A 72,089-nucleotide genomic window follows, 5' to 3' on the forward strand; every position below is an offset into this window, starting at 1 on the left:
CAGCTCTTTTAAGATCGTTAAGATTTAATAACTCAAAACCTTACATCTTTTATACGTCTAGATAGACTATGACAGCTGTGAAAACATCGAAAAAATTTGAGTTTAGAATTAACCTCTATTTTGAGCAATGCACTCTCACAGAGTGTCATACAAATTGCGAGTGTAATACGTAGTTTTTCATGCACACTAAACTAATATTCATGGCCTGCTTTTATCGGTTGGCTAACAGCAAGAGAATCTCTCTAGACGTATAAATAATCTGAGATAAAAACGAGTAAAATAGGAAACTTCAGAAGTTAAAGGCTTATTTGAGCCATTATATTATGTTATTGTTTATCTAAATGAAATTAAATCAAATCAAAATCACTCTATTCATTTAGAATAAGAAAATGACACTTATGAATGTTAGAAGTTTTCTTTTCTCTTTACATTTACCCCCACTTTGGTAAAGGTTCAGCTTTAAAGGTTAGAAAAGTTTTTAAAGTGATAACCTTCACTTCTGGGATTAATTACAAAGATCAATTTGAAAACAAAATTTTTGAATTCACTAAAGAAATAAACCAGAACTGTTTTCATCGTTTTTCTAGCAGCAAAAGGCTCTCCCTAGACGTATAAATTTTCTAAGGAAAAATTGTTACTAGTGACTGAGATAAATAAAGCCTGTTACAATATTATTAGCAAAAAATCCATAACACACAATAACTAGTAAAAAAGTAATAAGTTGAAAAAACATTTATTGTTCATTAGATAGTAATATAATATATTATAAGTTCTATTATTCTTCGAACAATTATTTATTGTACATCAGCGTTTTCCATTTACCTTTATTATTTACTATTTATAAATATGTTTTATTTTTCCTAACCAGTGTGGGTCACGAAGGGGCAATGTGAAAATTACCGGACCACGGCAGAATACTAATGATAATATTGACACACTTTTACACATATTATCTTGCCCCAAACTAGGCATAGCCTGTACTATGGGTACAAGACAACGATATGTTTAATACAATATACTTACATAAACATACATAAATAATAAATATTATTTAATACTAATGAGAATAAATTAAAACTAAGACATGTTCTTAATTTGTTCAATCAACTTCTGTAACGACCCGAAAAGTAATCAATTGAACAGTATTATTTGTTGTATACTAAACAAGAACGATAAGAAGGCATTTGTGCATAGTTACCCCCTTATTCATAATAGTCTGCCAACTTAAAGCATTGCTAATTCTCACTCTGTCTTCTTCTATTGACCTAAGTCAGAATGAGAAAATACATTCCTTAGCGGCTGTTTAAAATTAGCGGACCATTATGAATAAGGGGGTTAGTGCGTGTAGTATGTAAGTTAAATAAAGATTTAAATCGCGAAGATTGTCTTGGATATCGGAAATTAATTAAGCAATTAAGAAAAAGTGGAGAGTCAATAATACTATGGAGTAATTTTAGCACAAATGTTTGATCCTTTACCTTACGACGTTTTTCCAGAGAGATTAAGTTTTTTTTTGTTTTGTTTAAATTTTCTCTATTTCTTGAATATGGACTTTGTAATGAGGATTCAAAAATAACCGAACCGAATTCAAGTAAAGAACGAACAAATGCATTAAATAGAAGAATCAGTCAGGGTGGTAATATGTTTAAAATCTTTACTGACTCGAAGAACAAAACCAAGCATGCGATAGGCTTTTGCAGTCACACATCTATAGTGATGAATAAAGGATATTGAGGAGTCAAGGTGAACGCTTAAATCTCTTACCCATGAAACCCGTTTAATAAGATTTTCATACATTACGTTATATAAATAATAATAATAATATTGACACACTTTTTACACAAATTATCTTGCCCCAAATTAAGCCATAAAGCCTGTATTATGGGTTGCACGACAATGATATATTTAATACAATATACTTACTTAAACATACATAAATACATATAAACATACATAACTCCATGCCTCGGAAACAAACATCAATATTCATCATATAAATACTTGCACCTACCGGGATTCGAACCCGGGACCTCTAGCTTAGGTAACGTAGGTAGGATCGCTAACCACTCGGCTATACAGGTCATTTTAGAAAATGTCTTAGTTTTAATTTATTCTCATTAGTATTAAATAATTTTGCATCCCTTTATTAACTAACAAATGTATGCTATTATTATTAATATTACTAAAACCATCAATAATTTTCTATAAATATTATATTATTTTCAATTTAATATATTTAATAAATATTTATTATTTTCCATACAAATTTAAATTGTAATTAATTTTCTCTCATTTTTCTATGTACTGTTTAACTGTGGAAACTTTTATTGGTCAGTGATTTATAATTTAAGTTTTATTTTTTTAGTGTATTAAGTTGTACTGTTTGTTTCTCGAATAAAATAAAATATAAAATATTAGGAAATTTACTTGAAATGTCGCTGTTTCAAATCTAAACAATTTAATATTATTTTATGTGATAACCCTCACTTCTGGGAATTGCATTTATTACATAAATTAATTTTATAAACCTTCTTAAGGCGACACTAAATGCCAGCGACCTCGAGCGATATGAGTTCATGGTTGCCGGCCCGCCATCTATGTAACAAAGCCAATATTTTCAAAATTCTTGGGTGGAAAACAGTTTATATGCTTACAATCCTCGTTATTCACTACTAATCTTAATAAATGAACCTACACAAATAAGTACAAGCTATAAGAATAACTTTTCTGAGAGAAGTACCAAAAAAATGCGTCACGCCATGCCAAAAAACTTGTTTAACTTCAAAGAAAAGTGGTAGTTCAAAAAGGCTCGGCAGTGTTAACTATAACCAACAGCAAGTATTAGCAACCTACAAATAAGACTTAAGGATATGTGTAACAGGATTAAGTAGTGTTCATAGCTCGAAATGCTATACTTTCACCACAAAACTTGTCTAAAAACACCATGTTTGCGTGTTTTCTGCTTACTCTTCGCCTTAATCTTAATTATTGTGTTAAGTATCCTCCCAGTAATTATAATGAAATTGTTTCACAGCAGAATTGTCAAACCGTGAGTCAATCATTTCTCTCATAGAAAATATGTCTATACAAAACAAATATTTGAAATAAAAATAATTATGGGTCCCAAATCGAAATAAAAAATCATTTCTCTCGAGTTGGACTAAGCTGCACTTCATGAAGTAATCCCCATTACAGTCCTTTCATTAGTTTAGGAGTTCACTGGAAACAAACATCAGGACACTGTATTTACATAATACTAGCTGACCCAGCAAACGTTGTTTTGCCATATATATGTAAATTATTTTTAGAGTTAGACCGTTTCTTGGACATTGCAACATTACTTTATTGTTCTAAAATATTTTTTTTTTCTAAAATAAACGTAGCCTAAGTTACTCCTTATTACAACAGCTACCTGCCAATTAAAGTCTCGTCAAAATCGGTCCTGCCATTTCAGAGATTAGCCGGAACAAACAGACAGACAGACAAAAATTGTAAAAAATGTTATATTGGTGTATATATTCATAATATACATGTAGTAAAAATCGGTTATTTAAATATTACAAACAGACACTCCAATTTTATTTATATGTAGGTATAGATGTATAGAATATATTAAGAACACTATTGTTTTTTTGTTTTATCTTTGAGTTACACGCGTGAAGACCAAAGAGAACATAGTGGGTAGTATCTTGAATAGTACCTACTTTTAAACATATCTTCAGGAATTTCAAATTCTTACTCAAGAGAGAGATTTATATTCCATTATTCTTAACGATTTATTGTTACGTTTGGCGAACCATCGTCAAACACGAAGCAATTAATTTATGATAATGATCAGAGATGTACAAAATACTGTACAAATAAGTATTTAAATGCAAAATGTTAATACTTTTCTAATTTACTATTCCAAATGCAAAATACAAAATACATTTTGTATTTAAATACTTAATGCAAAATAGGTATTTTCAAAATACTTTATTCAAATAAAATACTTTCAGATAAAAATACTAAAGTTCTTATAGATTTTATCATAACAAGCTCTTCAAAAAGAGCAACAGACATCTTGCGTCTGTGTTGACTAATTATCACATTTATTATTATTTATTTACTAATAAACTGACAAATAACTTTACAAACATACCAACATAAGAAAATAATCATTCCACCTTCTGAACTAGGGAGGCAGGTGCTGGTATTTGAACTGTCTTTTTGCACGCTGACTTTCAAAGTTGAAGCGCCTCTAGTGGCCATTTGCCGAATCGTTGACACATTCACTTGAAAATTTGAGTGGTACAGTCACTGACCTCTACTATTTACCACTGGACTGGCGGCTGTCAAAGTGCTTTTGTGCCTGATTGATATTCGCCATTTTGGCGCTGTTGGCCATAGCGAAAGTCTGCGGTACTAAAACTAGTGATGCCAGCCTCAGCAAACATCGATAGATGGTGGGTGGAGTCATTGTAACTACATACATAGTTATAGGTGAGATGTGCTTGAGTCATGAGAAGGCGAAGGTGAGAGCGGATTGCGGCTGAAGGACACCGTTTCCAAAAATAACAATAATCGTAAGTAGAATTAGATTAATTAATTTGTTTGCATAAATATACGTAATTATTTTTATACTTTTAGTGGATATTATATCTATTGTTTTGGAATAGTGTTTTTGAAGTCGGTTGGTTTTTTATTAAAAAAATTTTTAATGCAAGTATTTCAAATAAGTCACAACTCTAATATTGATGATGATGATACAGGAGCATATTAAAGTAAAACCAGACAACTAAATATATAAAAGTTATTTTATTAAAAATAGTTTTTTTCCGCCATTTACAAAGGTCCTACAAAGACCAGTTGATGTCAAAGATTTTATTAATATTTTTTATCTCGTTCCACACAGCTGAGTATCTTGAAATTCCTACCAAAATTCTCGCCATCACCCAACGTCTGTGGTAGAGGATGGTTCAACGTTTCTGGTAGGAATAATGAAGCAAACCCGGCTGCGACACTTAGTGTTCCAATGATGATGAGTGGTACCCATTTACGGATAACACCCTGTGAAAGAAAATGCTTATTATTAGTATTACTTAATTCACTATTACGAGTGGGAGACTATTCAGCCTAGTATGCACCAATGGTAGAAGTGAAACTTAGATTTATTCAGACTCGAGAGCTTACATATACCATATTTCTGTTCTCGTGTCGATTGCATGACGTCAGAATATATTAAGGTATACTCGCGTCATACATAAGACAATCTCTTCTTCTACTATGATCGCCTGGTACCAAAGCACTGTATAATATACTTCCTATCTCATTATCTTTCCGGCTGAATCCTATAAATTTTTATCTGTTTGTATAACGGAGGCTTCTTTGCACAGGATGCCGGCTAGATTATGGGTATCTATTTCTGCCGTGAAGTAGTAATGTGCAAGTATTATTGTGTTTCGGTCTGAAGGGCGCCGTAGCTAGTGAAATTACTTGGCAAATGAGACTTGACAACTTATCTCACAAGATGACGTGTGCAGTTGTAGTGCCGCTCAGAATTTTTGTGTGTTTTTCAATTATCCTGAGCGACACTGCATTGTAATGGTCAGGGCGTATAAATTACCATCAGCTGAACGGCCTGCTCGTCTCGTCCCTTATTTTTATAAACAAAAGACGAAAACCAGACTTTACACAATTTCTGCGAGGCAATAAAAAATGACTACTAAAGTAAGCATTTGGTTTTTAATTTTTACTTAGATATTAATAATATTAGAGGCCTATTCGAGGCCCTTGATTTTTTTTTTGCTATACCAAATTGATCAAAACTATCTAATAAATGATGAAATGGTATCTATAATAATGATTATCTTTTCATTTTTCAATGTGGCAATTTGATGTTCTTAATCCCCACCTTCGCCCGTCGGGGACGGAATAAGTTTTGAATATAATCCTTGATAGTGTTCTATATGTTCATAAGCACATTAAGGAATTTTCTAGAAACAGTGACAATCAAAATGTTAAAACGAGGAACAAACATAATCTTGTTATGCCTACTAATCGGTTAAGTCGAGTTAGTAAGTCTTTTATTGCGCGATGTATATGCTTTTACAATATAATCGCTGAAAATATACAAAACAAAATACGAAATTTAAAAGAATTGTTAAAATACGTTTGTGTGGGAAAGTTTATTAGAACATAAATGATTTTCTTGATACCACAGACTGGGAATGAAGCGGACAACCTCAGACTCTTTTATTTATATATTTATTTTACGGTATAACATTGTAATCTATGTTTTTTTAAGAAAAATTCCGCTGAGTTTCTTGCGCCCTTTCCTCTCAGGTCTGAGGCAGTCTATTTTGAATGGGTGGTATTTTTTGACGTTCAATAACTGATTTTGAATCTTATTTTGAATAAAAATATTATAATTTTAATTTGAAAAATCACCATGATCAATTGAGTGAGATAGCGTGAAGAATTGCAAAGATCAAGCAACAGTTGGCAGGCATATAGCACGCAGAAAAGGTGATGGATCAATCTTTACCATTTTTGGAGTAGCAACCAAGAAAAAGAATGTGAACAGTTGGCCGGCACCTCATAAGGCGGACTGACTACCAGGTAAAGTTCACAGGAGTCGGCTGAATGCGGAAGGTGCTAATACCAGTGTAAAACTTTTGAAGACTCTATCACTATCGTTGGAAGTCTTTTTTTATGAGACGAGACGAGCAGGACCTTCAGCTGATGGTAATTGGCACGCCTTGCCCACTGCTATGCAGTGCAAAAACACAAAAACTCTGAGAGGTACTACAATTGCGCTCGTCACCTTGAGACATAACATGTTAATGTTTACACATTTTTGCTTCACGGCAGAAATAGGCGCTGTTGTGGTATCCATAATCTAGCCGGCATCCTATGAAGGGGAGCTTCCCACTGGTAAAGTTGACATGATGAAAATGATCTTACTTACCAAAGAAACAATATAGGGACAGGCTAGCAGCCCCACCCCAGATATAAATGAAGCTGCTCCCATTGCCTGTGCCCTGAGGACAGTTGGGAGTAGTTCTCCGACTTGCACATAGAACACAGCAAATGAAGCCGCCGCTGATAATCTTCCCAGCATTGCCAGAGTCAACGTTACCCATGGCAAGTCTACAAATTATCGTGCCTTATTTTATACAATATCCTCCACTTTATCAATTATAGCAGATTTCAATAGTGATTATTATTAGAGGATAATTATACTTAACATGAATATTACTCAATTCTCTATCAATGAAACTCTAAAAGGTCAAGGATTAGGACTATTCTCAATATCACTTAAAATAAAACTAGCTTTTAATTACACTAGATTATAAAAAATGTAAAACGGAGAGAGAGATGTAATTCTAGCTCAGTAAATCGCTAACAAGAAAGAATAAGAAAATATTTACCTTCAGGCACTAGCCCACAGGAGAGGCAAGCAATACCTCCAATTATCATGAAACCAAAAAACACCCACCGTCGGCCATATTTCTCAATGCAATGCCAAGCTATGACGTAAGATGGGAGTTCTACAATACCACCTGAAAAAGAAAGTTAAAATTATGTTACAAAAAATTGCCACTTTAGAAAACTGCTCACACACGTGTACCGTTTTTGTAATAGACAACATTTATTAATAGCCCAATATAATTGTGGCCCGTAGGTCTATTAATCTTCAATCAAGTGAGGTCTACTTTTTCGTGAATGGCTATCATAGAGGAGTATAGTAGAAAAATAACTAACCTATGAAAAAGGCCAAATAGTCATTAACACCTAAATTCGTCGTATTATAACTGAGTCCATTATAAGCTATTCCTACTGAAACCCAATTGAAAGTTAAAATCAAAAACTTCTTTCTTATATTACGGTATCTAAATAAATCTAGTGGAGATGCCTCACAATCATTCTCTGAATGCTGTTCATACATAACTTTATTTTCATCTAAATCATCATCATCATCTTCGTTACAGAAGATCTTATTAACAAACTGTTTCGATTTTCTTCTCAAGGAGTTAATTTGTACTTTAAGAAAAGGATCTGTCTGAACCATATTTGGCGTTTCCATTTCATGAGATTCTAATTCTATACTAGTTCTTTTGACTTCTTTGCATATACTTATATTTTCTGTTTCATCAATTACTACTTCTTTTTCTTCACCGGTTTTATCGTCTTTCAAAATATCATTTTCAAGAAATACATCTTTGTTGAAGTCTTTATTTGCATCAACTTCTAGGTCATAACTTCTCGTAAAACTTTTCAACTGTCCATTTGAAAATATTTCTATTTCTTCTTCTTCTTTGATTCTTTTCTAAAAAATACCAGATGAAAAGTAAACAATTACAATAAATACACATTTTTATATCTACTAAATAATGTAGAGTTTTAAATATCATAGTCAACAACTAATAATTAGTCAAAACGCTAACTGGACCTAACCTATTATTATTTCAGCCAAAAAATTCGTCCAGCTTTTTTTAAATATTAGTTAATTGTTATTGATTCCCCAATTAAAACATTATATGTATAAAATTTAATATGATTGATGAGATACGATTAAAATATACAAACTTACATCTCTTTAAATATAAACGAATAGCACATTAATGATATAATATCTCTTACATGTAAATCTAGTAAAAATCCGCAAGGCAATGTGATGCCATTCCTTCTCGCAATATTTCTGAGGACCTTTTCAGCATCAGCTATACGACCTCGACCAACCAACCATCTGGGAGATTCTGGTATAAGCCAAAAATAGCTAGAAAATAAATATGTTAGTCGAACTTAGTAACTTTTATACTAATTATTTATTTATTTATTTTATTCAGAAACAAACAGTCATTTATAACTATATTAGCTGAGAAACATTTAGTAAAATATAGACCTACAGTTTCCTAGATTTTTAAAAACTACATCATTAATTATTTTATATAATACAAATTCTTAATTATAGACATAAGTTTTGAAGAGTTACATACTATCTATATTATTAACCTACAATTTCTTATTTTTTTTTTTTTTTTTTAATATATTTTATAGTTTTATTTAAAGCAAACAATATTAACCTAAGTATTGAAGAGTTTCCTACATTTTACAAACTACATTATTAATTATTACTTACACAGGAGTTACACACTACTTCAATTTTAATAACTACTTAATTAATTATTTTATTTAAAGCAAACAATATTAACATAACTTTGAAGAGCAACATACCTACATTATAGACCTACCGTTTCTTACATTTGTAATACTACATCATTAATTAATTAATATAAAACAAATACGTACTTAATATAAACATCATTTTGAAAACCATCATATCTATTTAAAATAACTTGATTACTTTTTATCAGAAAGATACTCCAAAGCAGATTCTTTCAAACTGCTTAGGGATTCACTAAATAAATCTATGTGTAATAACTTATCATTGTACAACCTGCAAGCACGTCTTATGAATGCGTTTTCTGCGTAGTTTGTACGACTACGAGGTATTAGAAAAAGAGGCTTGCTCCGGCAAGTTCGTTCGCGACGTTGAGGTACTCTAAATGACAGTGAGTGCAATAATGGTGGGGAATCGATAATATTATTTATAATTTTAAAAATAATTGATATATCAGTACAATTTCGACGGCAACTTAATGAGCATATTTCATGCCTTTTCAGTGATGTGTCATAATCCATATATAAGTGACCTGTACGATAATCGAGAGCTCTTAAAAATTTTTTCTGGACCCTTTCTATTTTATTTGCATAGATATTAAAAAATGGATTCCAAACAGAACTAGCAAACTCGAGATGACTGCGAACATAACTATTAAACAGCACCTTGTACGTTAAAGCTCTCTTAAAGGGCTTTCCTACCCGAAGTATGAAACCTAATTGTTTAAAACCTTTATTTATAATGCTATCTATATGAGGTACAAAAGTGACTTTAGAATCCATAATTACACCTAGATCACGAATTTGATCAACGCGGGCTAGTTCTTTTTGAAAAAGTTTGCATTGAAATTGTATAGGTTCTCTTTTTCTGCTATAACTTATAACAAAACACTTATCGGTATTCAAAAATAGGTTATTTATTATTATATTTTTTATTTGTAATATCCGTCCATCCCACCAGAGCATCATTAACCGACTTCAAAAAAGGAGGAGGTTCTCAATTCGTCGGTATGTTTGTTTTTATTTTTATGTTTGTTACCTCAAAACTTTTTTTGATGATGAACAGATTTTGATGATTCTGTTTTTTTTGAAAGCTGGTGCTTCCCGTGTGGTCTCATTGTAATTTGGTCCAGATCTCACAATGGATTCCATGAGAAAACCATATAAGTCTTAAATTTGCTATACGTATGTGGATGGTAAATTTACGAATAACTCAATATCGTGCCAACCGATTTCGATGATTCTTTTTTTTTTGGAAAAGATATACTTCAAAGGTATAGTATGGTTAAGTTCTAATTACGGAATCCATGACAAAGTAACGGAATTCTGCAATTCTTAGGAGCAAATTAACGATACTTAGCCGAATCTGATATGCTATTAGGATATTTAAGTCATCTACCATAACATAGTTATGGTCAAGTAATTGTCGTAGTCGAATATGATGATCAATGGGACTTCTTAACGACTTACAGTAAACGTGCTGGGATCTGTGGCAGAATTTCCAACTATCTGTAATCAAATTGCAAAGCACTTACGTTCATTTCTGCATTGAATAATTTAGTATATCTAAACTTATTTGTACAAATTGTAAGTTAGTGTACTTCAAATTCACTAAAAATCAAAAAATCAAAAAAAAATTTAGCAAAAATACAACTGACTTCTCAAACACACTATTCCAAAACAATAGACATAATATGCACTAAAAAGTATAAAAATAATTTCGTATTTTTATAAAATCTAATTAATTAATCTAATTCTAGTTACGATCATTGTAATTTTTGGAGTCGGTGTCATACAAGATTAGTAACCACAAAGTTGTACATAGTTATTGGTGAGATGTGCTTGAGTCGTGAGGAGGTGAGAGGCGAGAGCTTGTCGCGGCGTAAGGACACCAATTCCAAAAATAACAATAACCGTTACTAGAATTAGATTGTATAAAAATACGCAAATATTTTTATACTTTTTAGTGCATATATATTATATTATCTATTGTTTTGGAATAGTGTATTTGAAGTCGGTTGTTTTTTTGTTATTTTTTTTTATTAACTAGACGTCGAGATAGCGTTGTTTGTATGTAGCGGTAGGACATAGTAATTACTAAATCAGAAAAAAATATACAAAGGTACTCTATGATTCTGATCGGCAAATGGTGGCGCGCAAAGATTTTAAGATAATTGTGTGAAATAAATGAGTTCATTAAATTGACCGAAAATAAAACTGTACAGTGTATCTATATCAACGAATACCGGTACTCACATAAAATAAATATGTAAGTTATGCTTCTATTCAAATACATTTATATACAAATCGATTTAATATTTTTGAAGTGAAACTTCTTTAGAATCGTGATTTGAAATTCGATGAAACACAAGCAGGTACATGTATAGGATTCAGATGGCGAGAGAATGAGATATGAAGCATTATACAGTGTGTTTGTACCAGGCGATCATAGTTGAAGAAGAGATTGTATTAATTATGACGCGGGTATACCGTACTATATTCTGACTTCACGCGCTTGTCGTATTACTGAATAGCCACGAGAAGAACATAAATATAGTAGCGATGATAGTAATCTCTTTTATAGCGGTTGAAATGATGTCTTTCTAACAACGTGTAAGGACCATTACCAGGACTTCATATATGACGCAGTATCCCAAAGATATTTGCACCATATTAAGACCAAAGTATTTATTACATACTTTAGTGACTATTAGCCTCTTGTTTCATTTAAAGAAAATGTAAGTTCTGAGTCTGAATAAATCTATGTAATATATACGAATAGAATGTAAAATAATTATTAAACCTTATTACTAAAACTTACAATTATCCTCTTCCCGAAATTTTACATTCGTCTCATTTGACGACCTGTATAGCCGAGTGGTTAGCGATCCTACCTACTAAGCCAGAGGTCCCGGGTTTGAATCCCGGTAGGTGCAAGCATTTATATGATGAATATGGATGTTTTCCGAGTCATGGATGTTTAGATGTATTTATGTATGTTTATATGAATTTATGTATGTTTAAGTAAGTATATTGTATTAAATATATCGTTGTCTTGTAACCCATAACACAGGCTATATATGCTTAACTTGGGGCAAGATAATTTGTGTAAAAAGTGTGTCTATATTATTATATTATTATTATTATCTTGTAGCAAACATTTTTGAAGTACGTAAGTAAGTGCTTAGTACAGTTACCATACATATCCTAAATTAAGCGATAAATCGTTTTAAAAACACGTTTGAAACGTAAATAATAACCATCATTAATTATGAACAAACATAGTAATTATATATTTATTTACCTGTATGTTAGAATGAATGGTAGGGTCGTTGCCAAGGACAGGTAGAACCATTCTCTCAACAAGTATGCTATCAGTGACAAAATACACATTCCGGATCCAAATAACATTCCAATTACAATTCCTGCGAATAAAAATTTCATAGTTATTTATGCAACTGTTGTGTAATAAGGGGTATTAAAACACGAATGTGGCTTGATTATAGTATCACATGAGTATTTTAATACCTAATTATCAAGAGATGCATACAAGACTTTCTCTACACCCATAATATGAATACTATATAAAAGATTCTGAAATAGTTAGCTTACTGCTAAAATTAAAACAGCCAGTCCTAGTAATCACGTCATACATCATCCAAACGAGTGTTGTAATGATTTTCAGTACAACATTACAACACTCGTTTGGATGATGTAATGGTTATTAGGACATTGGGTGTTTTAATGTTAGCAATAAGCTAACTGTTTTAGAATCTATAATAGATGATCTAAACGTTATAATAAATAAGTGATTTAAAATTGTTATTTTATTTCTCAATGAGTTTTTGTAGTTAAATAATGCGAAAATATTTTTTCGCCGATAAACGATATGGAATACGAACATTTGTTAGAGTAGGATAGGTGCGATATATTCGGGGTATTATCGTATCGTTCCGAATATATCGTTGTCGATTGTGCGAGTAGACCTCCAGACCCATTCGGACTCACAATATACTAGCGTATAGACCAACAAAGCGTGCGAGATACGAAACATTTTTTTAATGAAAATAAGTGACGACAGCAGGACGTTCAGCTGATGGTAATTGATACACCCTGCCCATTACAATGCAGTGCTGCTCAGGATTCTTGAAAATCCCCAAAAATTCTGACCGACTGTACAATTGCGCTCGTCACCTTGAGACGTAAGATGTTAAGTCTCATTTGCCCAATTATTTTACTAGCTACGGCGCTATTCAGACCGAAACACAATAATGCTTACACATAACTGCTTCACGGCAGAAATAGGCGCAGTTGAGGTATCCATAATCTAGCCGGCATCCTGTGCAAAGGAGCCTACCACTGGTGTCACCAATTGTTACTGCTGCTAACAGCTGGAAACGCTGGTAATTCCAGTGGTGGTAATGATTTAGACAACGCTCGTTTTTCCTTATCTAGAATTAAAAAAGTTAAAAAAAATAACACGATGAATTCCAATCGAGAGAGATTAATTAATTAGGCTGTGATACGATAACACTATCTTTTATTTTGACAAATTTAAATTTATAATTAGATTATTTATAATTATCAGAAATATTTTCATCGCATTCGTTGTAAGTAGGCCAATCTTTAAGAGGTTTTCTTTCACACTATAAGGCAATAATGTCTTCAGCAGAAAGACGTCCAGTGGACAATAGTTTTTTTTTTTATGACAATAAGGGACAAGACGAGCAGGACGTTCACCTGTAATTGATACGTCCTGCCTATTATAATGCAGTGGCGCTCAGGATTCTTAAAAAATCCAAAAATTCTGAATGGCACTACAATTGCGCTCATCTCGTTGCGACATAAGTTGTTAAGTCTCATTTGCCCAGGTCTCTCTCTAAAAAGATCTCCATGACGATCGGTCCTGCACTGCCCTCATTTATGGCGATTTTGAACAGATCATTCGTCCATTTTGTGGGGGGCCTACTAACACTGCTATTTCGTTATCTGGTCACCAATCGTTAACTTAACTACCCCAACAGCCATCTATCCTTAGAGATATGCCATGCATGCCATTCATAAAAATACCATTTTTATACCGCCCTATTTAGACATATACCTAATAATATTTAAACGTTTTTAAGATAAAGGGAAATCGTAGAAACATAGACTTGTTCCTCTTGAAAATATTTGATCAAAAATTTTTTTCGTAGGCTCGATTTTCTAGGAGTAAACAGGAGAATACGAAATCTCTATATAGTCTCATAATTTTGTAGGTAAAATCGGTCTGAGCTGCATTTATCCCTACATATTATAAGGCCTACAGATTATTAACAGGAAATTCTTTAATCTGTTGTTAATGCTTAGAGTGGTTTACCTATGTACCTGGATGACAACGCATTTTCCAAGTGAGGTACCGTACATGTTGCAGGTTTGGAGAATCGACAACCGGTTCCGAGGCTGACCTCATGTTTGTATTAGGACAAGATTTTTCAATGTTCATTTAATGTTATATGAATATTTACGAATAGCATATTATTTAAATTTCATAAGTCCAAATAAGATTAATCCATATTGTATATGATTCCGCTAGGTTTAAAGGGTCTACATGCGCAAAACGCTAAATTGGGGCTAGATAATTTGTGTAATACTATATAAATTATTTTTTTATAATCGATCAACACAGCCTCTTTTTTTAAGAAAATAAAGGACGAGACGAGCAGGACGTTCAGCTGATGGTAATTGATACGTCTTGCCCATTAGAATGCAGTGCTGCTCAGGATTCTTGAAATACCCAAAATATTATGAGCGGCTAGTGCCAATTGCGCTCGTCTCCTTGAGACATTAGATGTTAAGTCTCATTTGCCCAGTAATTTTCCTAGCTATGGCACCCTTTAGACCGAATAAACATAATAATGTTTACACATAACTGCATTGCGGCAGAAATGGGCGCCGTTATGGTACCAATAAACTAGCCAGCATCCTGTGCAAAGGAGCCTCCTACTGAGTTGTGCACTAACTTGTTTCAATTCTTCTTTTTTTTTTTTTTATTTAGAACATTGCGCTTCCAACGCGCGAGCGTATGGGAATGTTCCAATATCGACATGTCGCTATGTGATAATTTATTAAATTTTTTATTTACTGGGTCTACCAGCGGTTTTAAATTTAATATTTGTTAAACATTCAAAGAACCAAAAACACTGACAGCCCAAACAATTGTGAAACTGAAGTGGCAGTGGACAGGGCACATAGTTCGACGGTCAGATGGCCATTGGGGCAGTAAATTTCTCGAATGATGACCACGTACCGGAAGACGCAGTGTTGGTAGGACACAAAATGGACTGACGATCTGGTTAAGATCGCCGGAATACGTTGGATGAGGGTAGCGCAAGTGTAATCATCGTGGAGATATTTAGGTGAGGCCTTTGTCCAGAAGTGGACATCTTCCAGCTGATATGATGATGATTCCATTTCGTGACAGTTCCAATTAGTTCAAACACGACTAGAAGGAATGGTTTAATTAAGCAGTTCCAATACTCATTTTCCAGTTTCATCGCCAGATAAGTTCATAGCTATAAAAACTTTATCTTATATCTTTAAACGAGCAATTTTTGTATATATTATATAATCTGAATCTCGGAAACGGCTCAAACCATTTTAATGAAATTTAGTATACAGGTAGTTTCGGGGGCGATAAATTGATGTAGCTAGGTTTCAATTTAAAAAAATATAGTTTTTACCGTGTTTTAATGAGAAACAGCTACAATAACATTAGAATACAAGAGGTAAATTTCACCACTATTAGAAACTATAATAGCTCAGATGAGACATTGGGTGATCTGGAAAGCAGAAGACCCCGGTTTGAATCCAGATGTCGTATTAGTTTTTACTTGTTCAAGTTTTGTTCATTCAAAAAATTCTGATATCGGTCGTCCGGATGCTACTATTAATAGCCACAAAAATGAATACCTGCATTTGTCCGTTTAGCGGGTGGCATCAACTCCAGTGCCAAAATAAGTGGCAGCTGATACATCGCAGGGAAGAACAGCCCTCCAACAATTCTTAGGACTATGTATGTTAAGTAATTTCCGGGGAACGAGGTCGCAATAGTTATTGGAACTAGTAAGAAGATCATTAGCAGGATAGTTGGTCTTCGCCCGTATCTGGAATATATAAATACAAAAGTTCATCAATAAAATACGATAGCTAAGAGGAGATATAAAAGGGAAAACTCTTAAGACAATTCTAGAGTAAATTAACCATCTATAAGTTTTACACATGACATTACAAACAGAAGCTTCACTCACAATTCAAATCCGACGACAATTATTGAAAAAATCCAAAAACCCAACCTTAGATTAAGGATTGGTCTCCGCTGCGCTCCAATTGTGTGTCGATTAGAGCGCTCTAGCATAAAGTTTAAGTACTGTTCTATAACTGTATTGTGTCAATGGTCTATGGTTACCTTGTGTCTAAGGTCTATCTTCTGAATAGCCGCCACAAGAAAATCTAAGCGGCATACTTTCCAAATCAAACTTATGACAAAATAATAAGCTACTTAATTCAGTTTTATCCACAGTTAACTTTTGTTGCTGCAAATCGTTTTTCAGTTCAGTTCGCTTAAAACGATATAACAATGAGAGTTGAACAAAGCATACAAGATTTTATAAATGATACGTCACTCGAACGGTTGCCTCAGTTGGAAAGAGCGCTCGCACGGAACGCGAGAGGTCGCAGGTTCTAGTCCCGCATCGTTCATAAAATTTTGTTAAGATTTATTTGTGTAATTAATCCAAGAAGTGAGGGTTATCACTTTAAAAACATAACAAATTGTTTAGATTTGCAAGACAGACATCTCATGTAAATTTCCTAGTATGAAAATATTGGGAATGAGCAGTAAGTGTAAAGTAGATCCTGTAGATAGCCTCAACCTGAAAGTTGGAAAGAGCGCTCGCACGGAACGCGAGAGGTCCCGCATCGTTCATAAAACGTTGTTTTCAGTATTATTAATTAATCCGAGAAGTGAGGGTTATCACTTTAAAAACAAAATAAATTGCTTAAAACAATGTGGAAATATCCTGCATTTCAAAATTAGCGAATGTTAATATCGCTTTATAATTGCGGGTAGTTTTGAAACCGGTGATAATTAAATTAAATATATTTTAAAATCGAGTGAAATTTAATTTCGAAATTATTACCTGTCTGAAACCCATCCGAAAAATGGGTTTCCCACGATAGATCCAACCCAGAACAGAGTATTAGCAGTTCGTGGTAACCAGTCCTTGTTGCATACCAGGGAATACTAAAATCATTTGATATATTCATTAGTTATACATGAAGAAACATCAAATAAGAGAAGAACCACAAATTTTATTTGACAAACACAATTTATGAATAATGTGGTATTCGAAACCATTCCTCTAGGCATACTCCTGTGCAATGCCCACTATAGAGCAAGAGCCCGTTAACCCCAGACCTACGTTATTTAATAAAAGCTGAAAGTTTATACCATTATGGAGTTTGGGCCACCATTTTTGCCAGACACCCTTAATGTTCATGAAATTATAATTTTACTTACATCATAGTATACTAGCTGATTTTTATATATAATACTTGGGTAATAAGAAGATGATGTTTCCTCATTAGCCAGACACTTTTGATAGATCCAACCTCTTGCCAGACGTTGCTGTGGCAGGTAAATGGTACTAAAGGTGTGTAAAATACCGATCTAAATACATCAAAATAATAAAGTGCGATTTTTCGGTATTACCTTCACAATATTAATAAAAATCACGTTATTCTTTGCCATACACTTAATATTGTGGGAACCCCTTGCCAGACACCCTTAATGTTCATGAAATTATAATTTTACTTACGTTATCGTATAAAAGCTGATTTTTATATATAATACTTGGGTACTAAGTAGATGATGTTTCCTCATTACCCAGACACTTTTGATATTTTCCTACCTTTACCTGCCCAAGCCACTGTAACCCAAACTCCATAATGGTCCATCGTTCTTACCTGTATTGGGAACATGCGCTGACAAACTTTCAGCTTTTATAAAATAACGTAGTTCTGGGGTTCACGGGCTCTTAGACCACTAAGTCAAACAACCGGATGAATCATGATTCATAAATCTTTGTATGCCAGTTAAGCTCTTAGGGCTCCATGTATATTTTATCTCAGAAGGGACGGAGATCACTTAAAATAACAAATAAGAAATTTCTTGCATCGCACAGCCACTTTGTGGAGTCAATTATTATCGGCTGCAGTTTTACCGAACTGATACGCCTTCGGGCAATGGCGACTATAGACCAACAGAAGCGTAACAGATTATAAAAACTAAAATAAAATAGTAATATGGGGTGCTTAGCAGAAACCTCCACGTGTGGGCGGTGGTGTCGATCCACGATGAAACCTCTCTTAGGCGTTCTGAATAGAGTGACACCTACCTCTCCGGTGCACCCTGGAAACATTGCGCCTGTGACTGATTTGCTATTGCGCTCGATTTTCACTAATTGCTGCGTAATGGCAGTCCTTTGCTGGCCAGTGGCTAATATCTGCTCCACTCTTCCGGCGGTTAGTGGGTGCCAACCGGAAGATTTTACAGCATCCACCTGCGTCTTTGGCCTGCGCAGTTGATCGCCGTACGCGGGGATGACGGAGTCCTGGGAGGTTGAGCGGGACAGGGGTCGGGGATTAGTTACCCCTGTAACGTAATACGCTTCCTTCGGTCCTGATTTCAAGCTAAACGGTAGCCCCGTGAGTAGCCGCCACGAGGGTAATGGTCAAGTGTCCCCGCCTTGGCAGGGCCACAGGCGAGGTTCGGCTGGTCCCCGCAAGGGGAGGTGCTCAGCCATGCTGACGGGGTAAGAATGGGTGGAGGAACTGATGGATAGGATCGAATCCATCAGCCGCTCATCTCGAGCTCCCGATGTCGCGCAAGAGGCCAACCAGCTGGACCTATATTCCCCTTGCAGCCCTGATGGTTAAGTTAACCATCCCCAGTTGCGGGCTCGGTGGAGGGTGGGGAGCAAGGGGAACGAAGTTCTTTACCCGGTAAACTATGGACAACACAAGATCCAAAAAAACCCCTAAACAAAATAATTCCCCGGCGGAGAAATCCACCGGGACCACACAAACCTCTGGAGCGTGTTCAGCAACTGCTGGCACCCAGAAATTACAGACCAAGGAGCCTAATAGGGAACCGTCTATGGGCACAGACGCCGCATCAGCAGTGTCTGCCCAATCAGTCAGCAGACTGGAGGCAGGTTGGACCCTCGTATCTTACAAGGGCCGAAACCAAAACAAACCCCGAATAGGGGAAAGTCACTCGGCACATGACAACACAGATCGCCATCGACCCAACAGGAGGCAAAGGCGCATAGCAGCTCGCCTTCGCAAGGCCAACGCTCAGAAAGCTAGCGCCTCAATGCCCTCCTCTGAACCCGAACCGCAACCCAGCACCTCACGAGGTTCGGATATGCCGGTCAGGCAAGCCCGGTATGATCCTAGGAAGGCCCCAGACAACCGAAGGCCTCCTTCCAACAAAGCAGGTGGAGTAGCCCAACCCTCGACATCCACCAAACGCACTCGCTTGGACGACACCAACTCTCCGAGGGGTGACCACAAGAGGGCCAAATTGCTAAATAGGCCCAAACCGACAACATACGCCAACGCTGCGAAAACCGACCCTGTTGTGGCCATAACATCTACCACTACAGGGCATATTGACGCGAATATGGCACAGCTTATACAAAGCAAGCTTGAAGATAAGCTCATGTCAGCCATGATGGCCGCTATGAATGAAGACAGAGAAGGGCCTGCGTTTCTGGGCAAACCCGTCTATGATGGGGGCATCCTAAAACTGTGGTGCTCTAATCTTAAAACATTGGAGTGGCTGAAAATAGCTGTCCAGGAAATCCAACTCCCTAACGGTGACACCCTGGCAGTAAAAAACATCTGGGAAATTCCCAACCGCGTCAGGTGTGGCATTCTACTACCAGGTGAATGGAAGGACACCAAAGCAATCGGCGGGATGCTACGGTTCCAGAACTCTTGGGCCAAAGTAGACAGCTGGTTGTTACACGCCCTTTATCACCACAACGACCACAGCTTCATCGTGGTAAGCATCCCGGAGGACCAAATCCCCACAATCTTGGAGCATGAGCGCCGGCTATCATTCATGCTGGGCTCAGTATATCTGAAGTTCCAGGGGCCAGGAGGTAAATACACCGAGACCCCCCCCTCTAAGGATACAAACGGTGAGGCATCGACAACAACTGGGAATAATATAGACGACAGTGATGCACTGCCGGAACCCATGGACGCTCAAGCAATTGACCCAGCAGACGGCAACTGCGCCACTAGCTCTCCATCGGAGGAAGTGCTCGACAGCCTAAAGGAGCTCGAAGAGCTTCTGGCGACGGGCACCAAAGGCGATGCCGACTGCACCAAGGGCATTGAAGAGCTCTGCATCGGTGATGGCGAGGAGGGTGTGCTATCCAAAGATGGCATCCCCTTCTAAGTGCAGCACCATCCAAATAAACCTCCACCATAGCGAAACCGCAACGGCCCAACTTCGGAAATGGTTGGAGGTTAACCCTACAGCTCTCGCCCTAATCCAGGAGCCGTGGGTTAGGCGGGGCCGGATATGCCATCTCTCCAATATCGGAGGTAAGCTTATACATTACTCAGGACCAGAACACCCTAGAGCCTGTATCTACATTTCTAATAATCTACATGTGCAACCCCTAACAGATTTTTGTTACAGAGACTTATGCGCAATAAAAATACTGGACAGACACATCCTTCCAACTCACCAGAGAGCGATAGTGGTCGCCTCCGTCTATATGCCGGACGGGGAAGACCCACCGCCGGAAGAACTTGTCAAACTGGTGAACTACTGCGAGACAACCAAGAGCGAGCTTATTGTGGCTGCAGACTGCAATGCACATCACCCGCTCTGGGGCATGCAAACAACCAACGAAAGGGGTAAGCAACTCACTGAATACCTTTTTTCTACTAACCTTAATATCTTGAATGTAGGTTCAGAACCCACCTTTGTAAATAGAAGGAGCAAAACAATTATAGACATCACCTTAGCAACAGAGGGAGTGTCTGATTATATATCCAATTGGCATGTGTCGAAAGAAGCATCCTGCTCAGACCACAAATGGATACTTTTTAACATGGAGGTAAACATCACTACACCGCCTCCCAAGAGGAAACCCCGCAGAACGAATCTTACTCAGTACAAGTCGCTGATGGAATCGCGTCTAAAGGACGAAACACTCCCAGCCAGAATAATCGGAGTAGACAACATCGAAAACCAAATAGAAAAAATATACGAATTCATGACTGCCAGTTATCATGCTACATGTCCCCTCACCAGCCCTCAATCAGACAGACCAAGACCCCAGACCTGGTGGGGACCTGAATTAGAAAGGCTCAGGAAAAAAGTGAGGAGACATCTGAACCGCGCAATGAACACAGGCGATCAATACGACTGGGACATCTACAAAGAGTGTAAGTCTGAATACAAGAAACGCATCAGATACAGAAGATCAGAAGGCTGGCGTAAATTTTGCAGCAGCATCCAATGCCATAACCAGGCCAACAGGGCAAGGAAATTAATCTCTAACCAACCCAGGCAAATCCTTGGATCCCTGCTGAAACCTGACGGTACATTTACCAACTCACCAGAGGAAACAGAGCGAGTCCTGACGGAAACTCACTTTCCAGGATGCAAAATAATGCAGCATATCGAGTGGGTAAATGAAAACATAACCGCTGAGGAAGCTGACTGGCAACAAGCACACAAGTTGGTGACAACCGATAAAATAAAGTGGGCTATAAATTCCTTTCACCCCTTTAAGTCAGCAGGACCTGATGGGATCTTTCCCGCCTTGTTGCAATGGGGAGGAGAAGGTCTCCACAACCGGCTGATCAACATTTTCAGGGCGTGTCTAGCGCATAGATACATCCCTAGGATATGGAGGGAAGTTAAAGTGATCTTCATACCTAAACCAGGTAAAAGTGACTATTCAAACGCTAAATCTTACAGACCCATAAGCCTTACCTCTTTTACCCTAAAGACCCTAGAAAGGTTGTGTGAAAGAGAACTGAGGGAGAATTACCTTAAGAACATACCCCTACACCCCAACCAACACGCATACAGTCAGGGTAAAAGCACCGAATCTGCACTCCACGCTGTAGTGAACGTTATAGAGGGCGCACTTTCGGAAAAAACCTTTTGTCTAGGAACTTTCGTGGACATTGAAGGAGCCTTCGATAAGACAAAATTTACAAAAATAAAAGAAGCATTACACCGCCATGGAGTATGTACAACTCTGTCATCATGGATTGAAAACATGCTCAAACACAGAGTGATTTTACTAAATGAAAGTGAGACACAGAAAGCATTTGTAGCTATAGGCTGCCCCCAAGGAGGAGTTATCTCACCTCTTTTATGGAACTTGGTAGTAAATGATCTAATTACCACTCTAAACGAAAATCACTACTTTACGGTAGGCTACGCAGACGACCTAACTATATTAATAAGCGGAAAGTTTGCCAGTACTACATGTGAAGTAACAAATGCAGCATTGAAAATCGTGGAAAGATGGTGCATAGATAACGACCTATCAGTCAACCCACATAAAACAGAATTGGTAATGTTCACAAACAAAAGAGTCCTGGGTAACTATAAACTGCCAAAACTGTTTAACACCGAACTCCAACTAAACAGCGAAGTGAAATACTTAGGAGTTATACTTGACAGCAAGTTAAACTGGGCGGCCCACTTGGAAACAAAAATAAATACAGCTACCGTAACCTTCTGGCAATGCCGTAGAATGTTGGGAAAGACATGGGGACTTGCCCCGAACATCGTACTATGGCTCTACACAGCTGTGATACGACCTATGATATGTTACGGCGCAGTTGTATGGTGGCCACGCACCAAGCTGATCACTACTTGTAATAAACTGCAACGATTCCAAAGACTAGCGGGTATGGCTATCACAGGATGTATGCGAACTACACCTACCGCGGCTGTAGAAGCTATGCTGAATCTTCCGGCACTACACCTCTATATAAAACAAGAGGCGGCCTGCGCCGCAGTAAGGTTGAAGACATTAAATCTTTGGAAAACCACTCAATCCCCACACCCAGAGGTTCTAAATGAGGTGATTGAAAAGGAGCCTCTACTGTTGGCAGTAAGTGATAGATCTCCAAAGGAATACATATTCGATAAGAGATACAAAATACAGCTGCATGAAGAACTGAAAGAGGACCTCAGTACAAAAAACCTCAGGATTTTCACAGATGGCTCAAAGACAAGGTCGGGCACGGGATACGGAGTGTTCTCGGATGACCTAAATATAAGAATAGCTGCATCACTAGGAGCTCATAACACTGTCTTCCAAGCAGAATGTATGGGTATCATAGAAGCAGTCACTGCTACTTTGACTCGAAAGGTAAAAGACTACTCCATCCGCATCCTTTCAGATAGCAAATCAGTACTACAAGCCCTACAAAGCCACACTATCACCTCTAAGCTAATATACAACTGTCACCAATGTCTGAGGGAGTTATGCGAAAATAACAACCAAGTAACTCTTCAATGGATAAAGGGACACAGTAACTCACGAGGGAATGATGCCGCTGATGAATTGGCCAGGAGAGGCTCAGCGATGACAGCAAAAGGACCAGAACCAACTATCCCTCTCCCGCCTAGCTGGCCTACGAAGGTAATACGCCAACACACCAAGGAATTACATAATAAGTACTGGATGAACGTAAGTGGGTGTAGACAAGCAAAAGAAGCTCTACCACAAATAGACCCCAAGCTCTCTCGCAAGCTAGTAAAACTTCCACGACCTAGGTTACGGAAAATAACTCATGTACTAACGGGTCACGGCCCTTTTAACAAGCATCTGTTCAATATAGGTGTCACCGACAGCCCACTGTGCAGAGCCTGCACGGAGGCGGACGAAACGGCCGCACACGTCATTTTGGAGTGTAGGAGTGTGGCCTCATACCGGGCCAAACACCTGGGGTCACCGAGGACTCTCCCCGAGGTCATGGGTGACATCAGAGGTTTGATACATTACCTTGAGGAACTAGGGTGGCAGGATTAGCCGCCCTCCTCACCACGCAAAATAGGCGCGCTGTAGTCGTCGAGTTGCGGATAATAGCCCGTGATAACCTATAACCTATATAACCTATAAAATAGTAATATGTTATTATGATGTCCTCTGAAATGGCTTCACCATTTTTGTTGGGACTTCCACTAGCAGATTGCTTATATTAGTAACTTATATTTATTGCAGAAATAATAACAATAACATAATATTGACACACTTTTACACAAATTATCTTGCTCCAAACGAACATCCATATACAACATATAAATGTTGGCAAATACCAGGATTTCAATCCGGTACCTCTAGCTCAGTAGCCAGGGTCACTAATCATTTATTTATTTATTTATTTATTTATTAGAAAAGGCTTACCAACTAGACACACAATTAATATTATGACTACTTATAATATAAAATTTCTTATATTTATATTTGTATATCTAACTCATAGGTATGCACAGCGTTGCCTTCATTTATTATTGTAAGTTAAGTAATACTACTACAATATGTGTTTACTATTACTAAAAACTATAATTTTATACATCCAAATTATAAGGGTTCAAAAGCGTATTTTTTAAAATTCCAAATGTATTAAAATTTATATCTATACTACTATTACTATGGAATTTACTGTTATATAATTTTGAGATAAGTTGGATAGGTGAATTTGAGCCATAATTGTTTCTGAAAAATCGTACATGTACTGGCAGATATGTACTAATACGACAAGGATAAGGTGGTACACATAATCCAATCTTAGTTAGAAGTAATGGACAGTCTAATTGATTATTTAATAATTTATATAAGAAAAGAATTTGTGACGCATTTCTTCGCAATTCTAAGGTTTTCATATTGAAAAATTTTAATTTGTCTTTGTAACTTATAATAGTGTAATTATTAGTGACATAACTCAATTTGGATATAAATTTCTTTTGAACTGACTCAATCCTAGTGATGTACGTTTTGTAATAGGGGCACCAAACTACCGAATTGTATTCAACCTGAGATCTTACAAGGGAATAGTATAGTATTTTAAGCGTAGGAATTGATGTAAAAGCCTTGGTGTTACGTAAGAAAAACCCAAGAATTTTAAAACTTTTGTGAGCTATTTTGTCAATATGTTTATCAAATCTCAACTCCTCGTCTAAAATGACACCCAAATCATTGATATGGTTTATTTGGTTTATTTGTATGCCATCAATATGATATTTACTCTCCAATTTCTTTCGTTTCCTAGAAAATTTTATAAAATGACATCTGGACGCATTGAGTTCCATCAAATTATTTTTACACCATAACATTACACGATGGATATCATTCTGTAGTTTCGTTTGATCCTCTGAACAAGTAACTGTACGATATATTTTTAAGTCATCTGCATATAACTCGTAATTTGATTCTTGAATACTTTTGGAAATATCGTTTATAAACAGTGTAAACAATAATGGTCCCAAATTAGAGCCTTGAGGAACACCAGATGTTTGTTGAAATTCTCTAGATTGATACCCACTTATTTTAACTACTTGTGGTCGATGAGCTAAATATGATTCTAACCATACCAAAACACTTTCTGAGAAGCAGTATGCATCTCTTAGCTTCTTTATTAGCAGGGTGTGGTCGACTTTGTCAAACGCCTTACTAAAATCTGTATACACAGCGTCAACCTCCTTATCATTGCTCATTTCAGTTATAGCAGAATCAGCAAAACACATCAAATTTGTAAGGGTTGATCGTTTTTTAACGAAACCATGTTGTTTTTCACTTATTAAATGTTTAGTTTCCCATGAGATTTGGGAACAGACAAAAGATTCAAATATTTTGGCAGGAGTACTTAGTACAGTAATTGGTCTATAATTTTTAATATCCGATTTATTACCCTTCTTGAATATAGGCACCACCTTCCCTTTTTTCCATTCACTTGGAAATATACCATCCCTCAGAGATTTATTATAAATTATTGATAAAGGTATCGATAATTCCGCAGCACAATTTTTAATAGAATACGGGAGGTATACCATCAGTTCCCGCACTTTTATTAATGACAAGAGACATTAACTTATTTTTAACTTCTGTTTCGCTTACCTGTAGGTGATTTGTACTATTTTTATTAAATTTTGATGTAGTGTGTCTATCCTTTTGTGGTGATACAATTTTTGATGTGTTATTATATATAGATGAAAAGAACTCAGCAAAAAAGTTAGCAATCTCAGTGCCATCGTTCGATGAACTATCGTTTAATTTCATTAAAGATGGAATTACACTTGTATTACCTCTTTTAGATTTTATGTAAGACCAGAACATTTTTGGGTTTACTTTTATATTATCTTCTATTTTTTTTATATATTTTTCATAAGCACTATTTATAAGCACACGAGATCTTTCTTTTAATAAGTTATATTGTAGTTTATCCATTTCATTCGTATATTTTTTGTAGCGTTTTCGTATCTTTTCTTTCTCATTCAACACTTGAATTAGGTTATGTGTGAACCAGGGAGGGTATTTATAATTTCGTTTGAATTGTTTAGGAACATGTAGTTTTATAAATTTATGTAAAATGGAATAAAATTTCGTTACCATAGCATCTATATCCATACAGCTACTTAATTCTGACAACCAGTTTATCGATGAAATTTCACTTTTTATTAATTCATATGCACCCTTGAAGAAATTGAGAGAATTTTCACGGACATTATTTTTTTCTTTTAAATAACTCATTTGAAGCAGGTCTAACGATACATTTAATGGTGGATGATGATAATCCGTACTTGAGATAGCATCGAATGTCTCCACTACCGTCACACTCTTTATGTCTGACAGCACCAAATCTAAAACTCTACTATTTTTATTTAACACAGAATTAAATTGCTTACTATTACAAAAAGCCATGTGGTCAATCAAAGAGGTACCTATTGGAGTTTGAAAATTAATGGGTTCCAGAAATTTATTATCATCCTCTCTGGTCCATTTTATAAAACTCATATTAAAATCCCCAATTATCAAATGTTTCTTAGATTCATTTACAGCAATAGATGATTTCGAGAAAAAGGCCTGAAGAACTGTTTTATCAATAGGAGGAGACATATATACGGCGCATAAGCTTAATTTGTCAAACCCATTAGCAATTTTAATCTCTAATTCTACCCATAAGTCTTCAGCAATACTTTCAAAAGAGGTCATTCTATGAGATTTAATACATTTATGTACGGCAATGAGAACACCGCCACCATCCCTATTACTATATGAAGAATTAGACTGCCTATCACGTCTATAAATCTCATAGCGATCGTCAAATATTTCTCCATCATAAATATTGCTATTGAGCCAGGTCTCAGTTAGTATAATTATCATATAATTATGTAATAATACGTTTTTATTAATCTCCTCCAACTTAGTTCTCATTCCCCTTATATTTTGGTAGTATATATCTAATGTTGCATTATTAAAAACATTTAAATTAATAGACATATAAATTAAATTAAATTAAAATCTAAACAGAACGGTGAGAAAACAATATAAACAAGAATTCTAAAATAAATAAGAAAATTATTTAAATAACTTTTCCAGTTGTTCCGGGCTCAAAATAGTCTTGGAGGGAGAATTTTCGTCTTTACGGATAAATATTTTACTGTTTCTTACCCAAACAAATTTATAACCGTTTTCTTTGGCTTTCTTTCGGGCATCAGCGTGCAAGGATTTGTTGGCTCGCGTCAAGTGTTCGTTCACAAATATTGGCACTTGGGGACCAGCAATGCCCAATAGCGTTGAGGAGAGTTTAGTGTCTTTGTGTGTCTTGTTATATAATATAACAGCTGCAAGTAAATTGTCGCGCATTAATTTGTTAGGAAGCTGACATATAAGGGCTCTTGGCTTATTTGATTCACGATTATACTTAGCAACTCTCGTAGCCAATAAAATATTCTTTGACGATGAAAGGTTAAACCCAACTACGCTACAGAGTTGTTCGACAATTTTCTTTGTATTTTCGTTTCTATGTTCCGGGATTCCAATAATTTCTATATTGCTCTGTCGTGCAATTTGCTCCATAAACCCAATTCGAGATTTTAACTCGCTTACGGTATCACATAGGGTGTCTTTTTCAATGCGGAGAGATGATATTTCCGTGGTTTTGGAATTGACAACTTCTAATAATTCTTCGTATTGATTATTAAGAACTGCGGTGGAATCCTTTAGTTGTTGTAACTGCTGTTTAATTGGTTCCAACTCCGAAACCAGAACCTCCCGAATAATACTCGGTAATTCCTTCGTAATTACGTCGATAATCTTATTCTCAATTTTACTTATAACACTTGACGATATAGTAGAATTGGTTGCCTGCGTTTCTATAGACACTGTGGAAGTGCTATTTAAATTACATTGTTTAGTGTTTGGGGAGCAACTGGAACATATCCACTGTGATCGTGACTTTGTATCATTATTATTATAACCAACACATTCAGAATGGTATTGGTTATTGCATTTTGTACACTTCAAACGTTTTTGTGTAACAAGAATAGTTACTGAACATTTTGTGCATAAAGGCATTACGGAACTTTATATGTTAGGTAAGTAGGTAACTTGTACAAAACGATTCATCAACCACTTAGTTCAATAAGTGTATGTCTCAGATGTAACTCTTATTAATATTTGTTAAAATATTATTAGAATATTTACATCGCTTACAGTTTGCTCATCCAGTATAAAACCATATACGGCATAATCATTGAGCTATATGGGTATTGTAGGTATGATCTGGTGTAGGGGCTCCTGTTTCCGCAATTAACCCACTTAGTTGGCCATTTTGCAGTATTGGCCAATTACTACAACCAGCTCCAGAAGTTCAGAACATTCCTGGGGTGTTCGGAGACTACTTAGAGCGACCTCGTATTTACTAAGGTTATTGCCTGTTGGTTGGCCACGCCCGCATATTCCAGGATAACGTGAGTGACCGTATCATCCTCGGCTAGACAGCCTCTGCACTTAGGACTGTCCGATACCCCGATTGTGAAAAGGTGCTTGTTTAGTGATATGTGACCCGTTAGGGAGCCCATCAATGATGTGTCCACTGCCAGTTTGGGCGACAGTGCAAGTATCGCTTCTTTCGACTGTTTATCAGTTGTTGTGTAGTTTGTTGGTGAGAGAGCATATCTATGAGCGCATATGGGTGAAAGGCAGTGGCAGTAGTGGCAATGGAGCAGCGACTTAGGTTGCCGATGCCCGCCTTGCTTTTCCCGCTGCATCTCTACCCAAAGAACCGCTGTGTCCCTTATCCATTGTAGAGTTACCCAGTTGTGAGAGGCAACTTGTTCCAGGATTTTTCTAGCACCGTAAGTACTGCCATACTATCAGAGAGAATTCTGATTTTCTGGCCATGTACTTTCCTTCTTAGTACTGTGTTAGCAGCTCCCTTGATGGCTACATACTCACATTGGAAGATGGAGCTGTGTATGCCCAATTGAAGTGAGTATGTACAGTTCCTGTGACAAGATTCCGGCACCAGTTCCAGCAGCCATTTTGGAGCCGTCTGTGTAAAGTCTCAATTTATTGACGCCTGACTGTTAAGCATCCTCCTCGAAAAGTTGTATGTAGTAGTTCTTTTGAAAAACATATGTTTTGAGGTATCTTATCGCATTGTGCCTAACAGAGTGGATAATGCTTTTTACTCTATTCCAGAGATTTTCTGTAAGGCAGTCTTCGTTCTTCCATACACTCAACATCTTTAGAAATTTCTACGTCTTCATTCCTTTTCAGTTTGGTTGGTTATATACACTTATCTATCATGTTACCACACGTGAAATACTTACCTGTAAATAATTCCACTGACAGTTTGTGACATCATCAGTTTAGGAAAATATGTCTTTCATGTTTTTTTTGTTGAAAATAATTAAAACGTTCTTCGTGTGGCTATAAATTTTGAGGAGTTCCCTCAATTTTTTATAGATTTAATCATCAAATCTCAATTTACAAAAAGATCTATTTGGGAGTAAGTAAATACATTATTACGGAAAAAAAAATCTTATCGATTTCTTGGCGGAGATATGAGGTATTTTTGCTTTTTTTTTTGGAATCAGTTTAAACGCCAACTAATTTTTCAATATTATAACGGTCACATTAATTTATTTCTTGTCTAATACACACATTACTGACTGTTCGGTATAGAATGGATTGCCTAGACAAAGTATATAATATATATTATTCTATGTATTACTTGGATGGTCTTCTATAAATTGAATATCTTAAATAACGTATTGTCAGTGATTTATAACGCTTATAACTGGTTAATTGTGCAACAAGATTACGATTTGATTTATTTGTTTTGATCAACGAATACTGATTCAGAATAAACCTACGTTATGAATAATATGAATAATTTAACAGTTAATTGCGTCGCATTAATCATACAGGTTTCAAAAGTCGAATTATGGTGTCAAGGAGTCGCTGCGGGTTATACGGCCATTTTAATATTAGGCACATTCTCACACAAATTCTCTAACCAAAATGTAAACACATGCCCAACTATAGATGGAAAAGAACGATATATTTACTTTTCATCACATTAACGTTTGCACATTTTGTTGATATGTATATTTAACTATATTATTATGTTGTTGTAAGTATTATATACAGAAATTAGCTGATCCGGCGAACGTTGGTTTGCTATATAAATAAGTTTTTTTCGTTCGATTGTTTTTTTTTTTCAATTACATTATATATTTTTCTAATACGACTACTATGAAACAGTCTTTTTGGATTATTAAACAGCATATTAGATATGATATTCACAAAAAATTTGGCTTTCCTATTGTTAACAGAATTTTCAAAATCGGTTCAGTAGATCCAGAGATAAAGACCGGCAATGCTCCTGTGATACCTCTGTTGTTGCAAGAGAATGTAGGCGGTGGTGATCACTGAACACCAGGTCACACGTAAGCTCGTAAGTCCTCCTTTTCCATAAAATAAGAATAGCCTCTAAAAATTGTGTTAATGATTTTAAATGAAAGAAAGTATTTTCTTTTTTCGTAAAATTTTCAGTGATTTTTTATTATTCTTTAACAAATTAAAAATCATGAACATGGGTCCAGCCGTTTTCCAGGTATAAGTGTTCGAACAACTATATTGTGTGTATGTAAATTTGAACTAAGTATTTTTATAATGTTCTCTCATTCTTACAAACTTCCTATTTATAATATTAGTAGGAAGTATTTTCTCTATTCATGATTAATAATACAGTGTGTATTTTATATTATATTGAAACCCGAAGTGAGTGTGGGCTACTATCAATTATATATTTGTCTAGCATTGTACAAGCTAGCATTATTATTAATTAATTTTGACGACCCATACACATAACTCAATAGATTTCATCTAAAACAGGAGGCCTGGACGAGATCTTTTTGGAGTTAAGCTCACTGATTTTACCAGCATAGGCCGAGCGCTAGCCGATCATGATGTAGATCCTACAATTGCCGCGTGGATAGACAGCATGTTGAGGCACATGGCGATACGATTGACTGAACACCAGCACAAGATGTGTAGTGGCAACTGGTTGCCCTAAGGAGTGGTACTTTCGCCACTTCTTTGAAACCCTGTCGTGGATGAGTTCATCACAAAGCTAAACAAAAATAAACTGTACACTACGGGCTATGCGTATGACCTCGCGATTCTAGTAATGTGACCATTTGAGAGCGTTTTATGCAGCTCTTAATACACTTTTGAGATTATTGAAGAATGTATGAATGCTAATACACTTTACCAACAAACGCAGCCTTGGTAATCTTAAATTACCAAAGCTGTTCAACACCGAACAAAGCCTTACTAAAGAAGTAAAATACCTGGGGCTAATACTGGATAGTAAGCTTTGGAATAAACTCTTTGAACACTAGCTGGAAAAATCGTACATCATCTTTTGGTTGTGCAGAAGACTAGATAGGGACAACCTGTGGTCTTGCTCTGAAGATAGGTAGATGGCTCTATACAGCAATCATAAGACCAATTATCTTCTACGGAGCAATAGATTGGTGTCTCAGGACAGAGCTTGTGGCAGTACACACCAAGCTGTAGCGATTCCAGCGGCTGTCTTGCACATAGCCATAACCGGATGCATGCGCACCACTGACCTCTAATATATACCACGGGACTGGCGGCTGTCAAAGTTCTACTGTGCCTGTTTGATATTTGCCATTTTGGCGCTGTTGGTCATGTAGCGAGAGTCAGCGGAACTAAAACTAGTGATACCAACCGCAGCTAAGCAAACACCAACACTAAAACTATTTATCCACAAAAAAAATAACACGGAAAACGACCGACATTAATTCAAATTGCAAACATACTTCAGAGTACTGTACGTTTCTCTCGCAGCCATTTGTATTATACGTCAAAATTAGTTCTCTGGACGCTCGCGAGTGGCGCTTCAAATAGGCACAAAAAATTTGATGTCATACATAGGCTTTATCTAGACGTATAAAATATAATCTAAATGTGTGAAATTCATTTCCCTCAGCCAATCTTTGTATGTCAAATTAAGTCAGGAGAAATAAGTGACCATACTTGATTTACTTAGTGTAAGTAAAGTTAAGTCAGGGTATAGGACTTTTCGTGAGAAATATCTCCACTTACCTCAGTTACCAAGGTGTTCTTGTACAAATCTCTACTGAATTTCCATCCATGTTTACAATCACTTGGCTCCTTACTTTTACTTGAATTTATAACACGAGTTAGAAGCTCCTGAACAAATATATTTGTTTTGATTACTATTTACATGTTTCAATGAACCACTTTTAAAGGATTAAAACGTTTTTACATTAGATTTTTGCGTAAAAGTTACATTTTTATTTTAGTTAACCTGACGTTTCAAGACCTTTCCAGATCTCGTTTTCAGGGGGATTAAATCTAATGTAAAAACAGTTACAATTACACGTGTTTGAATCCTTTAAAAGTGTTTATTTAAATGTGTAACATTCGCGTTATCAAAGAAAATATTTGCATGTTTATATTTAAATCATTCACATAACAATTTATTTATCATGGTTACATAATGGAATCTAAGTCAAACTCTAAGAAAACTTAAAAAATACATTAGTAATTAATAAATAAAGAATACAATTAAATAAACGGGTAGATGGGCGTTGAAATTTTTAATTTTAGTATTAACATCCCAAACAAATCTGTTATTTATGGTTACATGAGCGCAGCATACAGGTCGTCGACTCGTTGTTGATGTCGAACCCGAAGCCCGTGAACGCTGGAGTACCCCAATATTTTTTGTTGAAAATAATTAAAACGCTCTTTGTGTGGCTATAAATTTTGAGGAGTTTCCTCAAGTCCTTATAGATTTAAACATCATATCTGAATTTATAAAAGGATCTATTTGGGAGGAAGTATATACTTTCATACGAAAAAAAATTCTAATCGATTTCTTGGTGGAGATATGAGGTATTTTTGCTTTTTTTTGGAATCAGCTTAAACGCCAACAACAATATTATAATTGTCACTTAAATTTATTTCTTGTCTAAGACACACATTACTGACTGTTCGGTATTGAATGGATTGAACTTTTCTCTTACACTATTTCTTACGCATATCAATGGCATGTAGGATCTCTCCAACATTCCATAGTAATGCAGATTTTTTTTAAGACAACTTATTGTCAATTATCAAGTCCCTTAGGATGAGACGAACAGGACGTTCAGCTGATGGTTATTGATACAATACAAAACTGCTCAGGATTCTTGAAAAACCCAAAAATTCTGAGCTGCACTTTTTTTCTTCTGGTCTCCTTGAGACCTAAGATGTTAAGTCTCATTTGCCCAGTAATTTTACTAGTTACGGACAATAATGCTTACACATTACTGCATCACGGCACAAATATGCGCCGTTGTGGAACCCATAATCTAGCCGACATCCTGTGCAAAGGAGCCTCCCACTGGTAAAGATTTCAGTACTGGAGATGCCGCTTAGACGGGCCATACAGGTTCCTGGCCTGCCAGAAAATTGCATGTTCTATCCGAGGCCTTTCTTGAGAAGGTTGCGGGATGGGGTTAAATTATTCTTGTTCTACATAACCTCAAGAAGGCTCAAGTGTACTCCTTAAACTACTAAGACACATTTGTCGTATCATCGCTCTTCGACAACATACCCTTATGTCCCGCCTAGAAACTTGAAGGGATTGCCAACTAAGTGGACATATTTTTAATTGTTACGGAATAGGAGAACAATTGACCGTACGGGTCACCTGTTGTTAGGTAATCACCGCCGTCCACAATGAATCACAGGAGCGTTTCCGGCCTTTATGGAAGGTGTACGCGCTTTTTTTGAAGATAAGTTCATTCCACAGCTTTGTAGTACGTGGAAGAAAGCTCTTTGACAACCGCACTGTGGAGGACCACCACACATCCAGATGGTGGGGATGATATCCTAACATGGGGCGTGTGGTGCCGAAGGTGGAATTTGGCGGCAGGAATCAGGTTAAACAGCTCTTCGGAACTCTCCTCGTGATAAATGCGGTAGAAGACACACAATGAAGCAACATCTCTAAGCAACGCCAAGTGATCCAGCCGTTCACAGAGTACTGGGTCCCCGACAATTCGAGCTGCTCTACGTTGCACGCAGTCAAATGGATCGAGCTGATACTGGGATACGCCAGACCAGAGATGACAGCAATACTCCATGTGTGGCCGGACCTGCGCTTTGAGCGCTAGAATGTGAGCCGGCTTGAAGTATTGCCGTGCTCTATTAATGACGTCCAGTTTCTTCGAAGCCAATTTGGCTTTGCCCTCCAGATGGCCACGAAATTCACAATCGCTCGAGATTTCGAGACCCAATATCCCGATACTAGGCGAGGCTTTAAGGGAAGTGTTGTCGAAGAGCGGTGATACGACAAAAAGGGTTTTTTTCTCTGAGACAATCTGACAAACGAAATCTGGAAGCTTTTAAAAAAAAGGCTTCTAAGAAACTGACAAACAAACTGGCCCGCATTCTAGCGTTATACAAAGTGCGGTTCCAGCAACATATGGAGTATTACTATCAACCAGCCTTGAATTCGGACTGGCCGTTATCAGAGTAAAGACCAAAATAATGATAGTAGATCGCGTAAATAATAAATAGAAATTCAACGCATAGCCAACTATGAGGTGGTGCCAATCCAGATCTATCTAATCTGATTGTGAGTTAGAAATCCGAAGGCGATGTGCTATAACCAGTATTCAGAAGAGAAGCTCAATAAGATCTGGAAGGACAGAAGGATCACCAAAACTAAGCTGAAACCTGGTACCCCTTGACTGCAAGACCGCCGCTAAATTGATGACTTAGAAATGTGGTGTTGGAGGCGACTCCTGAAGATCCCTTAGACATATCTCTTAATTCCATCTTGAAAAAATTGAAGATCAAGTTCTGAAGTTCTTTGGCCACATCTCCAGAAATGAAGGATTGATTGGTTGGTGGTGCAGGGCTTGGTGGACAGGAAAAGAGCGTTTGTTAAAGAGTGCTGAGTTCTGAAGTGCTGTTCGACCTGATTCCACGTTTCACATCCGTACACCACATGTGTGGGAGGCTTCCTTGCACAGGATGCCGGCTAGATTATGGGTACCACAACGGCGCCTATTTTTGCCGTGAAGCGGTAATATGTAAGCATTGCTGTGTTTCGGTCTGAAGGGTGCCGTAGCTAGTGAAATTAATGGGCAAATGCGACTTGACATCTTATGTCTCAAGGTGACGAGCGTAGTTGTATTGCCGCTCAGAATTTTTGAGTATTTCATGAATCCTGAGCGGCGCTGCATTATAATCGTCAGGGCGTTTCAATTACCATCAGCTGAACGTCCTGCTCGTCTCCATATTTTCATAAAATAATCAAATAAATAAATAAGTAACCTATGTGTACGTATAGATAAACTTACTGTAGTACCTTCATTCATTTCTGCGTCTCCAATTCCACCGAATCTGAAAGTTAAAAAGGAAATGCCGGGTAAGAAAAAAAGTGTGGATATGGATATAGTAAGAGGTTTTTATTTGAATTTGGCAATCTTCAAAATGCCTTCATAATTTTAAGTAATTTAAATCATAAATAAAATTTGAAAAACAAAATTTAATGAACGATGCGGGACTCGAACCCACGACCTCCAGCGATATAATTTAAATCATGCTAACATAATTTTTTAACATTTATATTGTATGTTGCAGCAGAAATGTGTAGTTGATGTTTTATATACCCTTAAATTTTCTCTTGTCTATTTCAATTATTTTTTCTAATTTTATAATATCTTGATATTAATTTGCTCAAACGTATGTAATGCTCTGTTTATGTCCGTTTTGTTACTTAATTTAGATTTGCACCTATAATTGGGGTGTCACCTAAAAATATGTCTTTGTTAGTTATTAAGAAATTGTACCTACAGATGCTCACCTTGTTGGAGCAATAAATAAATTATTAGCCTCTTAATATAATACACCATGAATAAAATAAAAAAATTATAAATATTTTGTATTGAATTTATGTAAAATGAGCTGCCACCGAATTTTTTATTATATGATATAGATATTTTAGTCTAGTCGACAAGTTGAAAATGGTACAAAATAGAGATACTGCTCTTAAAATTATGTGCGATAGCTCATTGGATCCGGAGTGACGCCTAGAAAAATGTGCCAAAAGTGTGTATTAGCACATAAAAAATAGCAAAAGTTATAAACAATTAAAATAAAAAAAAATGGGATTTCGTTTTTTGCCAATATTTCATAAACTATTCATATTTAAGAAATTTCAAAAAAGATTCTCAAATAGGAAATTTCCAATAAAATAACATTTCTACTTTTTATAGATTGTGACATAAACAACAAAATACTTCTAACTTTTACAGTTGGAGCCATGTTAATCATTCAATCTAGATAAAAATTGTACTTTTTGTTTTTAATTGTACACCAATACTATTTAACATAGCATAGTTTTGTTAGTTTTGTAAAGAAAATTCTAATATGTTTGTAATAAATTAAAATGCTTATACTACTGATTTAAAACTATGGCGATCTTGTGCGAGAGAGGTGTCCTAGCCCCGCTCGATTCCTCAACGCCTTTGGGTCGGTCCTCAGCCATAAAGTTTCATTAAAATCTGATAACCATAAACTTCAGTGTGGCATCACACTTCTATAAAAGGCAGGCAAAATAAGAAAATATATCTGCATTGAGAAAGTGAAAAACATGTAATTTATTGTGGAATTGAAGCAGTAATGTGTATACATTACTGCTTCTATTGAAATTACTGGGCAATTGAGACTTAACATCTTATGTCTCAAGGTGATGAGCTCATTAATTGTAGTGCCGCTCAGCATTTATGGGTTTTTCAAGAATCCTGAGCGGCATTGCATTTTAATGGGTAGGGCGTATCAATTACCATCAGCTGAACGTCCTGCTCGTCTCGTCCCTCATTTTCATAAAAAAAATTATAATAAAGTCTGCAACTAGAATTGATGCAAGTAATAACATACTTCATACTTAAATACATTTTGGAATAAATATATTATTTCGTTAAAAAAAAAGAGTGTGTGTACTTAATATGTACACGCGTTAGAAGTTATATACTTCTTTGGCGTATGGAAAACTAAATCAAATATTAACAAAAAGTTAAGATCAAAGATAGTATAAACACTCAGCATTTAAGGTTAATATAAACACGTATAGATTTTTTTTTATTTATACATAAAAATTTAATATACGAGAAATAAAAAAAAAAATTATATAATAATGTAATACTTTTTAATTAACGATGTAAATAAATTATACATACCGACAATTTACCTCAAATATATAAAAGCACTCAAAACACTTTATTTAAATCAGTTTTATCACTAATATTCAATATATATAGATATACTAATAAATTATTAGTAAATACTATCACCGTCGTATATGAAATTGATTTAATAAAAACACCAAAATAATATTTACTTATTCACACTCTTTAATTGTACTGTTACGAAACTCGTGTTCTAAATATAAAAATACTAGAATATACAACTTGAACATAGTTATCGATTTTCATGCCACCTAGAACTAACTTCACGATATAGAATTCAGGTGTAGGGGTGAAAAAATTCACTCTCATCATTTTTCTCCATCGCGCCAAAAGAAGTATAACTTCAAAATTAAAGATGGCGCATGTTACCAACATTGTAAATTGAATGAGTACCTAGAGAGCAAACAATGTGGCACGACTTTGTAAAGAATTACCGCAAATATGTCACGACTAGTCCATGCATATTGATCAACCAGTGTTGTGGATATGTTACGCTCATAGACCGAAAACTCAATACGCTCACAATGCGTTGTAGTCATTGAAAAAAGCGGCTAAGTGGGAGTCGGACTCGCCAATGTAGGGTTCCGTAGCAACAAGTAACATAATATTAAAGTTATATAGAAAGAAAAATGATATTAAATTATTGAAAAATTAAAAAAAATTTTGCTATAAATCATACAGTACAAATGAGCTCTCATCATTTATACGTATTAAAAAAAAAATATTACTAGATCTCGTTCAAACCAATTTTCAATGGAAGTTTGGATGGTAATGTACAGCATATATTTTTACATACAGCATATATTTTTTACGTACAGCATATGTTACAGGCACACAATTTACCACTTTGGAAGTGCCTCTCGCGCAAACTATATGCAAACAAAAATAATATTAATATATTAAAACCTTGAACATTTTTGAAGACCTATCCATAGATCTCCAGACGTAAGGGTTTGATGAAAAAAAAATGAGTTTCAGTTCTAAGTATGGGGGACTCCTAAAGTTTTTTTTATATATTTTATAAAATTTAGCGATAGACGGAGTTGATGATGAGGATGAAATAATTAATTTAATTTAATATAAGCACGATAAACCACTAACTACACACACTAACCTCACAATGTAAACCAAAAACTTTGCTAAAATTATAATTATTACGTACCAATAATAACTATTGAATTAATAATGACAATTATTAAGTACTAGCTGACCCGACAGACGTTGTTATGTTTATAATAAATAAAATAATGTTTTTTTTTTATGAATTTGTCAATAATATATCATAACATCAAGAATTACTTCGTAAAATATGCACCCTGCTGTCGTGATGAAATTGTTTCACAGCAGAACTGTCAAACCGTGCGTCAATAAATTCTCTCATAGAAATTATGTATGGACACATCAAAGGAGAAACAAATTTGTTGTTTTTATTTAATTCCGAGCATTTTCCTATTTATTCACCTTTTAAACCTTCTCTGGACTCCCACAGATAAATCAAGACCTAAATTTTCCAAATCCAAAATTTAGCGAGACTAACGAATAGCAATTAATTTTTATATATATAGATTAATTCTATCTTTCTCGCTCGGGTACACTCGGTGGTTCCGATTTCACCCGATTGAGCCTACGAAACAATGTGTGTGCGGTGCCCCAAAAGAAGTTTTCGCTTCAAAAACTGAATGGAATGGAAGGACGACCCCTATAGCCCAGTGGTTAGTGACCCTGCCTACTGTGCTAGAAGTCTTGGGTACGAATTCCGGTAGGTGCAATCATTTTTATGATGAATATGATGTTTCCGAGTCATGGACGTTTATTTGTATTTATGTATGTTTAAGTAAGTATATTGTATTAAATATATCGTTGTCTTGTACCCATAGTACAGGCTATGCCTATTTTGGGGCAAGATAATTTGTGTAAGAGTGTGTCAATATTAAAAGAAAAATGTTTAAAATGGGAAATTTATTGAATTAGGCGTTACTTTGCGGAAATTCATAATTACACAAATGATTTAACGAGACATTATTGAGTCTCGTGCCAGATTTTGGCGAGACAACACGTCCAGAGGATGCCTCGTGTAGAGGCGAAACACGTGTCGAATTGTTTTAAAAACAAGTATTGGCGGAATTAACACTAAAGAAATCATTTGTAGGTATATTTAAAATGGGATTTAACTGGACTCGTGCAACTCTATCTATATTCAACACAAAAGAGTATGTATGTATTGAGTATTTGTCTATTTATAGATATTGCCTGCAACATACAACTGTGAGCATTAATTAAGAGACTGATATGTAACTGCGCTGAAAATATACCATGCTAATAATTCATCATATCTTAGGCTGGGCGCAGACGAACATTTTTTATGGAGCGAAGTTTTTTTATGGTGCAATACCGAAAGGGTAAAATAGAACCCTATTACTATGCCTCGCTATCCATCCGTAAGTCTGTTCCTCCGTCTGTCCGTCTGTCACCAGGCATCATAAACCGTGATAGACAGTTGCAAATTTATGTTGTCTCTATAACAATGTTTATGGGGACTCTCATCACTGACCCCTACTATATACCACTGGACTGGCGGCTGTCAAAGTGCTTTTGTCCTTGTTTGATATTCGCCATTTGGGCGCTGTTGGCCATAGCGAGAGTCTGCGGTAATAAAACTAGTGATGACGACCTCAGCAAACATCGATAGATGGTGGCAAACTATTTACAAAAAAATTGTGTACCTTATACTGTTTATTCTTGGAGTATAAATAACACGGAAAACGAACGAAATTAACTCAATATGCAAAAATACTTCAGAGTATTGTACGTTCCTTCGCAGCCCATTGTATTACACGTCAAAATTAGTTCTCTGGACGCTCGCGAGTGGCACTTCAAATAGGCACAAAAAATTTGGTGTCAAACATATTTAACAGCCTGTCCAGTGGTCCCATACAATAAACGTGATATTTTTGTTTCAAGATATAATAATATTTTAAAATTTGCCTTGTCAAACTTATATCGAAAACCGCAAGCGCTAAACGTGGACAGAGTTAAAAACACGCAAAATAGACATTTTTAACAGCAATGTTATTATTTATAGATGCAGGAAAACCATATAATATCAGTAGAACGGAAAACAAAAATATATAACTAGTCATTTTACATAAATACTATTTATACAGCACAGAATGTATGAAGCAGTGGGGTGAAAGGATACGAACACTAGTACATTTATCTCCTTTTTTAATTTGACTTCTCGATTATCTACTGACGCGATGAGTTAACGATGGGACATTTGATTTGATTGTTTTTGATTTGATTGAAAAATTGATTTAATCAATTTTTAAAATCAAGACGGTTGGGATGATATCATAATTTGAGGCCATGTCAGTGCATAAACAAGAACAAGGTGTATATAAGTATTTGCAAGTATTAAAATTAATATTATTTTGAATATATTACGTAGCCGGGATAACAGAAAATACTTATTACTGCTCTAGTGCGGCTATGTTAAGCAAAAATCAGGCTTATTTAATATCCTGTATTACATAGGCTGCTCTAAAAGTATCGAGAATGGAATATTTCCACTGTTTCTGTCATATCAAAATCTTTTTAATTGAAATCTCCTTGGTTTTAAAAATCGAATTCCATTTATTTTTTTTAAAAAAGATTCTCGGTCTTGTCACAAGGTCTTGTCAAACTTGTTTAGTCGTTGAGAAAATAGAATTGACTCGAGAAAATTCTAGAGCGATGATTTATTATGACTTTCGATGTGGTTTAACACAAAAATAGTGTGTTGACCAGATGATTTCTGCATTTGGTGATGAAGCCCCATCCAAAACCACAATTTATCGCTGGTTTGCTGAATTTCAACGTGTACGTGTCAAGCTCAGTGATGATCCCCGTCAAGGTCGTCCAAAAACTACAGTCACCAAAGAAAACGTTGATGCTGTACGTAAGCTGATTGAGGAAGATCGACATGTGAGATACCACGAAATTCGGGCAACTTTAGAGATTGGCGTGAGTCAAATACAAATAATCGTGCATGAACAATTAGGTGTAAAAAAGTTGTTTTCCCGATGGATACCGCATCTGCTCTGTGAAGATCCAAAAGCGGCTCGCGTTACTTGGTGCGTCAGAACTCTCGAAAGATTCCACGCAGGATCCTCAAATGCTGTACACAACATCGTATTAGGTGACGAATCCTGGATATACGCGTACGAACCCGAAACAAAAAATCAGTCACGAGTTTGGGTGTTCGTAAATGAGTTAAAGCTGAGTGTTGCAAAAAAAAATGGTGGCCACGTTTGCCTCCAAAACCCGCCATGTTGCGACTATTCCTCTTGAGGGACAAAGAACGGTTAATGCAGAATGGTAAGCTAGCATTTGTTTGCCACAGGTCATTTCTGAACTCCGTAAAGAGAACTGTAACCACCGCATCATCCTCCATCACGACAATGCGAGTTCTCACACCGCGCACAGAACAAAAGAGTTTTTAGAGCAAGAAAACATAGAATTATTAGACCATCCGCCGTACAGCCCCGACCTAAGTCCTAATGATTATGAATGTATACTCTATGCTCTATAATGAATCTATACTTTCCCTAAAATAAAGAATAAATTGCGTGGTCAGAGATATTCATCACCTGAAGAAGCTGTGGACGCCTACAAAACGGCCATTTTGGAGACCCCAACTTCCGAATGGCATGGTTGTTTCAATGATTGGTTCCATTGTATAGAAAAATGTGTCAAATTTCGCGGAGAATACTTCGAAAAGCAATAAATACATTTTTAAATACTAATGTTGTGTCACTTCCTTGATTCCCGAAATTTTCAGTGCCGCCCTCGTATGAACCTTACAACCATGCAATAAGACACGAGGGCGAATGCGTTGAAAATCACAATACAAGGGTACTTGTTTGCGGTAGAAATAAGTGCAGTGTCCATGCACGAACCCTGGACATACAAGTAGATAAACTTATAGGCTGCTGCATTACTGTAACACTCTATCTAAACGTATAAATGATCTATGGTTTAAAGCATGCTTTCATTTGAGCATGTCTGTTAGTACTTTTATAAAACCACCCCGTAGGTATGCATAAAAGGGATTTATTTTCTCAAAATTGATTCCTTTAGAATTCCTTTTGATGTCTTTTCTAACACTACCACCGCTTCGGAAACAAATGGCGCGCTTAGAGAGAAGAAGCGGCGCAAGTAACTCTCCCAGTATACTTTTTTTGCGCGCTTTTTAATAAAATATTAAATATTGTACTGTCAACTGACAATTATTATATCCGAACACAAAAAACAAGTTGGATTTTTATAGAAAAGTACCAAGGTCATATCACCAACGTAGTTGATCGATTGTTGATTTAAATTCACAAATCATTAACTATGATAATATTATTATAGCTTTAATCGTATAAGACTGTATAATCCCAAAATAAAATATAAATTTTTACTAACAAAATACCGGATTCAAACACATCTTAAAACCACTAAAATCAGAGAATGAATATTACCAAAGATATTTTAAAGTAGGTGACAATATGTTAAACATAAATTATTACGACATAACTTACTTACAACATACTAAACACAAAAATAACATAACCTTTACGGTTGACGAGACGGTGTTATATTTTTTATTAACTGAAGTTAAAGATCTGAAGGTTATTAAGTGAAGTGGCTTTTTTCTATGTTGTTGATAATAATTCGCATAAATAAATATGGTAGTCGTAATTTTTATATTTCACTTGGAACCAATTTTACAAAATTACTTATAATCACATTTATATTACGATTTCAGTGTTCTTATTTCAAAAACCCTTCGATCATTTAGATCACGGACTTAGGTATACGTCTAGATAAACTATGACAGCTGTGAAAACGTCGAAAAAACTGAGTTTGGAACTAACCTCTATTTTGAGCAATTCACACACACTAACACAAAGTAACATACAAATCGCGAGTGTTACACCTCGTTTACACCAAGGCAAATTGTAAATTTCAAATACAAGTTGTGTGCAATCTTTTCAAAATACAAAAACATAAAACTTGTCGTAGACAAAATTTGTATGAAACTTATCTGATTTAAATGCTTGCCACCTACTTGTTGTCTACATGTTTATGATCTCATGTTTTATTCTTGTTGTAGGCTTGTAGCTTAACTTGTTTGACATGTCAATGCAGAAAGTTGATGAATATTTCTGTTCAATTGACTACTAGTACAGACAATAGAAAGTGAAGGTACTGCGGAACTTTGCTTCATATGTGCAGTATACTTGTACATCATAAAAAAAAAGGAAATTCAAGAAAACCACCCAAGTAGTGGTCTCGATCATTTTTGAGGAGACTACACCAAGAAGGGGCCTATCGATCCTTATTGAATGCTTTAAGAATAGAAGACAGAAGTGGATTCAGAAATTTTGTTAGAATGAGACCAGTAAATTTGGAGAATTTGCTTAAAAAATTTGCACCATACTTTTCTTAGCAGTTTTCACAGTATCGAGATGCCATCACTCCAGCAGAGCAATTTTTTTTTTATGGAAAAGGAGGACAAACGAGCGTATGTACGCACGGGTCACCTGGTGATACGTGATCACCGCCGCACACATTCTCTTGCAACACCAGAGGAATCACAGGAGCGTTGACGGCCTTGAAGGAAGGTGTACGCCCTTTTTTTTAAGCTGTTTACTTGTGACTTATATTCTTCTTTATATTTGCATCGGATATCAAAGGCAAAATGTAGTTAATGCATACCTCATGCTTGCGAGACGATTATAAAAGTATCGAAAGAATATCTCAATATAAACCGAGATAAATATTGCTTATAAAGCTTATGCCTTTGACCACTATATTTATCTTCTTCTTTTCCATAAAAAAAAAGCGGTCTGTCCGGTAAATGTTTAAAACTCTATTCACCAAGCATGGATAGAGAATAAAACTTGTTTTAAATAAGTATTATACATAAACTTCGATAAAATTAAAAATACTTGTTGAAACATGCATGTTTTACGTTGGTGTGAACGCTGTCAATGTATCAGACTGTATCAAACATGTCTTAGATCTATATGTGAACGCAAATGTGTTTTATAGTTGTTTAAAAACTTGTTGGCATCACAGTGTGAACACAAGAATGTTTCAGACAATTGCAATACATGTTAAAAACAAATAATTAAGTTTTGACGAGTATTCTACAAGTTTTGTATAAAACAAGTTTTTGACTTGTTTCTTGGTGTAAACCAGGAGTAAGACGTAGCTTGTCACGCACACTAAACTAATATCCCTGCCCTGTTTTATCGGTTGTCAAACAGCAAGAGACTCTATCTAGACGTACGATCTATCCATTTTAATTTATTTTTAAATTGATAGCCGTTTTTATCCTTCGGTTATATTGAGAAAACTACTGAACCGATTGGAACAACACTTATACCATTACATGCAGCAGGTTTCGGAAAAGGTTTAAGTATATGATTTGTTGGTGATTACTTATCCGGAGCGTATATTTTTTTTACTTCGATATATTCACAAGATAAACAATTCAATGATGTTCCATTACATAATGTGTATATCATATTATGACAATTCATACAATGAGCGGGGTACTTCATTTACATGGCAAAACAACGTTTGCTGGGTTAGAACTTGTCAAAAAATAAATAAATATATATTTCACGAAAATTATTCATTTAAATAAAAAAATAAATAGTACCCAGAGGGTATCTACGGAACGGCTTAATTTTAAATCACCAGTTCTAAGTATTGGCTAATCCTCAAAACTAAATTATGGCTAAGCTCTTAGCAGCTTTAAGATGTTGAAATATTTCAGTACTTTGAATTATAATAATCACAATACACTTCCTGAGAGTTGTCGTTGGTATCAACGATACGATTTTCTCCAGTGGGAGTTTCCTTAGCACAGGATGCCAGCTAGATTATGGGCGCCTATTTCTGCCGTGAAGCAGTAGTGTGTAAGCATTACTGTGTTTCGGTCTGGAGTGCGCCGTAGCTAGTGAAATTACTGGTCAAATATGACATCAACATCTTATGTCTCAAGGTGTCGAGCGCAATTGTAGTGCCGTTCAGAGTTTTTGGGTTTTTCAAGAATCCTGAGCGGCACTGCAGTGTTTTGGGCAGGGTGTATCAATTAACATCAGTTGAACGTCCTGCTCGTCCCGTATTTATAAAAAAATCTCGAACGGTTGGCTTAGTTGGACGAGCGATCGCACGGAACGCGAGAAGTCGCGGGTTCGATTCCCACATCGTTCAAATTTTATTTGTGTAATTATTTTGAATGCCAATCTATCATTACATTGAATACTTACGTTTGATTATAAATCGCAAAGAAATCGTCCGGGTCTATGTTATGGGCCCGACAGCTTTCGAAGACTCCATGATGTCCTGGTACTGTTAGGTTACGGATGAGCTGATCTTCTATCCCCAACTTTTCAATTCTTGGATGTAAGGCACACCAGTGCTCAGGAGTAGCGTTTATGAAGACCTGTGAATAAAATTTATTATTGATAAACTTGTTTATTTTCCTTATGTAAACAATTTTTTTTTTAAAGTGATAACCCTCACTTTTGGGTTTACTTACACAAATGAATTTTAAAAACAAAATTTATGAACGATGCGGGACTCCAGTTGAGCTATCAACTGTAAAGTAGATCCTGTAAATGAAGCCACAACCTGAGAGTTGAACAAAGCATACAAGATTTATGGACTTGCGTCACTCGAATGGTTGGCTCAGTGGAAGAGCACTCGCACGGAACACGAGAGGTCAGTGGTCACAGATTCGAGTCCCGCATCGTTCATAAATTTTGTTTTTAAATTTAATTCGTGTATTTTACTTATATTAGCTTTGCCTGTATTTATGTAGGTAACGAAATAAAACAGTTTTTTTTTCATGTCCGCCGTTTTGAATAATACTAAATCACTACTAAATAAACCTTTTAAGTTAGTGTAGTGAAAAGCTAGTGTAATATAGTGCAGTTAATAGTTAAACTAACATGTAGGTATTAAGTGGAAAGAACACATGAACATAGTACCTTCCCCTTAGTAGAGACAATTCAAATTAAATATCAAATATTTTTAGTCAAAATAGGATTTAAAATCACTTATTTAACGTCAAAAAACTACAAAAGTATTAAGAATAGTGCTGATGGATACATTCTTAATCTAATTTAGTTAAAATTAAGTTACTCAGGTCCTCCACAGTGCGGTTTTCAAGGAGCTTTCTTCCACGTACTAGGATGCTGTGGAATGAGCTTCCTTGTGCGGTGTTTCCGGGACGATAGGACATGGTAAAAAGCGCATACACCTTTCTCAAAGGCCGGCAACGCTCCTGTGATTCTACTGGTGTTGCAAGAGGATGTGATCATTTAACACCAGACCCGTACGCTCGTTTTCAATAAAAAAAAGTTACACAAAAAAAAATTAAAAACAAAATGTATGCGGGACTCACACGGAACGCGAGTGGTCATAAATTTTGTTATAACAATTTTTTTTCTCTGTAATTAATCCCAGAAGTGAGGGTTATCACTTTAAAAAAAAAGATTGTGTGGTTTTATGAAACCACGGTAAAAGTGAAACATTTTTTCACATTATAGACTTTAACTAAAAACAAACAAAATAGAGTGGAGCACTGGAACAAATGAGTAATAGTCTATACACTACACGGTCAGCTACTGCGAATTATAGGCGCCGCCCGACCGTCACGCGACATGCAACACACAGGCGAAAAAGATTTAGACGATGTAATAAAAATTTCACTTTAATAACAAATTGTTCAAATTACTTATTAGCCTTCGGTTAGATTGTAATCAAAATGCTAAATCTTAGGTTTTGATGATAAAAGGAATTTTCTCCAGTGGGAGGCTCCTTTGCACAGGATGCCGGCTAGATTATGGGTACCACAACGGCGCCTATTTCTACCGTGAAACAGTAATATGTAAACATAACTTTGTTTCGGTCTGAAGGGCGCCGTAGCTAGTGAAATTACTGGGTAAATGAGACTTAATATCTTATGTCTCAAGGTGACGAGCGCAATTGTAGTGCCACTCAGAATTCTGGGGGTTTTCGAGAATCTTGAGCGGTACTGCATTGTAATAGGCAGAGCGTATCAATTACCATCAGCTGAACGTCCTGCTCATCTCGTCCCTTATTATCATAAAAAAAAAGAAAAAAAAAACAAATTTCTAGCTTATGGTCTATAAGTCACCAAAATATTTACCGAGAGTATTCCACTACTACATACTTCAACAGATTTCATACATACAGAGTATGTTAGTTTATAGAGATAGACTTAGATAATTTATACGTCTAGATAGAGCCTCTTACTGTTAGACAACCGATGAAAACAGGTCAGGTTTATTAATTAAGTGTGCGTGACAAGATACGTCTTTCACTCGCAATACGTGTGTCACTTTGGGTTAGTGTGCGTGCATTGTTCAAAATAGAGGTTAACAGTCAACCTCAATTTTTTTTCAACGTTTTCGCAGCTGTCACAGTCTATTTAGACATATAAATGATGTATGGTTTAGAGCATGCTTTAATTTGAGCATATCTGTCAGTACTCTTATAAAACCTCACCGTAGGTAGGCATAAAAAGGATTTATTTTCTCTAAATTGATTCCTTTTGAATCCTATTTGATGTCATTACTAACACTACCACTGCTTCAAAAACAAATGGCGCTCTGACAGAGAAGAAGCGGTGCAAGAAACTTTCCCAGAATCCTTTTTTTGCGCGCCCAAATGAGTCGGTTACAAACAAACATACATACATCTGAAGGGTATAAAAAAGTTCTATAACAAAATCTGTGTTTTTCTTTTGTTTAGCGTTGAACAATCTTTAGACATTGCTTATATTAAAACACGAGTCGAAGCCTGTCTAAGGTGCGTCTAACGGATATATCATAATCTTATAGAAGACTTAGATTATTTGATGACAGATAGATGACAGCTAACAAAAATTGCGTTCCGTTCCTTTAATTGTTCGTGTACACTTCAGTTTATGTTGTGTTTAACGACGTTTTAGTAAGACAAAAGGTAAACACTGTTTTGTAATAGAGAAACTCTATTTTAGATGTTGTTATTGTTAGATCACTGACGTTGTTTTTTAAGTTTTCTATACTATACTATCTTACAAAACACGTGTGTAAGCCATGTTTAAATTCTTTTGTTTTTGTAATAACATCGTCATAGTCCACTGACAGATGACCAATTGCCATCCAATATTTTTCGTGCAAATATAAACCTGTTTTTATGATTTTAAAAGAATTATCAGCAAAGTGGGTTATGTATCAATTTTGCTGATGGTCCTATCATATCATATCATATATAGTTCATTAAATGTTTTTATTTACATTCGATTATTGAAATTACACTCTTTGTTTTTTTTTATATGACAATAAGGGTCGAGACGAGCAGGATATTCAGCTGATGGTAATAAATACGGCCTGCATATTACAATGCAGTGCCGCTCAGGATTAAACCCCCGAAAAACCCCAAAATTCTGAGTGGCATTACAATTGCGTTCGTCACCTTGAGACATAAGATGTTAAGTCTTATTTACCCAGTAATTTCACTAACTACGGCGCCCTTCAGACCGAAACACAATAATACTTACACATTACTGCTGCACGGCAGAAATAGGCGCTGTTGTGGTACCTATAATCTAGCCTCCTACTGGTAAAAATATTCATTTCATTTTCAGTTATACATTTCTTTGCAAAGATTAATCTTTATCAGCAACAAAGTCCATTGGTCCAATAATACAGAGTGTAATTGTTTTTGTACAATCTTTCTTTATTCTTTTTAAATATACAGTTATTGTTTTCTCATAAATTGAGGGCATATAACTCCTTTCACGACTTTTCTCTAATACCTATGTGTAGTTTCCGACTTGGCCATCACCGCCCTTCTCAAAAAACCACCCTGAATATCTTATAAATTATTATATTATAGTTATGTATGTCAGCTTGATGTGTTTACAAGCGCTACCAACGTCATGAACTGTCATAAAGACATTTGACATTTTTAAGTTCACGATTATGATTGATATTAGCTTAGCCATCCTAATTAATTATAACATTTATATTAATTATATCAATTATAGCAAATTGTATTCAATTCTTTGGTTAATTTGATTCGTGTAAGTTAGTTGGCACTACTGCTGAAGTGCATATTACAGTTGGTAGCATCATCACCGTGACGATCGTGCCCTATATAAGCCAGAGCACTCAGTTCGAGAGAACATCACAACTGGTTAGAGCTCACAGAAAACTAGCGTACACACACACACACACACACGCACACAGAGTTCTAGCTAGGTCTGAATAAATGTGAAACCAATATATTGTAAATTGGTTTAGTTATAAGTATTAAATAACTGGCCTCCTATTTCCTCTCCCTCCTTTCCTTTCCCAAGATCCCACCCCCCACCCCACACCCCTCTTATATTTATATATTATATATCTATGTATACATTTAATAGAATTAGAATAGGTTAAGTGATATGTTACGATTAATATTACGTTATATCATAGCAAATAGCCAGGTTTTCCCAGTTTCCTGGATCCCCCCCCCCCCCCCCCCCCCACAAACCTCATGTATTAGTTTTTAAGCATAATAAAGTTTTGTCCCTCAATACGTAGATAGGGTTGTAGAAATAAGTTTTCTGATACCTACATATATAAGGCTTCATTGTAAATTACTTTAATAAGTAGATTTAAGTAATTTTGTATATATATTTTAATATCAAATATAGAAATTTGGAATTTGAATTTAATTTTTTTTTTCGAGAGAACATTAGTTATTGTGAATTGTAAGGGGTAACGCTGCCCAAATTGTATTGAGTCATTTATTACAATATTTATTAATAGTGGAAATAGTAAAATATTGATTTTTCTATTTTAAGTGCGTTTAAATTACCAACCCCTACTACATGTACGAATACTTAGTAACCGCTTATTAAAATATAAACGATTTTAACTTTAATAACTTAATAACTAACTGAGTTGTGATGAAAATTATATAGCGTACACGCTAAAGGTGGCATTAAAACAAAGTTTGTAAATTGTGGTTTGTGAAATAATTATATCGTCAAAGTCAAAATAAAATCAAATGGTAGCGATGTAGGCTAACTTATCTACAAACTACAAACGCACACAACAAAAAAATATATACCCAAACCTTAATACGTATTTTAAATCTGTTTTGGCAAAAATATGATATTATTACCTATACCTATACCAGCCTAGGGAAATTCTCTAACGGCCGTTTTCAATAGCCTATCTATCCTTAGTTTAACTTACTAGAGGTAGACAAAGCTATCCTTTTACGCTTACTTACATTTCAATAACCTATTGACAGATAGCATTGGACCATAACTATATTGGACATAACTATGGATAGATAAGATCTTGTCATTAAACGGTGACAGCAATGTATACGTAACTTAAACTAAGTATAGATAAGTTATTGAAAACGGCCGTAAGAAGACAGCGATTGTATGCAATTGTATGAAACGTGCAGTCATTGATAGATTAACAGATGACGGCTATAACCTTGTAAAAAACGGAGTTAGCCGAAATCCACTAAGCTATAAGCAACATTTCGCTTTCAAACTTAGCCGGATTATACTTTCTCGCCATAGTATTGTAATTACGATTTCAAACTTATGTCAAAACACTGCACTTTTTATACTAAGCTAAATTTCAATATTTACTGAGGCAGGCCTCTTATGACGCAGTATTTAGACCCTCTTTGCCGTATAGCCCATACGAGTCCTCCACCAAAGATCTCTTGTTTCAGAGTTCTGCGAGTCTACAGCTACCGAATAAACTGGTTGTTCAGTCTCGAACTCGAACTCTCGAGTTCAGATGTACTCGATTCGATTAAAGTTATCTATAATCTCTACTTCTATGTACTCTGCATGTAAAATCACAACCCTTAGCGGAATAAATATTTTAGATATTTTTTCATAACATTTAAGCAGTGGGAGGCTCCTTTGCACAGGAAGCCGGCTAGATTATGGGTACCACAACGTCGCCTATTTCTGCCGTGAAGCAGTAATATGTAAACTTATGTTTCGGTCTGAAGGGCGCTGTAGCTAGTGAAATTACTGGGCAAACGAGACTTAACATTTTATGTCTCAAGGTGACAAGCGCAATTGTAGTACCGCTCAGATTTTTTGTGTTTTTTAAGAATCCTGAGCGGCACTGCTTTGTAATGGGTACGGCGTGTCAATTACCATCAGCTGAATGTCCTGCTCGAAATATGGAAGAAAAAATAAGGGACGAGACCCTTATTTTCATAAAATAAAAAATAAATAAGCAATCGTGGATTTCCGCACAGTAAGGCAACTTTTAGACTGTTTTATGTCACGACTATCAACTCGTTATTGTATGTTTACATTTACCTAATCTTTTAATGATAAAGTGAAAAAAACAATCAGTTTTTAGAATTGTTATCTATTTTCGCTCGTGCAAATACTTCGTTTACTGGGTCGATACAGTTTATCTTAGGGCGCTTACCAACTAAACGGATAAATATATTTGTATAACTTAACAAGTGTTAAGCCTTCGATTAAGGATTGGTCTCCGCTGAGCTCCAACTAGATACCGCAGACGTAGTCATGTCAAACAACTAATGCTACGACCAAGTGGGATTACTTGAGCTAGTGTCGAACAATGTGTGACGTTAACGTGCCACATATTCTGTTAAACTTTGCTAATAAAAATGCCGGGTCGCATATTTGTAAAAATAATATCAAAACAAATATGAAAGACACTATATTATATATTTTATATTATATATTTTATATGTATTTTGTATTTTATTAATTTAAATGTAAAATAACACGAAGCATATATAAGTTACGAAATTTGAGAGATGCCATTGAGTGTCAAGATGCCACGCACACAAGCATCTTTAAGCCAATACACACTACAATATACAGTTTCCGTAATAAAAAAGCTATTATTCTTAGGTAGTACGGTATATAGTTGGAGCGCAGTGGATACCAATCCTAATCTTAGTGTTAAACGTAATCTCCCTAGATGAAAATTTCTAAACAAAAATTAATACAATCAATAATTAATATGAATAAAAGTATACACTATTTTCATGTGATGGCCAAGTTAATCTATATATTTTATGAAGATTTTGTTAGATAGGTAATTCTGTAATAACTTAAGACTACCTGTTTATTTCCTATATAAATATGTTTGACTATGTCGGGCCCTTCCATTATTATAACTAATATAGGTTTGACAACGAAAAAATATTGATTTCAAACCTATTTATATTACAGAAAAAACTGAGCTAAAAAGACTGAAGGACCCTTAAATAGGGACGAAATAAATTGACCGACTTGGTATTACATGGATCTCACAACTTTTTAGGGTAGAAGAACTAAGTTGTAAGACTTAGTTTTTTTTTACAAATTATGTTTCTGATGGCTTATTTCATTATGAACCCCTTTTTCATAGGGTTTGCGAAAAACTAAGGCTGTGTTGCATCATATTAGCTGTTACAGTAAAGGGTTAAGTCAAATGTAACGTTAATCATATTCCTTTGCATAGTTAAAGTTGAAAATTGAAATATCATGGCGATACCGAATACTTATTTGAAACTTTCGACAGGACGTTATTAAGCTATTTAAATTTATAAAATAGCTTTAACCGGCGAAAATTGGAAGGTTACGATTAACAGTTATGACGTCATCTATAAATTGTCGAATGGTGCAACACATATTTTGCTTAACCAGTACTTTAACATGTTTGTTATTGCTAAGGTTAGGTGGTGCAACCCAGCCTAAATGTGTTTTTTTTATAGAGAAACAGACAACCCACATTCGATGAATTTTTTAGGATATATGAAACAGTTTTAAGGTTCAGATTCCTTTTTCTTCGTAATATGTACAACATTTATTATTCGGTACGACTTGATTTTTATTCTCGACCTCGTCATTGAACTCGTAAATCGTCTCGCTTTGTGAGAAGTTGAAAAAAGGTCGTGTTGTGCAAGATTAAAGTCACAAAGGCTCGTGAAACGATATACACACAACAACGTCTTAAAACTAAAGAGAATCTCGCAGCAGAAAAACCCGAGGCAAACTTAGTTTGCGTTGGTAATTCTGTCTCGAGGAAGACCTAACATTGGAAGTGGTTACGAAAGAAGTCCAGTGGTGTGAGATGGAGAAAAAATCGTTTTTTTTAATAAAAAAACAACAGCATCATACAATGATAATGAATCTTTAATCTAGTACTTATTTAATTTACTTAAGGCGCCCACAGCATTTTATTATTAACTATTATTGAATTTAAATTGACAAGAGAAAGAAACAATAAAAAATTGTACAATATCTATAATCGTATTATATTATTAATAATAATTCCTTAATTTTAGGCTACAAGGCCCATAAAATAAATACCTTATAGTCTAACATACATATGATATATAACTTATATCTACGTCACATTTTCGCGGTGATGTGAGGCGCGGGTTCGGTAGCTTCCGGCGGTCGGCGACGTCCGCGATACTTGCGGAACAAGACCCCCTTCGGCCACAGCTGCACGTCCAGGAAGGTCGATATATGTTCTGTCGCGACGCGAACAAAAAAAGAGTTGAAGTCTACTGCGTGACGCGTCACCAACTTTTCGACCCCCAACCGGAAACTTGTCTTCTCCACCAAGTACTGAACAATGTCGGAGGCCTTGGTGGTGTTGTGAAAGCGAGAGACGTAGATATACGTCGCTGGGATTACGGGACGCAGGAGCTGGTTCTGTCCTATCGGTGCGACCTCCTACTATTAATTATTTAGTGCAAGTATTAAGCTTGATAATGAGAGAGAACTTTATTTCAAGTTTGCATCTTTAAAAGTTATGTTGCTAGAAGAATGACGTTCTTATGTATACAATGTCATTGGGCTAGAATAACAAATTCTAAAACAGATGACCTTATGATAAATTATTATTATTAAGTGCAAGTATTGTAACAGAGTAATGTTTTCACAATACCGCTGTGAAGCCGTGAGGCAGAAATAGGTCCGATGTGGTACCCTTAATCTAGCGGGCATCCTGTGCAAAGGAGTCTTCCACTGGTAAAACGGTTGATTTTACGGTTACTGTATGGGTGCCAGATTTGGATCATAGGTAAGATCATAGGTATGCAAAAACAGATAAATTCTAATTTCAATCGAAATAAATTTTTGGAGTTACAATAAAACAAAAAAATAAATTAACAACCAAAAAAAAGTAAGCGTAAAATGATGATGAAAATATATCACCACTAAAGACAAAGTACCATAATTTACTTAAACTACTACAGTGTGGTATTTTAGAGGAAACGCAAGAAAGAGAGTTTCTCATCCATTGATTTGTCTGCTTCTAACAAGCAGTAGTACAAGTATCCAGGGATATATTGAAATGAAAAAGCCTGTAGGATGTTAACTGATGAAAGAAAGATATAGGAAAAATAAAATGAAAAACAAAGTACTGCGACATACCATTAATGCATCTCAAATGAAATTCGAATTCCAGAAGGTTATATGTTTATTTATGCATTTTATGTCTAAGATCAAAGTCAATGAAGCTCGTCTCAATTAAAAAGTTAATTAGGTATGTTGGCCGGCACACATGGCATTAGTATTTGGTTCGTGTCCGAATTTAAAGTAAATCGACATCTAGCAGTGGGAGGCTCCTTTGCACAGGATGCCGGCTAGATTATGGGTTCCACAACGGTGCCTATTTCTGCCGTGAAGCAGTAATGTGTAAGCAATAATGTATTTCGGTTTGAAGGGCGCCGCAGGTAGTGAAATTACTGGGCAAATGAGACTTAACATCTTATATCTCAAGGTGCCGAGCACAATTATTGTATTGCGGCTCAGAATTTTGGTGTTTTACAAGAATTCTGAGCGGCACTGCATTGTAGGGTGTATCAATTACCATCAACTGAACGTCCTGCTCGTTAACACTTATATACATGAAAAAAATCATCTTGAAACTGGCTTGAAATTAGGCTGAAAGATTCTATGCAAGCTTAAAAAATCTCTATCGCAGCCTGGCCAATGTAACGCTTGGTAGAGTGGTAAAAGGACGTTAACCCGCAAAATTTCATCGAAAATTCAGGTATTATTGCTGCTCTTTAATACTCTACTAACACGCTAGTTAAAATCTCTCTAAACTCCTTCCTTAAAGTCCGACAACGCTCCTGTGATTCCTCTGGTGTTGCAAGAGATTGTGGGCGGCGGTGATCACTTAACACCAGGTGACCCGTACGCTCGTTTGTCCTCCTATTCCATAAAAAAAATTAAGCTTTGGCTTATAATTGAAAACAACTACATACAAACCGTTGAAAAAACTAAAAAAGATGTCGGTATAGCCGCTAAGCCACAGAGCAGATAAAACAGCAGTTCATGCCACCACCCTCGGCTGGTGGCCAGCACGGCAGCCTCATCCAACTCTCTAGTCCAAGAAGACATTATTTCTTACACTTTTCACACATTTTAAACTCTCTATCACTTCTGTTTGGAGCCATATTTAAACAAAAGCACTTATAACATTGTATTCTATCTGAAGCTATTGTAATTGATATGATTGCAATACACGTCTGTCTTTCAACGCTGCGAGTAAACAACTGAAGCGTAACGGAATCCTGCGCAAAATCTAATTGAAAGTTAGGTTGTCCGCATACGAGGCGTTTATCCTTACTATAGTATATTATAAATGTGAATGTAAGTTTGTTATTTGATGTAGCTTACCAGCGATATAAAGTTAGGATGGAAATTGCAATTCACGCGTCCCAATATAAGGCGATAAGAATGACTTATCGGGTATATTGGGACAGCTTCAGATTATTGACAGCTAATTACTGACGGTAATAAGAAGAAGGTAGTAATTTTTCTGTATGTGTAGATAGAATATTGGGAACGGCATTTAGATATTCAGCTGTGGAGTAATAGGATTTACGACAGAGCCATTTTTTAATAATATATTTAAATTGCCGATACTATTGGTAATGCCTAAACAGTGACTGGGACTTTATTATAAAAGTTACATATACAGTATGGATTGCATACCTATGAAATAAATAAAAATATAAGTAATATTAGTGCGTAGAACTATCGCAAAATTAATTATTTGGTCAAAAAGATTAAGTTGAAAAAGTAAGATTTTCAAACAAAATACATATTTAAATACTTAAATGTAGTAAAATTTAACAGTCTATATAGACAACTTACCTTGACCCCGGAACGATGTGCGAAGGCGGCAAGTTGTCGGCTTTACCATTAATTCGTTTGATAATTTGCAACGAATTTAAATTCACTGTTTTCATTTATATGAACACTTTTTTATTTCAGGATACCTATCTGAGCTGAACTTTAAATAGAATATTGCGCATTCGAATAATAATGGAAACGTAAATTTTAAAATTTTCAAAATGTCCACCACATTCTTGATGAATACACAAATTACATCGCCGTACAATGTTGTCCCGAAAAATAAATGTCAAATTCACAGTAATAATAATAATAACAACTAACTTAAAAACACAATGTACTGATATACAAAGTCAAATAGATACCTCGTTAATAAGTGTCTATTTCACTAATTGCATTTATTAATTTTACCAGCTTAAAGTTAAATTATTAAATACAATTACTTTTTACTTACTACGCTAGTTAGATAGAACTTCAATTAAAAAGTACAATTAGTTTTTCATAGTCAATCGTTTGAGGTAAGATGTAAGGCATACCTACCCCATAATTCTATTTTATCGATACATTTCTACACATACACCAACCAGATAAACTAGCCTACAAACTATAACAATTATTAATAAATTAATGAATTGGTAAGAAATTATTTTCGTAAGTTCAACTTACAAAACCACTGTTTTCTGAGTGATTTCTTGAGCAGCAAATAGGTAAGTTGGTACGAATTTTTATAGGTTGCTTTCGAATTACGTAACATGTGAAACAAGTAATAAATCATAATTGTTAAGTCCTCATTCACAATAATTATCTCTCAACTCTTTTATAATATATAAAAACAAGTGTAGTGTATTTTTACAACTATAATGATTGTTAATTCCAGAACAATTTTAAAATGAACTTAAATAACTTATTGTTTATCGATTACAACTCCCTTTAAAGAAAGCTATTTATCGATAGAAGATATCTTTACCCTACCCCGCCCGTACGAATTTCGAGCTTGCTTTGAATCGCGCCGCCCGCGACCGTCAAAGAGACACCGCCGGTACGTGTACGCTGCCAAAGAAAACCGCCACTAGCGGCAAGGCCGTCTTATGACACTATTGAAATATTCAAGTTCATTGAACCCTTGACCCAGTTAACTAATAATACACAGTACGTATAAATTTGCGTAAAATGAAAAGTCTACATTTTGACAAAACCAATGCACGGATTTCGTTAATTTTTTGGTATATCGTCAGCAAATATGCTAACAAGTATGTACCTACATTTATTTCATATAAGTTAGTTCCATATTGTATATATATATTATATCATCATCTCTGGATAGGTCTTTAAAATGATATACGAAAGGTTTCTATTATAATTTTTTTCTAAACTGAATAGTTTGCGCGAGATACACTTGCAAAGTGGTTAAATGTGTGCCCCCCTGTCACTTCTAAATTAAGACAATGATAAAACTAAAAAAAATATAAGATGTACATTACCATGCAAATTTTCACCGAAAATTTATTTGAACGAGATCTAGTAAGCACTTTTTTTCACAACGTCATAAATCGTTACAACGAACTACAAGAACTTTTATATTATGTTACTTGCTGCTACGGAACCCTTCATGGGCGAGTCCGACTCGCACTTGGCCGCTTTTTCTCAATAGAAACTACTTTGCGGCAAAACATTGCTTGTATGTGAGGCGTTTAATTTACCACCAGGTATGAGTATCAGCTTAAATAACCACAAAAAAGTCTGTATCGTAAACAAATTGTCTGCCAGGATGATAATGGATTTTCGTTTATCTATCAATGTCCCAAATAAACACATGTGTGGTTGACAGACGCATTACAATGAAATATACGATATTTATGTTTCTAGTCAATATTTACTCGTAACAGTGTTGACACTAACTGACTGACTGTTCATTGTCAGTAATATGAAATTTTAATATGCGTTCATAAAAATCGTTACCGTTTTGCTCTAAATAGTGATTCTCATTATTATAACACTGGAAATAAGGGATTGCTTGTAACTAATTCTAGTGGGCTTCATAAGTAACATACTTTTATACACTTTTATAATAAAGTCCCAGCCACTGTTTAGGCATTACCAATAGCATCAGCAATTTAAATGTATTGTTAAAAAATGGCTCTGTCGTAAATCCTATTACTCCACAGCTGAATATCTAAGTGATTGGACAGCCTGGGAGTAGATTATTTTTATTTTTAGCTATAACAATGACATTAAAATATTTGTATATTTCACTAAAAAAAGCGCAAAAAAAGGAATGCTGGGAGAGTTTCTTGCGCCGCTTCATCTCTCTCACAGCGCCATTTGTTTCCGAAACGGTAGTAGTATCTAGTATATTAGAAATGGCAACAAAAAGAATTCTAAAGGAAAATTTATTGAATTAGGTGCTACTTTGCGGAAATCCATAATTATACAAATGATTTAAGTTTTCTTTAGTGTTAATTCCGCCAATATTTGTTTTTAAAAACAATTCAAAAGGAATCAATTTTGAAAAAAAAAAATGCCTTTTATGCTTTTTATGAACGTGATGTCACTCGAACAGTTGGCTCAGTGGATGAGTGCTCGCACGGAATGCGAGAGGTAGCGGGTTCGAGTCCCGCATCGTTCATAAATTTTGTTTTCAAATTTATGTATAATAGTATATAGATACTATTTTGGTTACTTATTTGAATAATGTTCACTTTCCTCACCCTCATCTCATCGGGAGAGCCAAACATATTGGCCAACTAACCCCTATAGGCTGTCAGACCTTCTGGATTTATTTTTGCCCACTGAATCATTAAGAGAAAAATTTAAAGAAATAAACATTTTGATTGTTTTTGATCAAATCAAAAATCATTTTGCTTCTCAATATATTCTTGATAATGTTCTATATTATGTTCATAAGCACATTGAGGAATTTGCTAGAAACTGTGACAATCAACGTGTTAACATGAGGAACAAACATAAACTTGTTAAGCCTACTACTACTCGAGTTAGTAAGGCTTTTGTGGGGCGATGTATATGCTTTTACAACAAGATCCCAGAAAATGTTCAAAACAAAAGTATAACGATATTCAAAAGAATAATTTTAAAAAAACGTTTGTGTGGTTAAGGTTACTATAACATAAACGACTTTCTTAATGATTTTACAGATTGGGAATGGAGCGACCGCCCTCATAATAAGTTTAATCGTACAATATTACTTTGTAAACATGTTTTTTGATGGAAAAAATGCCCGCTGAGTTTGTTGCGCCCATTCTTCTCAGGTCTGAGGCATTCTTTTTAGAATGGGTGGTAGTTTGTGACTTTCAATAAGTGATGTCACATCCTACTTTGAATAAAAATATTTGAATTTGAATTTGAACACTTGCCACATCGCATCATATAAACTCTACACCTATTTTACAACTCGAATACGTAATACATAAATAGTACCTCAGTGTCAACAAACTAGTTCCATACAGCCGTTCATTCCTATTAGGGACCAGCTTTCTGAATTGTGCTTCCTAGATTAAGGATTGGTCCCCACTGCGCTCCAATTAGATACCGCACTACCTAAGAACAATAACTTTTTTATTACGGCAACTATTAGATGTTTGTGTACGCGGCATCTTGACACTCAATGGCATCTGTAAAATTTTGTAACATACGCTTCGTGTTATTCTACATTTAAATTAATAAAATACAAAATACTTACTGATGATATGTGATCCCAGTGTCTTTCTTATTTCTTGTAGTATTATTTTAACAAAGTTTTACTACGCAACCCGGCGTTTAAGTTTCAATTATTTGCAAAGTTTAACAGAACATGTGGCACGTGAACGTCACACATTGTTCGAGACTGACTCGAGTACGCGTACCCACTTGGGCGTAGTATTAGTTGCCGCACTTTGCCACTACGCCTGCGGTATCTAGTTGGGGCGCAGCGGATACCAATCCTGTATCCTGTATCTAAGCTGTGCACGCTTATTACATTTTATAAACCTGAACAAGTTTAAAATTTTGTCATTGTTTGAAGTTAGACTTCTTTAGGCGCGTAAAGCAAATTATGATGAGAGTGAAATATTAAGATGCGCGCGCATCACTGTAACACAAAAGTAACAGGTTGAAGTTGGTTCCTAAAATTTTCTGACGTTGACGTTGCGACATTCGTTAGTTTTTTTTTGTTTTCTTGGTCCATTCTTAGGATAGGCAAAGGGTTCAAGCCCGTACAGCCGCATTCGTTATTTAATAATTAGTTGTCAAAGCCATCGTTGCAAGATTTTAACAAGATTGTTCTTTCTACAAACGTAGAATAGCATGAGGAATAAATAATTTTGAGGATTTTTGTTTCGTTATGCCAAAGAAGTATAACTTCTTGCGTGCATACACACTTTTTTGTATAAAATGATTGTATAATTAAGATTATTATGTTTATTATTGATATCAACGCTAATCTATGTCGTGTTTGTTGATACTTTAGTAAATTGTGCCGACAAACAAATCTAAAAAGTTGAATCTATATCTTGGTATAGATTCCACTAGTGATTATATTTATATACGATTAAAATTTTGTTTTCTAATTTTATCTTTGTAATTAATCTCAGAAGTGAGGGTATGAAAATATAACAAGTTGTTTATATTTACAAATTACGAGTGACGGTCTGCGGATGCGCTTTGCGCCGCCCGATCGCGTAATAGTCTCTAGTTTATATACATTATAGTCCGGTCAGTCTATACCAAAAAATGAGAGTGAAGGTACATAATATCTCAACAAGCTGAAAATCAGTAAAAATGTTCAAAACATCATTATAAATAGTATTTAAAAGTTCCCCATCATTCCCGTGTATGGACAAAAAAATATTCAAGGTCAAAGGTCAAAAAAATTAGTTTTTCGTGATTTTCAGCAAAACGGTTAGTTTTATCATAAAAGTACCTTAATAACTTTTTGAATCGTTATATCTGTGGTTATATATGGTGGCTCGTAAGAAAAAAAGTACTGATATATTTTTATAGATTATAGAGAGATTATTAGAGATAATTTTATGATCTACAATTTTTATCTAAGGTACTTTTATGATAAAACTTACCGTTTTGCTGAAAGTCGTGAAAAACTCATTTACTTGACCTTTGAACTTTTTTTTTTTCCTACACACGGGAATGAACTTTTAAATATTATTTATAATTATGTTTTGAATAATTTTACTGATTTTCAGCTTGTTGGGATTTTATGCAACTTCGAATGTCTAAAATGACCGGACTATTAGAGTAGTGTAGGTCACTTATTTATGAATGTTCCTTAAATTATAATTTGTATAGTTATTTCTTTTTTAGTGTTTCATATAGTGTGTGTTTACTGGTTTTTCTCCACTTTACTTACATTGTTAATATTTATTTATTGAAACAAAAAAAATAATCGAAAAAAATATGTTTTAAAAATAAAGTAACATTTACAAAGTAACAAAGTAACATTGTACAATTAAACTTATTATGTAATAGCCTGAGGGCGGTCGCTCCATTCCCAATCTGTGGTATCATTTAGAAAGTCATTTATGTTATAGTAACCTTTACCACACAAAGGTTTTTTAACAATTCTTTTGAATAACGTAATACTATAGTATAATACATATTTTTTTTTTCCGTGTCGGCTGTCAAGCAGTAACGTTGCTAATTTGAATGAAAATTGCTAAAAAGAACTAGTATAAAGTGTAAATTTATATTATAATTACAACTGTAAATGTTATCCATTTAAAATAGTGTTTGTTTGTGTGTAAAAAAAGTGATTAAAGAATCCGGCAATCGATCAGCTGATGGAACTACCTTCAAGGTTTGAAAGTTAAAACGCTAACTAACTGTTTACGAATTTTGTTCCGTACTTTATTTTATTTTAATTACATTAATTATTTTTATTTGATTTTGAACACTTTATCAGGCCAATTTCACTAAATAAGGACAATTACTTCATAATATTATTAAAAATATAATAAATTCAGTGGAGTTTGCTTTAAAGTGCCATCTAGTGACACCTGAAATATCTAACTGATACGAAATCGACACGGGTAATCGTTGACCACATCACAATGACCAACAAATGCAACACGTGTGGAAAATTCTTCGCTAATACAGATGGCGCTAAATGCAACAAATGTAGCGAAACGTTTCACAAGCAATGCCTTAAGTTAAGCCCTGATGCGAAAACGAATAAGCAATGGATGTGCACTACATGTAAACCCAAGCCCTGCAGACCGGTACAGAAAGATCGCGTCAGAGACGAAGACCTGTACCTGGATTCGGAGCAGAAAGAGTCGTCCTCGCTTGTCCAGGAAATTAAATTACTTCGCACCGAGCTGACCGGCTTCAGACAGGACATGAGTCGAATATCGTTACTAGTCAACGAGTTCAGTTCGAGACTCGATAGTATCGAGACGCGACTTTCTCAGCTAGAGTTGAATTGCGCAGCAGTACAGGTAGATGATTATAGTGTGCAAAATCAAGAGCTTACTTGTACTTTAAATGAATTAAAAAAGAAATTGAATGATTCCGAGCAGGAAAAGTTATTGAATGACGTGGAGATTACAGGAATACCTGAGACCGGCAATGAAAATTTGACGCACATAGCAATTACCCTGGCTCAAAAGGTCGGCCTGGTCATTAACGATCGCGATATTGTTCATACGGCGCGGCGCGGTCCTAAGCGTCCGGTGGAAGAGGGGGGGACTGCACGGTCTCGTCCGCTTGTGGTCTGCCTGACTCGACGACACTTACGTGACGAATTGCTTCATGCTGCGCGGGTTAGGAGGGGAGCTGACACTAGCGGGACTGCAATAGGTGACCAGGCGCGACGTTTCTATATCAACGAACATCTAACGTACGAAAACCGGAAACTATTCCATCTTGCTCGTGAGCAGCTTGGCCGCAATAAAAACTGGCGTTTCGTCTGGACTAAAGGCGGACGAATTTTTGCTAGAAAAAATAGTACTTCCAAATCCTACCAAATCCGTTCGGAACAGGACTTAAAAAAGGATTTTGTCTGAAAAATTTATTGGTTTTCATACTGTGTCATAAATTATTTTTAAAAACGTTTTTGTATGGTTTTACATTAGTATATATACATTTAAAAACTTGTATACATTACACATATTATAGTACTTTAATCTATAAATACGCTGTTTATATATTGAAAAATAAATACATTTTTTTGTTATCTTTATTCGTATTTCATATTAAAAACGCACAAATTTTGAGATTCATTAATTGTAGCATTTACTATTTTATATTGTATTTTATTTTAAAACTATGTTCTGTATTTGAGTTAATTTTCTTCATTTATTATTGCATTAACTATAATTCGTTTTGGTTATTAATGAGTAAATATAATGTAGTAGTAGTCCTCGTTTCTTTTATAGAACTTCGTATGTTATGTTTACGAAATGAAAATGAAATCATTTCGAACTATGACAGCAGCGCGCTCCGCAAAAGAAATATTCATTCGTTTAAATTAAATTTATTTAGTTTATTAATTAATCAAATTGAGTTAATTATTAAGTCGTATAAACTAACACAAAAGGGAAATAGTCATTTGCCTATCATATATGTTACACGTCTTGTCTCTTATATAGGTATGTATTGTGATTATTTTATTTTTATTTTTTATTGCCATTTTGTAGCATTACATCGTTTCGGTCATATATGTATTGCAATGGGTATATATTTTCATTATATAAATGGGTCCTAAGAGAATGAAGGTTGGTCTAATCAATCCTTGTTCACTGAGTACAGGACATGAAGACTTTGTGGCTGGGTTACTATGTAATGATTTAGACGTATTGGCTGTTAATGAGACTTGGTTAGGAATAGGAGAGGAAATGCGAGCTCCACGTATATCTGGATATCGCCTTCGTCACATTCCTCGTCCTTCAGAGGTTCGCAGTCGGGGTGGTGGAGTTGGATTTTATATTCGCCGGGAAATTAAGGCACATGTTATCAAGCATCCTATTGTAGCTTCAGTTGAGCAAATGTGGATAAGCGTTCGCGTTAACTCCAGGAAAATAGCCATCGGTACAGCTTATCGCCCACCCTGGTTGTGTGCATATACATTTATAAATGCCCTATGTGATACCATCTCAACTCTATCACAGCATGACTACATTGTTCTACTCGGCGATTTTAATATTCATTTTCTAAAAGTAAATGAGGCAAAACTTCTGGCTCTGCGTGACCTCTTGGCCAGCTTTTCTCTTCAGCAGTATGTTACTGAGCCCACTCACTTCACTACCCACAGTGATACCCTATTAGATCTTATCTGTACAGATGCAAATGTGTCACAGGTTTGGGTCGATCACATTCCTTCTCTCAGTTCTCATGCATTTGTTGCGTGCGAACTTGATGTGCCCAAACCTAAACGTAAAATTAAACTTATTAAGTATAGACCCATCAAAGATATAGATCCAGCTCAGTTGCATAGCTGCATGTCATCTATTAACTGGAATGAGGACGTGCCGTCTGGTGTAAATGAGTTTGCTTCCGTTATTACCTCAAATCTGTTACAGGTTTTTAACACCATTGCACCAATTAAAATAGCTAGAATTAAGGAACATAGCTACCCCTGGGTCACATATAACATACGTTTAATGATGAAGCGACGTGACGAGGCTTATAAGAGGGCGCATTTAAGTAAACATCCTGGTCATTTGCTGTACTATAAGGATCTTAAGAAAGTTGTATCGAACGCATTAATATCAGAAAAACAGGCATATTTTAATTCATATATAAGCACTCATATAAATAACCCTAAAACTATGTGGAAACACATTAAACAAAACGTGATGTTTGAGAGTAAACATGACGAAATTCTTCCCCCCAACTTATGTGACCCAGAGGCTATAAACCAATATTTTTTAAACGTTCCGGGAGGAGAGGGTATATCTCGGACATACATAGATTCATTCAATATGAACAGATTCGGATCTTATTCTTTTACTATTCAACCTGTAACAGAGGTTGAAGTTGCAAATACCTTTCGAAAATTGCAGTCAAACGCAATTGGTCCCGATGGAGTCTCACTGAATATGCTGTTGTTATCTCTTCCTTATACACTAAGTCCACTTACCAAACTAATTAATAAATCAATTGCTTCAGATATATTTCCGGATATTTGGCGTAATGCACTAGTAAGGCCTATCCCCAAAAAAAACGACCCGCTCGAAATTAACGAATTACGACCCATTAGTATTTTGCCTTGTGCTTCCAAAATTTTGGAGAAGATTGTACATAGTCAACTTCTGACCTATTTAGAAAAAAACAATATTCTACCTACATTACAGTCAGGTTTTAGGAAACAACACAGCACAACTACAGCCCTAATAAATGTAATAGACGATATACTTTCTTCACAAGATAAAGGGGAAGCTACTGTTATGGTTCTATTAGATTTTTCCAAAGCATTCGATTCCATTAATTTTGATATTCTCTTAGCTAAATTGCGATTCTACGGCGTAGAAGAAAGAACTTTGCGGTGGTTTTCGAGCTACTTACGTGACAGACATCAATTCGTTGAAATTACTAACCATGACGGAAATGTGACCACTTCGCGGCCTCTCCCAATTAAAAAAGGGGTACCTCAGGGGTCTATCCTAGGTCCCTTATTATTTACTCTGTACACAGCGGACGTGGTTCAACATATCAAATATTGTAAATTTCATATGTTTGCTGATGACATACAAATTTACCTGTCTTTCAAGCCGTATGATAAGGAAGCCTTCAATACAATTACCTCAGACCTTAATCGGATCTTTGACTGGTCGAAATCCAATGGATTGCTATTAAATTCGAAAATAACGAAATATATGGTTATAGGTACTCGGCATCAAGTTAAAAAAGTAGTAACTGGTAAACCCAACATTAAAATTAATAATGAACAAATAGAGAGGGTAACCGAGGTCCGAAATCTTGGCTTGCTCGTAGACGAAAACTTACGTTTCGAAAAATATATACTTCAGATTGTTCGTAGTTGCTTTTATAGACTGAAAGTACTATACCGAATCAGAAACTCAATAAAAAAAGACCTACGTGTACTCCTCTGTGAATCTTTGATTCTTTCCAAATTTAATTATATGGATGCAGCCATAGGTCCACGCTTATTGGAGCGTACTAAACGTCTCATACAACGTGTTCAAAACGCTTGTGCAAGATATTGTTTCTCCATTCCGCGGCGAGACTACGTTACCCCTTATTTAAATAGAGAGTCATTATTAAAAATGGGGAGTCGTATGAAATTGCACTTTGCTACCTTACTATTCGGTATAATAAAGAACGAAATCCCTATTTATCTATTTAAAAAGTTAAAATGGAGAAGTGATGCTAACATTCCACATAAGACCCGCGCTTCGCACGATTCTTTAAATATACCCATCTTCTACACAACCGCATTTCGTGGTAGCTTTCGCTACGCAGCCACTAAGTGTTGGAATAACCTGCCACCACCACTTCGAAATTTGCACTCAAAGGAATCTTTTAAGAATAACTACAAAAAGCTATTATTGCAAGAGCAAAAACTAAATTAAATACATCGACTGTAGTGAGGATGGGTATCATAGTGGATATATTTTATCTATATAATATTAAATTACTCATGCATTTTTTTATATATATTTTTATTATATACTTGTCTAGCTAGTGGGGATGTACGTAAATGCGTGTATACGCATCACTACTTGATATAAATATTTTCTTTTCAGATTTATAAATTTATTAAATTCTGAGCTTTGTTTATTAGATAGAGGATACGATAAATATTTAAATATTATAATTATTTGTTTCACTCATTACTGCCAAAATAGCTTTCACGGAAAAAAAAAAATATAGGAAGTTCATAATATCAGTGTTAGGAAAATATGTCCTAACGTTTGCTGAGAACTTTCCTTTTTGCGAATCGCGCTGCTGCCTGGTTTGTTATCATTCTACATAGTTAGTTTTAAAGCATTAATATCTCTTTCTTTATTGTTTTTTAAACATTTGTATTGTTATTTTTCTTTTTTTTATACAATGTTAATTGTCATATCTATTGTACTTGTAAAAAATTTGGTGGCAGTTTTTCGCAAATAAAAAAATTTATTATTATTATTATATTATTATATAATATTATATAGTAATTAGAATATATTTTCTCTATAAGTGAAAATTGTAATATTCTTCTGAGGAATAAAGTTCTTAAATCGTATATTGTAACTACTTATCATGCTTTTATTGAACTATAGCTAATGTCCAACATGAAATACAATGAATACTTTACTGGATTGAGATTAATTAAGATTGACTTCTACAATAGACTATTTAATTAATTGCCTCCATAGTAATATAACAGAACAGGGTTTGATACTTGTAACTTCTTTAATTTATGCAGAAATATGATATTACTGAGAGGGCCAATCAAATAAGTATTTATTTTTATGTAAATTAGCGAGCAGTTTATGGTAATTTATACGCCCTGCCCATTACAATGCAGCGCCGCTCAAGATTATTGAAAAACCCAAAAATTCTGCGGCACTACAACTGCGCTCGTCACCTGGAGAAGTCAGATGTCAAGTCTCATCTGCCCAGTAATTTCACTACCTACGGCGTCCTTCGGATCAAAACACAAAAATGCTTACACATTACTGCTTCACGGCATAAATAGGCGCCGTTGTGGTGCCCATAATTTAGCCAACATCCTGTACAAAGGAGCCTCCCACTGGTATAGTTGTATAAAGTACTTTGAAATATTAGGGGTTAAAGTATGAAATTGCCGATATGTACTGAAAATTTTAAATTAGTTTTTATTAATTTAACATATTTATTTATACATTGCTGCCATCTAATAGGAAGGTCATTTATGCCTTTGCGATAGAACTGTACTGATCTATATTCGACAAACTGTGTGAAAGCATTTTGTCCTGCCACCTGAAAAAAAACTTTTTATCATGTAGAAAATAATTTGTCCAAATCACTAATAAAAAGGGTCTGGTGAATACGGAGGGTGACGAATGGTTTCTAATTGCAGTTCCTGTAAAGTTAAAACGGTTTCTCGTGCTGTATGAGGTCTCGCGTTATCATGGAGCAATAATGGTGAAGATCGATTCATGAGTCGGGACTGTTTCACTGCTAGTTTTGCTATCATTGTCCGGAATTCGGCACAGTAGACATCTGTCGTTATTGCTTGACTAGATTGACGCAAGGTATAGTGAATAACACCATGCCTAGACTACCAAACAATTACCATTGCCTTTTTATTGGTAAACTTTGCTTTAGGACACTGATGTGGCATCTGACCTGGGGTCAGCCATTGCATATTTCGCTTTCGGTTATCGTCAAGAATTCACTTTTCATCGCATGTCACAATTCGATCCAATATTCCTTCATTTCTGTATGGATTCAACAAGGCAACACAAGTTTCAAAAAACGTTTCTTTCTGAGGATTAGTCAAATTATGAGGAATCCATTTTCATATTTTTTACAGATTTGACACAAATGAGTCAATATTATTGGTAAGTTAAGGTAAAGTTAAGCCATACCACTAATTCCTCGGTAGTTTGTCTCGGATCGGTTTTCACCATCTCTTTCAATTCAATGTTATTTACCTGTGTGGGCCTTCCACGTGGTTCGTTCTTTAAATCAATGTTTCCATCACGAAAGCGTTTAAAACAAAATCGTACGGTGCGTTCATACATGTAGTCCCCTCTCCAAGTTCCGCGTCGAAACTCGTATTCAAAAATCATTCGTTACGAAATATCCATCGTTCTTGTCTAAACTGAATAAAAAAATCAACTGAACTTTATAATCAAATGTTGCACATTTTTTATAAGAAAAACTACATAGAAAAAAGGTTCACTCAAAAATCTCAAACCCTGAAGGTTCTATGTCAATTCGAAATACCTATTACAATAAAACGGCAATTTCATACTTTAACATCTATTATTATTTCGAAACGTAAAACACATTTAAATATATTTTTTATGGAATACTACCCGTATTCCATAAAAAATATATTTACGGGCCACTTGATGTCAGTGATCCAACCACCTACCACATTCTCCTGCAGCACCAGAAAGAGAATCATAGGAGCGTTGCCCGGCATTTAGAAAAATGTACGGAATTTTATCGCAATTAAGTTCCACTTTTTATTGTTATCTATGTTTACTCAATCGAGGCAATTAAAACAAAAAGAACACATGCTTTTAACATTATTATAAGCGTCAATTTCCATTAATGAAATGAACCGCGAGTAATTGGAAATAATAAATAAATGACTGATGAATTGCTTTTATAAATATGTAATACAATATATTAGGTGACATTTCAAAATTTAAGTTAACCTCACTTAAATGTGTACTTTCTATCGGTATAAACGTGCTCTAATAGCGAAAATGTCAAAACACCTTATGTCGAATTTTATTGACCGAGATTTTCAACGATTATTACAACCAATGCGTTTTTTTGAAAATTTTCTTCTTCTTGCCCCACATGAGATAAAGAACAGTTTTATAAATCCACGTCGTAATATTTACAATGTTTTTTCTTTTGTTCTTGTTATCATTTTTATCTATTTCCAATACGATTATGTCAAAAACAATAATCTAATGAGAGATATTTTTGGTGATGGAGTGTATGCGGCTGTTATACTGAATAGTATAATCAACTGTTTGTTCTATTTACTCATTTATATCTGTAACATTTACAATAAAACAACATACATAAATCTGTTAATTTTGCTGCAGAAAATTCTTAATACCGTAAATATAACGAAAACGAAACTAAATTATTTTATCTTTTGGAATTATGTGTATTACTTCCTGCTTTCCTTTTCTCTTATTTCATCGTTAACGTTTTATGTTATTGCTACAAAGCAGATTGATATTAGTATATATGTATTTTCATTTCTGTCGTACATTTATATAGATGTCAATGCTCTGTGTGGATTGAGATTTTTAAAGTTGATTAATATGAGCATTTGTTCTTGGCATGAGGTTGCTATGCAAACATATCATTCCCCGAATAATAAAAAGCAGTATTCAAGATTGTTTTTTACGTATTTGGATATTTTGGAAGCTTGCAGTACTTTCCGGCGCTTATATTGGATTCCGGTACAAGAATACATTTTTAATACTCCCATTTCATAATTCCCTCAATACCTACAAACCTCCTCCAAAGCTCAACACAAAACTATTTATTACATACAAGTCTTTAGATCGTCATTTCCAAACGAGCCAACTGCACTATAATGATTTTATTAATTCATTTCATTTTGATTTGATTTCCTGTATCCCTTAATTGGGGCAGAGGGTATTCGTCACTGACAGTCCCCTGGCAGGTTTTCTTTGAAAGGCCACGTTTGCGTTTTCCTTGAGGGTACCAGCCTAGGGCTTGCCTCGGCATATAATTGGGATCCCTGTGCAGTGTGTGATCTATCCAGCTCTATTTTATCTGTTGGTCGATTGGGACTTCATGATAGCGTTGCCAAAGATGATTGTTGGAAATTTTGTCGGGCCAGTGAATACAGAGGATATTTTTTAAATAATTTCATTGTATTGGCTACAAGAGTTTGAATGTTAGAAAATTTATTGAGTTTATTGCAAGATAAAAGTTCACATTTAAAACAACATGTGGACCTACATAATGTCGATAACTAACATCGTGTACGCACAAGTTTCATTTAGTAACCTGAATTTAATAAGTTTATCAATTCTTTAATGTGGTCTTTAGAGCACGGTGTCTTTCTTTATTTGTGTATTATTGTTTGTTCAGTGAGACTTACCTAATTCACTTAATTACAACAACTCACAATTGATGATGATC

General features: G+C 35.3%; 1 protein-coding gene across 2 annotated transcripts; it reads right to left on the minus strand.

The window, feature by feature from the left end:
• Positions 1–4,778: 4,778 nt before the first annotated feature.
• On the minus strand, positions 4,779–56,685 carry LOC126967629 (organic cation transporter 1-like). Of its 2 annotated transcripts, XM_050812191.1 has the most exons (12): positions 56,412–56,685; positions 46,384–46,559; positions 36,185–36,227; positions 32,910–33,017; positions 17,346–17,449; positions 16,117–16,310; positions 12,470–12,590; positions 8,626–8,761; positions 7,747–8,311; positions 7,413–7,544; positions 6,950–7,131; positions 4,779–5,049 (listed from the first exon to the last, which is right to left on the minus strand). In XM_050812191.1, the coding sequence occupies exons 1-12, from the start codon at positions 56,541–56,543 to the stop codon at positions 4,867–4,869; spliced, it is 2,076 nt and encodes a 691-aa protein (XP_050668148.1). In that variant the 5' UTR covers positions 56,544–56,685; the 3' UTR covers positions 4,779–4,866. The 2 variants fall into 2 exon arrangements, with proteins under 2 accessions (XP_050668148.1, XP_050668149.1); XM_050812192.1 differs by lacking the exon at positions 56,412–56,685 and having other exon boundaries at positions 36,193–36,227; positions 46,384–46,498.
• Positions 56,686–72,089: the final 15,404 nt, after the last annotated feature.

Source organism: Leptidea sinapis, chromosome 13 (genome assembly GCF_905404315.1).
Source record: "Leptidea sinapis chromosome 13, ilLepSina1.1, whole genome shotgun sequence".
Taxonomy (NCBI): Eukaryota; Metazoa; Arthropoda; class Insecta; order Lepidoptera; family Pieridae; genus Leptidea; species Leptidea sinapis.

What these genes read in the sequence shown, in the direction of transcription:
- LOC126967629 (XM_050812191.1), bottom strand. Translation starts at nt 56,543, where the DNA reads ATGTCTTCTTGGACTAGAGAGTTGGATGAGGCTGCCGTGCTGGCCACC. An exon ending in GATTTTTACTAGATTTACAT is followed by an intron (nt 8,312 to 8,625) that starts GTAAGAGATATT and finishes GGTATTTTTTAG; the next exon opens with AAAAGAATCAAAGAAGAAGA. An exon ending in GTCCCTATATTGTTTCTTTG is followed by an intron (nt 5,050 to 6,949) that starts GTAAGTAAGATC and finishes TTTCTTTCACAG; the next exon opens with GGTGTTATCCGTAAATGGGT.